We start from the raw sequence: 60,948 nt of genomic DNA, 5'->3' as shown, positions 1-60,948 counted from the left end.
GGAACCCCTTACCCTGTCTTCTTACAAGTTCTTACAAATTGACAAATCTTTAGCTAGATAGATCTAGAGAGAAAGAGGGTATATTCACATTCATAGAATCACAAATAATGAGGGATATGACTATGGACATTACAGAAGTAAAAAGGATTATAAAGGAATTCAATGAACAACTGTATGCCAAAATATAAGATAACTTAGAAGAAATGCATAAATTCCTCAGGAGAAACAAGCAACTGAGACTAACTCAAGACAAAAAGCAAAATCAGAACAGAACTATAAAGTGAAGTGGTTGAGTTGGTAAACAAAAAACACCCATAAAATAAATCTAGGCTCTACCTTTGTGTAAATGGCTTCTACACTAAGTTCTCCAAAAATTTTAAAGATTTGTTACTGCATTAGACTGGAGACTCCCCTCCTGGGCCCCTAGCTGAACCAACACCCCCCTGCCCCTGAACCCTCACTGGGTCAGGGAGTTCTTTCCCGCTTAGGTTTGAGCTGCCAATAAGGAAACTGAGTTTGGTGCAAGCAAGACCGGCTTTTATTCAATGTCCAGAGAAAGAGAAGTGGAGCTAATGCTCTAAAGACACCTTCTCTCTGACTACAAGCGAGGACAAGCTTTTTATAGAAGTGGGTGATGACTTCCCTGGCAGCCCAGTGGTTAAGACTTCACCTTCCAAGGTAGGGGATGTGGGTTCAGTCCCTGGTCCAGGAGCTGAGATCCCACATGCCTCACAGCCAAAAAACCAAAACAAAACAGAAGCAATACTGTAACAAATTCAATAAAGACTTTAAAAAATGGTCCACATCAAAAAAAAAAAAAAAAAAGGAAATGGGTGAAGGTGCTTATATGAGGCAGGAGTCTTTTGTCTTCCTGATTCATGGAAATGGGTGGAGATTTCCCAGAATGCAATTCACGCCTCTATTCTGACGGACTGTGGTGCAGGGGGAGGGTGATATTATTATTACAATGATATGGTAAAGAGCTGTAAAGTGACATTTGTCCCAATTTTGAAGTTCAGTCAGATTATCCTGGATTCTTATCGTTAAGGTTTCCTGGGTCTGAGTCCCTACTAACGACTCCATGACCAACGCAGATCACAGGGCGACAGATGATATGTGACAGTCCTCAGAGCAAGTGAACCATACACAGCGTGCGACCTCTGCCAGGCCTTGGGAGAAAAAAAGGACATTCACGTGGGTGCGGAGCAACGCCCCACCCACCTACCTCAGGAGCCTCCAGGTTGGACAGATCGCAATACCCCACCCCCTCGTCCTGAGTGACAACCTGCGAGAGGAAGCCTGACTCAGCAAAACCACGCTGTAGGCGCTGGGATTGAACCTGCACTCGCCTGGCACAATGTGGGGAAGAAGAGGGGCTACGGGTGCAGAGCTGCGGGGAGAGGCTCCGGGGCGGAAATTCCTGTGCGAAGCAACAGGACAGGACGCCCGGGGTCCGGGCTGCGGGGGCTAACCCCCTTCCCCCAGCCAGAGGGGACTGAGGTCCGAGCGGTACCTCAAACCCATGAGTATCCGCTGATTCCAACGGTGACCGCGAAGAGGCCAGTTCAAAAGATGTCCGGTTCCGACCAGCCCCTCTCCGCGTCTCGGCACCCCAGGGCACCACACTCACCATTTCGAGATTTCCTGAGTCAGAGTCCCTCCTAACGACTCCAACGACTAGTGCATATACGTGAGGGTCTCCAGGGACTGGGAAGCTTACACAGCTTGCTACCTTACGTGCGGTGGGAGAAAGGACTTCTAAGCTGGTCTGGAGGGTCGCCCCACCCACCTGCCTGAGTGGCCTCCTGGTTGGACAGATTCCAATACTGAATTAAGGATATGCAGATTACGACCTGCTGAATAAGGCTGCACACCCCATTACTGACCTTAAAAATAAAATGGTCATTTATTTTACCAGTAAAAATGGGTTTATGGGGTAATAGCAAAGGACTGCAGCTCCTGAGTTGCAAGCAAGCTACAACAGAAGCCATAGTCAAGACCAACAAACAAAGCAGAGGAACATTATTTCATTGAGAAAAAGAAGGAAGTTGGGAAGGGTTATTTTAATGGAAACTCCATTGGAGAAAAACAAGAGTTCAGGGTGATGACAGTTTCTCACTGGGTGAGTAGTTGAAGGGGTCGATTTATTGTAGGAGATATAATGTACATTCTTTTTCTATGTGGCCTATAATGGGTCATTCTTTTGTGATGCAGATTCTATTGCTGGGGTGTGTAATTAAACTGACAATTCCTCCTGTAACTAACGTGGAGAGGATCTGGGTTAGAGCTCCCCTGATTAACAGATTGAAGAATAAAAACCACATGATCATCTCAATAGATGTAGGAAAAGATTTTGAAAACATTCAACATCCATCTATGATAAAAACTTTTCAAAATGGGTGTGCACAGGGAACGTACATCAACATAATAGAACCATACATGACAAACTCACAGCTAATATACTCAATGGTGAAAAGCTGAAAGCATATCCTCTAAGACCAGGAAAAATACAAGAATGCCCACTCTCATCACGTTTATTCAAAATAGCATTGGGAGTTGTAGCCACAGCAATCAGACACAAAAAAGAAATAAAAAGAATCCAAACAGAAAAGGGAGAAGTAAAAATGTTGCTGCTTTCAGATGACATGATACTATACATACCAAATCTAAAGATGCCACCTAAACACTACCAGAGCTCAACAATGAATTCAGTAAAGTTGCAGTATATAAAATTAATATACAGAAATCTGTTGCATTTCTATACAGTAAAAACAAACTATGAGAAAGAGAAATGTAGGAAACAATCCAATTTACCATCCCATGAAAAAGAATAAAATACCTAGGAATAAGCCTATGTTGTAGGTAAAAAGACCTGTACTTGGAAAACTGTAAGACACTGATGAAAGAAACTGAAGACAACACAAACAGATGTTAAGATATACTGTGTTCATGGACTGGAAGAATTAATACTGTTAAAATGACCATAACACACAAGGCAATCTATAGATTCAATGCAATTCCTTTCAAAATATCAATGACATTTATCACAGAACAGGAACAAATAATTCTAAAATTTGTTTGGAAACCCTGAATAGCCAAAACAATCTTGAGAAAGAAGAACAGAGCTAGAGGAATCATGCTCCATGACTTCAGACCAAACTACAAATGTACTGTAATCAAACATTATAGCACTGGCACCAAAACATCCACAAAGATCAATGGAAGAGAATAAGAGTCCAGAAAAAAATCCACCCACTTATGGTCAGTTAATCTACAAAAAGGAACAAGAATATACTATGGAGAAAGGAAACTCGCTTCAATAAGTGGTGCTGGGAAAACTGGACAGCTACATGTAAAACAATGAAATTAGAACATTCTCTAACACCATATACAAAAATAAACTCAAACTGGATTAAAGATCTAAATATAGTGCTTCCCTGGTGGTTCAGTTGTTAAGAATCTGCCTGCCAATGCAGGGGACATGGGTTTGAGCCCTGGTCCGGGAAGATCCCACATGCTGCGGAGCAACTAAGCCCGTGCACCACAACTACTGAGCCTGAGTTCTAGAGCCCGCGAGCCACAACTACTGAAGCCTGCACGCCTAGAGCCCATGCTCCACAACAAGAGAAGCCACTGCAATGAGAAGCCTGCACACCGCAATGAAGAGTAGCCTCTGCTCGCCGCAGGTAGAGAAAGCCCCTGCGCAGCAATAAAGACCCAACTCAGCCAAACATAAATTAAAAAAAAAATCTAAATATAAGACAAGGGACTTCCCTGGTGGCACAGTGGTTAAGAATCTGCCCGCCAATGCAGGGGACATGGGATCAAGCCCTAGTCCGGAAAGATCCCACATGCCACGGAGCAACTAAGCCCATGCACCACAACTACTGAGCCCACGTGCCACAGCTACTGAAGCCTGCATGCCTAGAGCCCATGCTCCACAAGAGAAGCCACCGCAATGAAAAGCCTGCGCACTGCAACGAAGAGTAGCCCCCGCTTACCACAACTAGAGAAAGCTGGCACGCAGCAACGAAGACCCAAAAACAGCCAAAAATAAAATAAATTAATTAACTAATTTAAAAAATAAATAAATATAAGACCAGAAATCTTCTAGAGGAAAAGACAGGCAGAACACACTTGCACCTATATCATAGCAATATTTTTTTGGATATGTCTTTGAAAGCAAAGGAAATAAAAGCAAAAATAAACAAATTGAACCAAATTAAACTTAAAAGCTGTTACACAGCAAAGGAAACCATGGACAAAACACAAAGAACACCTGCTGAATGGGAGAAAATATTTCCAAATCATGTGACTGATAAGGGGTTAATAATGTCCAAAAAAAGTAAAAAGTTCACACGACTGGACAATCGATTTAAAACTAGACAGAAGACCCAAATAGACATTTTTCCAAAGAGGGCATTCAGATGGACAACAGGCACATGAGAAGTTGCTCAATGTCATTAATCATCAGAGAAATGCAAATTAAAACCACAATTAGATGTCACCTCACACCTGTCAGGATGGTTTTCACCAAAAAGAAAACAAATAACAAGTGTTGGTGAAGAAGTGGAGAAAAGTGAACCCTCCTACACTGTTGGTGGAAATGTAAAGTGTTGCAGGCACTCTGAAAAACAGTATGGAGAGTTCTCAGAAAACTAAGAATAGAACTGCCATGTGACCCAGCAATTCCACTCCTGGGTATGTATATCCAGAAAAAACTGGAAACACTAATTCAAAAACATACATGCACCCCAATGTTCACAGCAGCATTATTTACAACTGCCAAGATATGGAAGCAACCTAAGTGTCCATTAACAGGAGAATGGACAAAGAAGATGGGGTATATATATGCAATGAAATACTACTCAGCCATAAAAAAGAATATATTTTGTGATTTGAAACAACATAGATGGACTTAGAGGGTATTAAGCTAAGTGAAATAAGTCACACAGAGAAAGACAAATACTGTATGATATCACTTATATGTGGAATCTAAAAAATAAAAAAACACAAGAGGATATAACAAAAAAGACAAAGACTCATAGATACAGAAAACAAACTAGTGCATACTTGTAGGGACAGGGTAAGGGGGAGAGGCAAGACAGGGGTAGGGAATTAAGAGGTACAAACTGGGGCTTCCCTGGTGGTGCAGTGGTTGAGAGTCTGCCTGCCAATGCAGGGGACACGGGTTCGAGCCCTGGTCTGGGAGGATCCCACATGCCGCGGAGCAACTGGGCCCGTGAGCCACAACTACTGAGCCTGCGCGTCTGGAGCCTGTGCTCTGCAACAAGAGAGGCCACGACAGTGAGAGACCCGCGCACTGCGATGAAGAGTCGCCCCCGCTCGCCGCAACTAGAGAGAGCCCTCGCACAGAAACGAAGACCCAACGCAGCCAAAAATAAATAAATAAATAAATAAATTTATTAAAAAAAAAAAGAGGTACAAACTATTATGTATAAAATAAATAAGCGACAAGCATATATTGTCCAACATAGGGAATATATTCAGTATTTTATGACTATAAAATTGTGAATCACTATGTTGTACACCTGTAACTTACATAATACTATATATCAACTATACTTCAGTAAAATAAACTTCAAGTGAATAAATAAAAATAATGTCAAACACCACCCAGTTCTACAAAAAGTAAGCCATTAGTTGATATAGTTGCTGACTTCCAACACACTATGAAAGGAATTCAGGGATGAGATCAGGAATGAGGCACCCTGTGCTCTGGGAAAAGTGGAAAAACAGGACTTTAGATAGTTAGACATTGTCAGTAAAAACTTTATGAACCCCAATTTTGCATTTTCCTATACTTAGAAAAGCACTAAAATCATCAATGAAGATATCTCTTCCTCATGACTAAAAGTAATCTTCTATTACAAAAATGTGTGCTTGAGTGCACATACCCCTTCTCTAAATGACTGGTATACGGAACTTCAAACTTACTGTTTGGAGCAGTTCCTCAAAGCTACCTGAGAGGCTCTCTCCTGGGCTACAGTCCTCAGTAAGTCCATAAATAAAACAAAGTCACAGATCTCACATCATGTGTTTTTCTTTCAGTTAACACATGTAATCTCCAATCTCTCATGGATCTAAGAAGAGATATTGCTCTTCTGGTTGTTCAGTTTTTTTCCAATTGTGAGGATGAGAATAATCACTCAGAGCTCTTTACATACTGGAAGAGAAACCATCCATTCGTTTTTGTTGCTATTTTTCCTTTCTAAGACTATACCACTTTCGATGATTGATTCTACTGCTAGTGCCCATGGAGTTGGTTTCAGAGTTTTTCTTTTGTGACCAATGTGCTTAAATACATCATACTGGGATTTCTACTTTTGAATTTCTTATCCTCATCTTCTAAAAATTTCCTATGTTGAATACCTGTCCAATACCCAAAAGGCATTTTCCGTGGGTTATCGTCCATTTCATCACTGCCCTTTGAAGACAGGATTAACACCCAACCTAAAATAAATATGATCAGATGTCAAGACTGTTGTTGACACATGCATTAAGTTAATAGAAGTAGTATTATTCCACAAAAATACTTTTGAAGGAGAGTAGGGCAAGGTTAAGTGGGTTAAGCTGGCTTGTCAAAAGTTAATGTGTTGCCCCTTTAAGGTGTATAGGGGTAGAGCCTACAGGTTTTAAAGGTTTGACCCTCTTACACACTGGCACAGAAAAAGGAACATGAGTAAACCTTCCTAACTTGTTTATCCATTGTGGGCCAGGAAGGGTGACTAGGTATGTAAAGCCAATTAAAAGTCAAGTATCAAACTCCCATGTAATTCTTTTTGGCTGCACCATTGGGAATATCATGGTGAATCAGGAAAACATACTCACTAGCACTGTGAACAGCATCAAGTGTTTCCCACACAAATTAGACATTATAAAGGTGTAATCTAGAGAACAGTGGAATCAGAAAATACTCCCAATCGTAAAACTCTGAAATACTTTCTTGGTGGAGACACGAAGGCTTCCAGAAAAAATTCAGACTCTCATGGATCTTCATGTGGGACATCAAAGGAAAATCACTTCTATGAAAATGAAAATCAAAAAGTTGATGGCGGTTTGGGGGATGCTCTTGACTACAAGGGCACTGAATCTGGAAAATAAGCTGGAAGATGGTGTCCTTGAAGCTTCTATGTATCTGTCTCTCTCCCAGTGTCGTGGCTCCAAAATCGGAAGAATGCCTTCCCTGCATCTGCTTTAAAATCGCACACAGACGAGCTGTTGGTAAATTCTAACATGGAACCACAAAGAAGATCAGTCCTGGAAAATCTAGGCCCTAACATTACTCACAGGCAAGGTATCTCCATCTCTAGATTTTTTTTGTCCTATCGCAAGTCTCTCTTCTTAATTGAAATTCTATTCAACAAATACCAGTCAGACGGAAAGACAAAAAGCAAACAGGAAAATCATAATTTACATAAAAGTGTAGTCTTTGACAACCTTGCCATGCATTAAAATTTATTCCAAGTGTTTAATAGAATGGAAAACTGAAAAAAGCTCCTGTATCCACAAGCCCCCCAAAAGGACATTTCTCAGTAAAAAAGGTACAATATATATAATATATTAGGGACATCCAGGAACTGCCACCCAAGGTCACTAGGAAAATCCCAACAAATACCAAGCTGCTATTTTCAATGGTCATTTAACAGAGAACGAATAAAATATAAAATTTTAAGCCTAACTGCATATTACAAATACACTTTAACTCACACATGGATCCAACAGACTTCAAAATGGAAACAAAAAATCATTATTTGATTAAACGAAAAATCACTACCTTTATAACTTATGTACTACTGTTTAAAGATAACTTCCAGAATTAACTCACATTAATATTTATTTCTCAAATTAGCAGAAATCCACTGTCCAAGAATACACTTTAAGAAAGATCCCTAGTAAACACAACATATTTATGAACTTTTAAAACAACTTTTTCATACTGAATGTTTTCTGGAACATTAGGCTTGGATTACTTTCCATCAAGTTATCTAATGTTACTTACGTTTATATTTCTTCTCCATGGGAGTTTTCACATCTAAGGATGGGCCAATTGAAGTCTTTCTGAGGCTGTTTACAAACAAGATGTTTTATCTAGTGAATCCTTTCATCCTTTCCCAAAGTCCAGAGATCAGAGAAGCCTTTCCCACATTCTTCATGTTATATGGTCTCTATGCAGTGTGCAGTCTCATGTGTCTTCAAATACTTGAGAGACAAATGAAGGATCTCCCATATTCCTGACATTGATAGGGTTTCTATCCAGTGTGAATTTTTTTTTAAAGACTTATTATTTTATTTATTTATTTATTTTATTTATTTTTGGCTGCATGGGATCTTTGTTGAGGCATGCAGGATCTTTCATTGTGGCACGCAGGCTTCTCTCTAGTTGTGGCATGTGGGTTTTTCTCTTCTCTTGTTGTGGCACGCAGGCTCCAGGGTGCGTGGGCTATGTAGTTGTGGCACACGGGTTCCAGAGCACATGGGCTGTGTAGTTTGTGGCACGCAGGCTCTCTAGTTTGAGGCACATGAGCTCAGTAGTTGTGGCACGCAGGCTTAATTGCCCTGAGGCATGTGAGATCTTAGTTCCCTGACCAGGGATCGAACCTGTGTCCCCTGCATTATAAGGCAATTCTTTACTACTGGACCACCAGGGAAGCCCCCAGTGTGAATTCTTTTATGTACTTGAACCTAAGGGGAAGTGAAGGTTTTCCCACATATTTTACATTCATAGGGTTTTTCTCCAGTATGGGTTCTTTCATGCATTTGGAAACCTTTTTGAGAACTAAAACTTTTACCACATTTTTTACATTGATATAGTTTCTCTCCAGTGTGAGTCCTTTCATGTATTTTAAGAGAATTGGGATTAATGAATACTTTCTCACATTCTTTACATTTACAAATTCCATCTCTAGTGTGTGTTATCATGTGTTTTTGAAAGGTTTTATGCCATGTGAAGGCTTTCCCACATTCCTTACACTCATAGGGTTTTTCTCCAATGTGGATTCTTTCATGATTTTGAAGAGAACTGGGAGTACACAATACTTTAGAACATATTTTACATTCATAGGGTTTCTCTCCTCTAAGAATTCTTTCATGTATTTGAATAGTTTCAGGACATTTAAAGGCTTTTCCACCTTCTTTACATTGATAGGGTTTCTCTCCACTGTGGCTCCTTTCGTGTATTCGAAGAGAAGTGGGATAAATGAATGCTTTCTCACATTTCTTACATTTATAAAGTCCATCTCCAGTGAGTGTTACCATGTGTTGTCGAAAGCCTGTTTCCCACATGAGGGCTTTCCCACATTCCTTACATTCATAGGGTTTTTTTTCCCCAGTGTGATTATTTTCATGTATTTGGAAATGTTTTTGAGAACTGAATCTTTTACCACATTGCTTGCATTATAGGGTTTCTCTCCCATATGACTCCTTTCACGTATTTGAAGAGAACTGGGATAAATGAATGCTTTCCCACATTCTTTACATTCATAGGGTTTTTCTCCAGTGTGACTTCTTTCATGTATTTGCAAACCTATTTGAGAACCACATCTCTTACCACATTGTTTGCATTTATAGGGTTTCTCTCCTGTGTGACTTCTTTTGTGTGTTTGGAAGGTTTTTTGATATAGAAAGGTTTTTCCACGCTGTTTACATTCATAGGGTTTCTCTCCAGTGTGAGTCCTTTCATGTTTTCGAAGAGAACTGGGATAAATGAATGCTTTCCCACATTTTTTACATTTATATGGCTTTTCACCATATTTTTGATACTCTCGTGTTTTGTGTTCAATGTGACATCTCATGTGTCTATTAAGGGATGAATGATCCATGAAGACTGTTCCACATGCACTGCATTCACATGGTTTTAATCCAGTAGTTTTCTTTTCCAGATTGAGAGTTTGAATAAGGTTGAAGGTTTCTCCACAGGAACTACTGTCTTTACTTTTAGAGAATCTCTCTACCATAAAATTTCTGTAAATAATGAGAACATTATTAATGATTTCTTTATTAATCATTTTACATTTATTGTATTTACCATGAATTATAAGAATAGTATTGTTTTCTATTTTGTGTGAACTGTTAGAAATGGAATATACTGAATGCTCTGGAATGTGACTTCACCCTTTCTATTAAAAAGTGATAGTCAGGGACTTCCTTGGTGGCGCAATGGTTAAGAATCCACCTGCCAGTGTGGGGGACTCGGGTTTGAGCCCTGGTCCAGGAAGATCCCACATGCCGCAGGGCAACTAAGCCCGTGCGCCACTGAGGCGTGCTCTAGAGCCCACGAGCTACAACTACTGAGCCTGTGCTCTAGAGCCCATGAGCCACAACTACTGAAGCCTGTGCACCTAGAGCCCGTGCTCTGCAGCAAGAGAAGCCACCACAGTGAGAAGCCAGAGCACCTCAACAAAGAATAGCCCCCGCTCCCCGCAACTAGAGAAAGCCCATGCACCAACAAAGACCCAACACAGCCAAGAAAAAGAAAAAAAAAGTTATAGTCAAATATAGGGTTTATTAATACTGACTGCAAGTGAACTACTTTTCAAACACTGAACATTTATATCCCATTTAAAAAAGTATTTTTGGTAGAAATTTTCTAAGATTAACTAAATTTGAAGATGGGGCTATTTGTTTTGTTTGCTTCTTTTAAAATTTTCATAATATCCCATGATTCTCTCATATGAGACAGTGCTTGCTATTATGACTGTGACTTACCTTAATTTTCTCCCCTGATTTTTGTACTGATCTTCAATGTCATGATCTTTTTGTTTTGTTCCTGAAATGAAGACCCAGAAAAATGATCCCAAAGTATCAGAAATTATATAAAAATTATTATATTCTAGGTCCATGATGAGCTATGACCATGCCTAGTTTCTTTACCAATGTCTTCCAATCCACATTCCAGATTTTGGAACAATATTGATGGGTGAGAAACACTTGTTTTCCAGTTGACAAAGTGAGGGAATTTCCTCATTCTTACCTACTGAGGCCAGGTTCCTCAAGGTTTCCTGCATCACATCTCTGTAGAGTTTCCTCTGTGAAGGATCCAGTAAAGCCCACTCCTCCAGAATGAAGTTCACAGCCACATCCTCAATGGCCATTGAGCCCTAAAAGACCCGAAATATGTGCACAGTAAGATGCATGAGACTGACAGAGTTAGACATCTATACTCCATTTACAGGAAGGATAGTTATGATTCTGTTATTTCCAAAGAGTTATTCTATGACTTTATCATGAGAAACTTACTCTCCATACTTCCTCAGTAATTTAACAGCATCATGAAGAAATGAAAATTATTTGCACATTATTTCTGTGATCACATAATAGTTTATACCTCTTTAATGGCAAAGCCCAGAGAGTGTTAGGAAATGACGGAAATTTTATACAAGTGAAACAAATATCATTTTAAGAACATCAATTTCTTGTGAAAAAATCCTTTCAGAGACTTCCCTGGTGGTCCAGTGGCTAAGACTCCATGCTCCCAATGCAGGGGGCCTGAGTTCGATCCTTGGTCAGGGAACTAGATCCCACATGCTGCACCTAAAGATCCTGCATGCTGCAACTAAAAGATCCCACTGCCTCAACTAAAGATTCCACGTGCCACAACTAAGACCTGGCACAGCCAAAATAAATAAATATTTTTTAAAAAAATCCTTTCCCTCATTAGGGCAGACCTTTCCCATTTTTGAGCACCTGAACTTCATGATGTAGTGAGCTCCCTGTCCTTGGAGTTATTATAACAGAGACTGATGGAGACAGAATTGATGCATCAGATGGGGGTGTGTAGTTGCTAGATGATTTCGGCAATCCCTTTGAGCCTGGAGGCCTGTAACTGATATGGGACAGGTGGGACTGTTTGCATGATATAGGCCTTAACAGCATCTTCTCCCCTTGCTCTCCAAATGCACCACTGAAGGTAAATCAAAAGGCAACTGATTTAAATCCCTTCTCTGGTAGACGGCACTTGATCCTCATATTGATGCAAAGCCACCATAAAGCATTCTCAGCACACATCAGTTGAGGAGATTAGGTCATCAGAGGTCAGAATTTGTATTTGCATCCTTGCAAATACTTGCTCATAAATTTCATGCCTGATGCTTCTGATGGAGGAAGACTTGATGCTTGAAGGTAGGGGAAAAAACCTATTCCGCACTGCCTGGTGTCCAAGTCAGGAGCCCACGCAGGACCTTGGGTCAACTCAAATGTCTGCAGATTTGTCATCCCAGAGCAGCTGGAAGAGGGGGTGAGGCCCACAGCTAGCCCTTGATGGGATGAGAGTCCCTGCGCCTCATGGTGTGGGTGATACTATTGTTCCTCTAAAGTACCACAGTACGGAAGAATCTGTATTCCTTGGAGTACTTGTCCGCTTAAAAAGAAAATAATGTTTTGCAAAGTAAAGAACCGAGTGATTCACTGATAAAGAAAAAAAAATCCTTTCATCTTCCTCCTTAAGATCCACAATTTACAGCACTCCATGAAGCAGAGGATCAAAGTCTGCATGAGGTTTCAATGACTGAAAACACAGTGAAGAACTGGAAGCTTTTTTCTAGTCATATCACCTAATGTCAGAGTCCAGGTGACCTGTAGAAATCAAACTTTTAACAAAGGTCAGGACCTCCCTCGTGGTCCAGTGGTTAAGACTCCGTGCTTCCAATGCAAGGGACAGGGGTTCAACCCCTGGTCGGGGAACAAAAATCCCACATGCCATGCGGCATAGCCAAGAAAATAATAAAATAAAATAAAATGCTAAAAAGAGCTGTTAAAAACAAAACAAAAAACAAAGCCCAGCTGACCACATTGTCCCAAAGGCTTCCAGGCCTTTAAAGAAATCAGATGCAGCTGCCTGAGTATATAAATATTCTTCTGGGGAACCATTGCCTTCTACTTGTGTAATAATTATCAAAGACTCTGTTTTTCCTTTCTCTATATATAATTTGATATAGCTAGAAAATTTGAAACTTAGAGCTCACTCATGAGGAAGAAGCAACAGTATGTTAGACCACAAAATCCCTATAGTCATGTGTCTCAGGGATGCTTCCAGGCAAATTTTAGAACACACAGTACAATAACATGCCAGAAGAACTCTTTCTCATCAAACCCTAACAGTACACCCTGGGCCTTACTGCCCTCAAGGAACAGGTTAATAAAAGCTACAGTTTACAAGGGAGTTCACCAAAGTCCATAATGGTTTGATGGTGAATTTTCCCATGATTATAAAATATGTAAAGGTTTCATCAGTGGTTTCCTCCAAAACAACAGAAAGTCTCCATTCTGCAATTTCAGAAACAAGTGTTTCCCAAGCAGCTACTCTAGCTGCTGCCAGGCCAAAATCTAGTCTGGGATTCATGAATTTAGAAGCTGTGACATTCAATCTCACAAGAAGAGAATGAAAAAACCTGAAATAAACAAGTCTTCCCAGAGCCATGAGAACATTGACTTCAAGAGGCAAACCAATGTCTCCAAAATTGGGAAAGAAAAAGAAAAAAAAGACGTTTTTAAAATATGCCCCAAATTACCTGTTCTTAAATCTGTACTCAATAAAATTTGTTTCAGCAGAATCTAACGCAAAGACAAAAAAGAAGAGAAATGATACAACTCAATATCTATGAACCATAGCATGACCCTCTTTAACATAAGATTAAAATACGTATGATTGGACTTCCCTGGTAGCGCAGTGGTTAAGAATCAACCTGCCAATGCAGGGGACATGGGTTCCATCCCTGGTCTGGGAAGATCCCACATGCCATGGAGCAACTAAGCCCCCATGCTCCACAACTACTGAGCCTGCGCTCTAGAGCCTGTGTGCCACAACTACTGAAGCCTGTGCACCTAGAGCCCTGCTCCGCAACAAGAGAAGCCACCGCAATGAGAAGCCTGTGCACCACAACGACGAGTAGGCCCCGCTCGCCGCAACTAGAGAAAGCCCGTGTGCAGCAATGAAGACCCAATGCAGCCAAAAAAAAAGTAAAATAAATAGAAGATATAAGTAACAATCACTGAGTTTTTCCCAAAATTAATGATAGACAACAAATGTAGGTCCATGAAGCTCAGTGAACACTAAATGTGAAACCACCTAAAATGGAGACCAAAGGATATCATATTCAAGCTAGAGAAAAAAGCCAAAGGCATAGAGAATATATTGGAAGAAGCCAGAGGGTAAGACATACTTTAGGTATAGAGAAAAAAAGATTAGAAACAAATTGGACTTCTTTTCAGGAAAAAAACCCAAAAAAACAAAAAAAACAAAACCCAGAGTAGATTGAAATATCTAAAGTTTTAAAATTAAAAAACCACTCTCCTCGAATTGTTATGAAGAGCAATTATTTTTTAAAATTAAGAAGAAATGAGGATATTCTGAGACAAAAATTGAGGGAATTTGTCATTAGTATGCCTACTTTGAAAAGAAACATTTAAAAATTCATCAGAAAGAAATGGAAATGATGAAGGGGGAATCAAAAAGGAATAAATAAAGGCAAACATCTTTTTTTTTTTTAATTATTAACTACTGTATTGAAAGCAAAAAACAGAATGGTTGCAAGTGTATCGACTGTTTACCATGTGACCTCCTGGCTGACTGGGTTGGTGCCCAGGCTCATGGATTGTATTGCATATCATTAGCCAGGGAAAATATCAAAATTCAAAGTACGGTTTCTGCTGAATGTATATTGCTCTTGCACCATCATTAAGTAGAAATATCGTTGAGTCGAACCACAGTAAATCAGGGACCACCTGTAGTTTACTTGTGGTTTAAGAATCCCACAAGGAATTCCGTAATTTGTTGCTCGCATGAATGCAAGTTCATTTGAACATGCAGTATCACAGCATTGTCTACAGACTGTTGTTCCCTTAGAACATGTACATAGTTTTTTGTTTGTTTGTTTGTTTTGTTTTTTAGCCACGCCAGGCAGCATATGGGATCTTAGTTCCCCCACCAGGGATCAAACCCGCGCCCCCTGCGGTGGAAGCGTGGAGTCTTAACCACCGGACTGCCAGGGAAGTCCCATAGTTTTTCAAACAATTGCTGTTTTTAAGGAAAGTATGATCAACGAAGTACCTTTTGTTATTAATTTTGCAATCTACCACATCTTTCTTCTTCAAACATCTTTTATATTTCTTATAAAACAGATGACACTTTGTGTAAAATAATATTAGCAACAATGACACTGGTAATGATAACCTTGTGAATAAATGAAATAAATGACAGCCATGTCAAAAGGGACAGAGGAGGGGAGTTGAGAATAGTGTGGTATGATGTACCTGCACAACCATTGAAGAGGTATAGTGTTAAGTTGCAGAAGACATGGGTTAGTTCTAAATGTATACTGAAAACTCAAGGGCAATGACTAAAAAAGGTTTTTTAAAAGGTATAGGTTAAGAGAGGAAAAAAGGAAGAATCAGGTAAAATGCTCAATTAAATCCAGAGAAGGTAGAAAATAGAGAGAAAACAAACAAAAGAATAAGGGCAACAGTTAGAAGCAGTAAAAGGTGTGGTAGATATTAATCCAACTATATTAATCACCACTTCGATCATCAATGGTCTGCATACAAATGAAAGGGAAATACAGTAATAGCAGATTTTAAAATTGCAATTATATGTTTTCTCCAAAAGCTGGTTTTAAATATAAACATGCATGTCAATGAAAAGTAAAGGGATGGAGAAAAATGCACCATGCCAAAACTAATCAAAAGAAAGCTGGCATTGGTATATGAATTTCAGACAAGGCAGATTTCAGACCAAGGAAAACACAGAAATAAAAAGGGACTTTACAGAATAACAAAAAGGTCCATTCTCCAAGAAGGCATAATAATCCTTCATCTGTACATACATGGCAATAAAGGGGCAAAATACATAAGGCAAGACCTGAAAGAATGCCAGGAGAAATACATGAATCCATTATTATAGTAATACATCAACACCCCCTTATCAAAAGCTGTAAATTCCAGCAGGCCAAAAATCAGCAAAGACAGAGTTGAATTGAAAAGCACTGTGAAACAAATCAATTTAATTGTAATCTATGGAATACAACAAGAGCAGAATACACATTCTTCTCAAGTTCACATAGAACATTCAACAAGACAGAACACTTTCTCAGACATAAAACATACCTTAACAAATTGGAAAGAACAAAAATCATACAAACGATGCTCTTAGATCTCAAAAGCATTACTCTAGCAATCAATAACAGCAAGAGAGTTGGAAAACGCCCTACTATGTAGAGATTCCACAACACATGTCTAAATAATACATAGAATTAAAGAAGAAGACTCGAGAAATTAAATTTATTTTGAGCTAAATTGTGAGATGTAGCAAAAGCAGTGCCTACCGTGAAATTTATGCCATCAACCAAATACACTGGTAAAAAAATAGATGGGTAAACAATAATGCAAGCATCTACCTTAGGAAAAAATAATAAGAAGAGGATATAACCACAAAGTAAGCAGAACAAAATTATAAAAATCAGAAACAAAATTAATGTAATTGTGGAGAATTGAAGGAGAAAAAAAATTTTAAGCTAGTTCTATGAGTTGTTTTTTTTTTTTTTTTGGCTGCGTTGGGTCTTCATTGCTGCACATGGGCTTTCTCTAGTTGCAGCGAGTGGAGGCTACTCTTCGTTGTGGTGCATGGGCTTCTCACTGTGGTGGCTTCTCTTGTTGCAGAGCACCGGCTCTAGGTGCGCGGGCTTCAGTAGTTGTGGCGCACGGGCTTAGTTGCTCTGCGGCACGTGGGATCTTCCCAGACCAGGGCTTGAACCTGTGTCCCCTGCATTGGCAGGCGGATTTGTAACCACTGTGCCACCAGGGAAGCCCTGAGAAGATTATTAACATTGATTAACATCTAGTCAAGATTACTAGGAGAAAAGACAGAAATTACTAATATCAGAAAGGAACAGTGGGGGATATGAAAATAAAAAAGGATTTGATATAATCCAACACCCGTTTATGATCACAAACAAGTACAGAGGGAACTTCTACTTCCTGAGAAAGAACACATTCATGAATCCTGTAGGTAAAATCAAACATTTGTTCTCTAGGACATAGTTATCTCTGTGAAACATCTGAAAGATTCTCCAACAACAGATAACCCTTGGAGTTAAGAAGACATATCCCAAGATTGAAAGATAATTAATTGTTTTCCTATAGACCAACACTGAACCTGGACAATGAAGGAAAGGCAATTCAAATGAAAAGAAAATCTTTTAAACAAATAGTGCTGGAAATTACGGATATTCATATACAAACACACACACACACAAGAATGTAGACACAGGACTTACACATTTCACCATAAGAACCTCAAAACATGTCACAGATCTAAGCGTAAAATGCAAAAGTAATAAACTCCTGGAAAATATCATAGAAGGATATATAGGTCCTCTTGGGTTGGGTGATGAATTTTCAAATATAACAACAAACACAAGGTTTGTAAAAGAAAAAAAGTATAATTTCACTTCATTAAAATGAAAAACATCTCTCCTGAGAAAGACAGTGTTAAGAGAATGAAAAGACAAGTCACAGAACAGCAGAAAATCCTTGCAAAACACCTACGTGATAAATGACTGGTATTCAAAATATCTAAAGAACTATTAAAACTCAACAGTAAGAAGAGGGACTTCCAGGAAGATCCACTGGTTAAGACTCCACACTTCCACTGCTGGGAGCACTGGTTAGATCCCTGGTCGGGGAACGAAGATCCCACATGCTGTGAGGCCAAAAAAACTCCCCCAAAACAAAAAACAAAAACAGTAAGAAGACAAACAACTCAATTAAAAATGGGGAAAAGATCTAAACAAACAGCTCTCCAAAAAAAATAAAATAAAATACAGAAAGGAAATAAGAAATATGAAAACATGCTCAACCTCAAATATCTATGGGAAATTGCAGATAAAACAACAAGATATCACTACACACTTATTTAATGCATAAAATACAAAACACTCAGAACACCAAATATTAGTGAAGATGTGAAGATAATCCGCATTCACTGCTGGGGGGAATGGAATTTTGTACCCCTACAATGAAAGACAGGAGCTTTCTTTCAAAACAAAATATACTCTTACTATGTATAGTAAGATCCAGCAATCACACTTCTCGTTATTTGTCCAAATGAGTTAGACTCTTATGTTCACACAAAACCCACACACTAATACCTGTAGGGGCTTTATTCATAACAGGCATGAGTTAGAGGTAAGCAAGATATCTTTCAAGAGTCAAATAAATAATCAGTGGTATATCCTTAGGATGAAATACTGTTCACTGATGAAAAGAAATGAGGTATCAAGCTGTGAAAACACATAGAGGAAGCGTAAAAGTATATTGCTAAGTGAAAGAAGCCAATCTGACAAAGCTATATACTGTTTGATTCCAAGTATATGACGTTCTGGAAAAGACAAAATCACGAGACAGTAAAATGATCTTTGCTTCTGAAGGATTTAGGGATTAGAGGTAGAGATGAATCAATAAGTGTGGCAGAGAGGAAGTTTAGAGAAGTAAAACTACACTATATGTGCAGAAATGAATACATGTTATTAAACATTTGCCAAATCCACACATCATGTAACACAAAAACTCCATGCTAATGTAATCTTTGCCCCTTAATGCATCAGTATGGGTTCAGCAATTGTAACAAATGGACCAGTCATACAAGATTTAAAACTCAAAACTGCTCCAAAAGAGATGAAGTTTATTTAAAAAAAAAAAGAGGACTGACTCATTACAACTCATCCTGATGACTGCCTGATGTTTGGTTAGATGTAGGGACCACTGTGTTTGGTTCTCCATCAAGGATGTCCCAATTAAGGGATGAAGGGCACCAGTTCTCCACTGAGCTCCATTATGTACCAGGGTGTATTGTCATTCTTAGTCTATGCAATCCCCAGATCTGTGCATTCAGTTAATCCCAAGAAACTATCCAGGCAACCAAGGTGTTGGAGAAGGGTGGCTTCTCCAGCACCACAGCATCTTTCAAAGGACTGAAGAAAGAAATGTCATCTCTCCAATGGAAGGCATAATCCAGCTGAGGTTTGGCTACATCATATCACAAATAGTTGTCAGTAGCCAAGCTGAAATGCTGGGGTGCTCTTTCCAGTACCAAAGCCATAACAGGCATCTCAGTGGCAGCCTCTAGTTTTAAGAGATCCCAGTACCAGGGGGATAATTGCAGCTTTACTGGCATATTAATGTAGGACCTAGGGCAGTGCCTTGCATCAGAAGCCTATGGCCAACTTAAATCCCTCCTCAGAGAACCTCCAATCACTGCCCAGAGGGTTAGAGGCCCCCTCTATGACCCTGATAGTTTTACACAACTTAAGAAACCCGAGTTTAAATTGGGTTTGAACTAACCCCTTTGCTGTGCCAAACTGAAACAGCGGGTGTTGTCCAGCATAACCCAGAGGGTAAGGATCCTTGTTGCAATAGATGAAGGGGCAAGTGCCTCAGAGTTACTTAAAAGTTTTGGTGAGCCTACTTTTTTTTTTTTTTCCCAGCTTACCCCCCCTCCTCCCCCGCCCTTGGTGAGCCTTCTGGAAGCTCACCACCTACTGGCTGCCTTTCCCTGTCTCTTCTCTTTCACTTTCTCTGAAGTAGCTGCTCTTTTTATAGTAGTGACTATCTTTTGGGCTCATCTTAGTCACAGAGTATATCATTCTCCTAGCCCCCAACCCTCCCACACCCAACAATGTCTGGGCAAACCCAGCCTCATTCACACCTTTAATCTAAACACAGATAGGTTCCAGCTCAGACATCAACCCAGGACCACGGGAAGGAGGGCCCCATTCTCATACTCCTGCTCCCAAAGTACAAGGAACTAACAGAAACTGCCAACTTGGAGTCCTCCTTATATACAACCCAGGCTTGGTGGGGTCAGCAATGCAACACAGGGCAGAACAGGGCACAGGAAAAGCTCCCCAGCAAACAGCAGCTCACAGAGCAGGAGCCTTCAGGCTTTCTAATCAACCTGTTCAGGTAAGAAGCACTAGGTAATGGTGAGGCTTAACTTTCAGTACTCAAACATCAAATAGGTGGATCCCAAATAATCGTTACGAGAATAAAAACTGTAAGAAAAACAGGCATTCGCACTGGATTGTTTGTATATTAAGAAACACTAAGAGGATGATGAAGGCTTAATCAAAACTGGTTATGTGAGGGTAAATGGAGTTCAGAGCAGAGGAGTGCAGCTACAACTGTGGGCAGGGAGTCTTCTTAAGTTAATTTCTTCCCTCAGGAATTTAATTTTAAATATTCTACATAGAAAACCACTGCAAGATTTGATCCTTTAAACAGTTATGGATATAAAACTGCAAACCAAAAAAATAAAAACTCCCTTCCTAACTAAAAGGACAAGGGACATTATTGCTTTTCTCTCCCTCCTTTATAGTAAACATTGGAAATATTTTCAGAAATAAGGAGCATATTACACTACATTTGAGGTTTGCAATTTAACCTTTAAATGTACTAGGGGGCTTCCCTGGTGGCGCATTGGTTGAGAATCTGCAGTGGACACGGGTTCGAGCCCTGGTCTGGGAAGATCCCACATGCCGCGGAGCAGCTAGGCCCGTGAGCCACAATTACTGAGCCTGCGCGTCTGGAGCCTATGCTCCGCAACAAGAGAGGCTGCGATAGTGAGAGGCCCGCGCACCGCGATGAAGAGTGGCCCCCACTTGCCACAACTGGAGAAAGCCCTCGCACAGAAACGAAGACCCAACACAGTCAAAAATAAATAAATAAATAAAAATAAATGTACTAGGAATTTGAAAGATTTACATAAACTTGGAGGTGATTTCCTATCAATTAAAATAGAATTAAATTGTATTTTTTCCCCACATCCATTAAAATAGAAATTCATTTCCTTTAGGAAGAGTAGAGGCCTTTTAATTGTCAAAATTATCTAGGCAACAGGCACTTACAAACGTTGACCTAAAAATGGAAAAGCACCTGAGACTTAAGTACACCCATCTCATGTCTTGAGGTCCTCTTGTCTAAATGAAACAAAAATTCTACTTGACTGCACATTTTTCTTGCCTTAGATGGTATCTGTCAATCAACATAAATTTTAAAAGCCCAAGTGTTAATGGAAATTAGAATCAAAGGGCTGTAATCCTCAATGGATAAAGGAATCCAAGAAAAGAAACACAAGTATTAGAATCAAAACAGGTAAGCAGCCTGTGTTCCCTACAGTTTGGAAGAAAAGCCCACATTCAGAAAGTTGACTATCTTTCCAGACTTGAGGGTCTAGATACGTCCCATTGAGATAAAAGTCCTGTAGAGGGTCAGTCCCTCAATGAGGGCAGGGATACCTGAGCACCCACAAAAATAAACTCTGGGAGCTCCACAAACCCTCCCCAGTCCTGTGGGCAGGGAAGCTCTCCCTACCCCAGGCTTCCATGATCACAAGTCAGGAAACTCCAAGCCTGATTCAGGGTAAGGTTCTGATCCAAATGGACTCCCATATTCATAAACCCTTTGTCCACTGGACAGAACACTTATCCTCACAGACTTCTCAATGGGCACAAATTACACTCTGAGTGCACCTATATCATGGGGCAATGCTCAAATACAACATTTAAAATGCCTAGGCTAAAGGAAATCACAAGTACCACCCTGAAAGGGCATCATCCCCACACCCTGGTGCACTTGCACCCCCAGATTTCAGGGCTCTGCAGCTTCTCACAGTATAAGAACCACCATTGGTGGGTGTGAGCAGGTAGGACTGGGCAGGGGGAGGATGTCCAGGAAGATCCACTTCCCTGTGCAGGCTCAAAGGGGGCCTTAGTTTGAGGATACAAACTTCAGGCTCTGCTCTCCACTACAGGCACTCTCGACCACCACTGATATTTTATGTGAGATACCCAGAAAAGCAAATATATACAATCAGAAAATAGATGAGTGATTTCCTAGGCCTCGGGATGAGAAGGGAGAGTTACTGCTAATGGACATGAGGTTCATTTTGGGAGTGATGGAAATGTCTTAAAATTAGTGTGGTGATAGTAGAACAAGTCTTTAAATACGGTAAGCACCAATGATCATTTAAATACACAAACCCTGTTTGGACAATTCAGCAAAATCACTCAAACCCAGTGTGTATGTGGAAATGAGAGAAGAAAATTCTCAGCCACTTTTACTAGTTCACCCAGAAAACCCCAAGTATCTATTCCGTTCAGGAAAAAAAAAAGTCAATTAATTCCAAGGCAAGTTTAATTAGTACATAAGTAATCACACTTGAATACTTTTTGTCTCCAAGTCTAAATCCTGGCATTTCATTTGAAATCAACCAAAAGTAAAGGAGAGTCCAAAAGAACTTACCATACTCACTAGGGAATGAAAAAAAGCGAAATAAAAATTCTTTTTTAAAATAAATTTATTTATTATTTTATTTTATTTATTTATTTATTTTGGCTGCGTTGGGTCTTCCTTGCTGCACGCGGGTTTTCTCTAGTTGCCGCAAGCGGGGTCTACTCTTCGTTGCAGTGCGCAGGCTTCTTATTGCTGTGGCTTCTCTTGTTGTGGAGCCCGGGCTCTAGGTGCACAGGCTTCAGTAGTTGTGGCACGCGGGCTCAGTAGTTGTGGCTTGTGGGCTCTAGAGCACAGGCTCAGTAGTTGTGGTGCACGGGCTTAGTTGCTCCCTGGCATGTGGGATTTTCCTGGACCAGGGCTTGAACCCATGTCCCCTGCATTGGCAGATGGATTCTTAACCACTGTGCCACCAGGGAAGCCTGTGAAATAAAAATTCTTAACAACTGGAATGTAACACTGGATTTTTTTTTTTTTCCCCTGAAATTTACCCTTCTTGCCTCTTTGGAAATATTTTATACGGTCTTTCAAGCTCTATTAATTAAATACATTTTACACTATTGAAAAAAGAAATTTAAATAAGAGTAAATCTTTTGAAGGGGACTAACCCAGAGATGGGCAGTGGTCACAGGTTAGCTCGTCCAGAAGAGTTTCAAAAAAAAAAAAAAACCTCCACAAAAGGACTTCCCATAGGATGTCTCTTCCAAGAAAAAAAAAATTGGGAGGAGAAGGGATTTCATACACCTACTTCCAAGTGGTTATTCTCGGCTTTCCGCTCGTGTAAAACATCCACAGACCGCCCCCCTCCCCAATGCAATCCACGACTCTGCGCAAACAGGATAAACAATTAAAATACTGGGTGTGTTTAAAATACACCACGGGAGACGAATAGTTGATAGATGATGTGAATCGGAGAGGGGAAACTGACTTTGGGAAGGCGGGGAGCGCTCTGGAAATTTCATGAGTTCTTGCCAGCCCTACTAAGAGCTATTCTGCGGGTCAGTTCCGTGCCTGGCCACACAGCCTTACACCAAGCCCTTGATCCCTGGAGGACATAAGACCCTCTTCTTCCAGGCAGGACTGGCCTGGGCCATCCTCTTATCACAGGCAATCCCAGGCCAGGGAAAAGTTCTGTCTAGGCGCAATTGGAGGAAAAAAGGACGTCCACGCCTGTGCGGAGCATCGCCCCACCCACCTGCCTCAGCAGCCTCCCGCTTGGACAGATTCCCAATACCCCGCCCCCTCGTACCTGAGTGAAAACCTGCGAGAGGAAGCCTGACTCAGCAGAATCACTTAGCGCCGCTGGGATTGAATCTGTCCCCGCCTGGCACTTAAGGTTTGTAACAGAACTTTTCCCTGGCCTGGGATTGCCTGGCATGGAACTGTGCTTCTTGTTAAGAAAGGCAGACACTTAGATGTGAACTCACCGTTTGTAATAAAGTGGCTGGCTCCAGTTTCATCTTTGGTCCTTGACAGCGCTGAGCCTTCCACCCATCCCTCCCCATCCCCACTCATTAGGTACTTAAGCTAAAGAATCCCAGAGCACTTGGCTCTGGTAGGACGTCTGAATCACTCAGCCCTAGCTGGGTGCCAGAACAAATCTCAGTCAAACCACAAGCTGTGAGGTGTGTGCATTAACTTTTCAGCTATACATTTTACACTGGAAGGAAATTTATTTTAGATCAGTGTTCCCCGTGTGCCTAGAAAACCTTGAAATGTCAGCATTCAAGGCAATTGTATTCCTATTTCCACTGATAGAAGAAAAACAATAAGTTGTACTGAAAATTGGAAAATACCTTAAAAGTCTTCCTGCCTCCCCTCAGGTTTATTGAAGTATAACTAATAAAACTGCATTTAAAGATTAAAACATGATGATCTGATACACTTATACTGTATTGTATAATTGAAATTTATGAAGAGAGTGGATCTTTTTTTTTAAGGCAACCCTAAAAAAAGCATTTTAATGGGGAATGGCAGAAATCACAATAGACTATTATCATCATTGTGGAAGTATCAATCGCACACTTTAAATATATTCATGTTCAATGTCTCTCTGTTTATTCCTTGTTTCTCCCATTCTTCAAGTGCATAGGTTGTTTTCTGTAGATCTGTGGAAAATGGGCCAGGGGTGGAAGGTCCATACAGGTTAGACAGAGTGAAGAACCCATGACTGTTCAGCACAGAAGGAAACTGGAAAAGTGTGTTAGTACCTTGCAGTCTGGCTGGACTTAGGGGAGCAACAGGGCTGAGAGTACTCCAAAAGTGGATACTGGAGACCAAGGGACACAGAGTCAAGAAGGGTGTCTGTGAAAATAGTGCTAGCGTAATAATCAGTGGGCTTGGATCGCTGCCTGTGATCATGATGGTCGGTGCTAGCTCTAACCCTTTGGGTTTCTTGGACCTTGATGAATTATTTGTGTTGTTGTTTTCTGGCAAAGCTGAATCCTGGTCTTTAGGCTCCATGTCTGCGTCCATGTCTGGGTTGGAACTCAGTGGGAGTGAAGGTGTTCTAGGAGGTTCCTGAAAAGGGCAAATGGACGAAATAGGAGGTGTGGTGGTAAAAGCGGCAGTTGCACTGGATGCAGAAGTTGATGCTTCTAGCGAAGGCGGTTTGGGGGAAGACAAAGTCTCCAGCGCTTGGGTAGTTTCTTTGGAAGATGGAGAAATACTTGAGTCAGTTGAACTGGTGGCAGCAAGAAGTTCAACTGGTGGCTTTTTGGAAGATGTTACAAATTTGGTAACAGATGGTGTTGGCTCCTGAGGGGATTTTTTTCTCTGCCAATTTCTCAGCTGGATTCTCAACCTTTATAGATTTGAAAAGCTTCCTATTGGAGGAGTTCAAAGATCTGAGGGTAAATGAAGAATATAAGCCAGAGTATCTGTAGTCACTGCAGCTAGGGGTCTTGGCACCAGGCTGCGGTGGCTTCTTTTTCCCTCCATTCTCCTCATCTATGGATCTCTCGCTGCTGACTTCACTGATGCGTAAAGCTTCAGCCTCCCTCAAGCCTGCCCACTGGCATAGGAACCGTATTCAGAAACTGGGTGCGAGACAAACTTGTACACTAACTTCTGACCCCTCACGTTTTCAATGATATTCTTCATATAATAGTATCTGAGAGATCGGCTGTGTTTGTCATAATTCACGTTAGGCTTGTTCTTTTGAATCCCTCAGAGACGAGCCACCTCTTCTGCCTGCAAATGCTTCAACTCCCCGTCATTAGAGGTCCAGCAGATCATGTGATCTTTCTGAGGCTCCTGGAGCTGAAGGAGGAACTGCCACAGGGTGATGGCACTGTCCAGAGCAATGAACGAGGCCACGTGCGGGGCTGCCTCAGGGTCTCTGCCTCAAACATTATGCCTCTCTCCACCGGCCACCTCCTCACGCTGGAAACTCGAGGCCAGCACCGCAGCCACTTTGACCCTGTGGCGGAGCCGGAGAAGGCGGCGGCAGCCAAGCCATTAGTTGCCACAGCCGGGCCTGCCACTCGCTCCATGCCTGCTAAGAGAGTGGATCTTAAGCATACCGACCACACAAACAAAAATAAAGGTAATTGGGACTTCCCTGGTGGTCCAGTGGTAAAACTCCGCACTCCCAAAGCAGGGGCCCGGCTTCCATCCCTGGTCAGGGAACTAGATACCACATGCCGCAACTAAGAGTTTGCGTGCCGGAACTAAAAGAGCCCACATACTGCAAGGAAGATGGAAGATCCCACATGCTGCAACTAAGACCCAGCACAGCGAAATAAATAAATTAAAAAAAAAAAAAGATAAGTAAGTGAAGTGATGGATATTAATTAACCTGGAAATTCTTATACTCCCAGGAGACTGCATTGCAAAACTTTTCCATTGCAAAACACTTCATGCATTGATTTATTTGAACAACTTTATTGAAATGTATGGCACATACTGTGGAAGGCACCCATTAAGTATACATTTTCATGCTTTTAGTATATTTGTAGATACATGCATTCATCACCATAGTCAATTTTTGAAGATTTTCTCACTTCAAAAAGAAACTCTTCTACTCTTTAGCTGTCACTGCTAATCTTCCCATCTTCCTCCTCCAATCCCCGGCCTTAGAAAACCACTAATCTGCTTTCTTTTTCTCCATCCTGGTCTTTCATATGAAAATAATTCTATAGTATATGGTCTTTTGATTGACTCAGCATGATTTTTTTCAAGGGAAAATTATAAATCAATATTTCCTTCATTTTACATCAGAATAACATTTTATTAATTGGGTAAAACACATTGTTTACCTATTCATCTGTTAATGGAACTTTAGATGTTTCTACCTTTTGGCTACTATGAATCACATTACTCTAAAATTCATGTATAAATTTTGGCCAAATATGTATTTTCATATTCTTGGGCATATACCAAGGAGTGGGATTGATGGGTCATATGATAACTCTAGGTTCAATATTTGAGGAACTCCCAGAACTTTTTCCAGAGTGGCTTCGCTATTTTGTTTTCATTCCAACCTGTATGAGAGTTCAAATTTCTCCATCTATCCTGGATAAAACTTATTACCTCACTTTTTGATTTTAGCCATCCTAGTTTTTGTGACATGGAATCTCATTGTGGTTTTGATTTGCATCTCCCTGATGACTAATAATGGCCAGAATCTTTCCATATGCCCTTGATCATTTGTATATTTTACTTGGAAAAATGTGACTTCAGATGCTTGTCACATTTAATATTCAGTTAATTGACTTTTTATAACTAACTTATAAGAAGTCTCTAGATATTTTCAATATTAGTTCTTTTTTAAATATATGATTTGCAAAATTTTCTTCCATTCTAAGGGTTGTGTTCACTGTCTTGCCTTAAAAGTTTACTTTTAATTTTGATAATATACACATACCATAAAATTTACATTTTCACCATTTTAAGTGTATAGTTCAGTAGTACGAAATACATTGACATTGGGAAACCAATCTGCAGAACTATTTTCATCTTTCAAAACCAAACTCTATACCCATGTTGACATAAACAAATAGGATGCCAATTATTTCTCCAGCAAAATATGTGTTTATCCAGGATTAGCAAAGAATTGTAATTTGGGGTCAGCAACCTTGGCATGCAAGTTCCCCTGCAGCAAGGAGAGGAGCATTCTTTTAAAGAAGGGAAAAGGAAGTTGGGAGGGCTATAGTAAGCAAAGAGTTTTGCACAGCAAAGAAACCATAAACAAAACAAAAAGACAATCCACAGAATGGGAGGAAATATTTGCAAATTATGTGACCGAAAAGGAATTAATCTCCAAAATCTACAAACAGCTCATGCAGCTCAATATTAAAAAAACAAACAACCCAATCAAAAAATGGGCAGAAGACCTAAGTAGACAATTCTCCAAAGAAGACATACAGATGGCCAAGAGACACGTGAAAAAATGCTTAACATTGCTAATTATTACAGAAATGCAAATCAAAACTACAGTGAGATATCACCTCACACCAGTCAGAATGGCCACCATCAGAAAGTCTACAGACAACAAATGATGGATGACAGATGAATGGATAAAAAGAAGTGGTACATATATACAATGGAATATTACTCAGCCATTAAAAAGAATGAAATAATGCCATTTGTAGCAACATGGACGGACCTAGATGTCATACTGAGTGAAGTAAGTCAGAGAAAGACAAATATTGTATGATATCACTTATATGTGGAATCTAAAAAAAAAAGATACAAATGAACTTATTTACAAAACAGAAACAGAATCACAAACTTAGAGAACAAACTTATGGTTACCAGAGGGGAGAGGGAGAGGGATACTTAGGGAGTTTGGGATTTACATGTACACACTACTATATTTAAAATGGATAACCAGGGACTTCCCTGGTGGTCCAATGGCTAAGACTCCACACTCCCAGTGCAAGAAGCCTGGGTTCGATCCCTGGTCAGCAAACTAGATCCCACATGCTGCAACTAAGAGTTCACACGCCACACCTAAAAATTCCGCATGCCAGAACTGAAGATCCCGCATGCCGCAACTAAGACTAGGCACAGACAAATAAATAAATAAATAAATAAATATTTGAAAAATAAATAAATAAAATGTATGACCAACAAGGACCTACTGTATAGCATAGGGAACTCTGCTCAATATTATGTAACAACCTAAATGGGAAAAGAATTTGAAAAATAAATAAATAAATAAATAATTCACAAGGTGTTTTAAGCTCTCCCTTTTGAGAGTATTCCATCATTAGAGAAAAAAACAAACAAAAACAAAAAAACAATAAATGATGGAGAGGGTGGAGAGAAAAAGGGTTGTTGGTGGGAATGTAAATTGCTGTACCCGTTATGGAAAACAGTATGTATGGAGGTTCCTTAAAAAACTAAAAACATAGCTACGATATGGTCCAGCAATCACACTCCTGGGCATATATCCAGAGAAAACCATGGTTTGAAAGGATACATGCACCCCAATGGTCACTGCAGTGCTGTTTACAATAGCCATGACATGGAAGCAACCTAAAAGTCCATCCACAGGTGAATGGATACAGAAGATGTGGTACATATATACAATGGAGAAAACCATTCTACTTTTTGTCTCTAGGAATTTAGCTACTGTAGGTACCTCATACCAATGGAATCATACAGTGTTTGACCTTTTTTGTCAGGCTAATTTCAGCTAGCATAATGTCCTAAGGTTCATCTATGTTGTAGCAAGAGTCAAATTTGCTTTCTTTTTAAAGCTAAATAATACTCTGATGTATGTATGCACGGTATTTTTTTTGTCTATTCAACTGTTGATGGACACTTGAGTTGCTTCCACCTATGGCTACTATGAATAATGTGAAATGAACATATATATCTGTTTCGACATATCTGTTTGAGTCACTGCTTTCAATTCCACTTCAATTGACAGAAGTAGGATTGCTAGATCAGATAGTGACTCAGTTTGCAATTTTTTGAGGAATTGCCATTTTTTTTTCATACCATCAATACAATTTTATATTCCAAGCAATATCACACAAGGATTCCAAAGGATATTTCCACTTTCTTGATAGTTTCCTTTGAAGCATAAAATTATTAATTGTCCAAATTATCTAAAAGAATGAAATTAGAACACTCCCTAGCACCATACATAAAAATAAACTCAAAATGGATTAAAGACCTAAAGGTAAGGCTGGATACTATAAAACTCATAGGCAGAACACTTTTTGACATAAATCCCAGCAAGATCTCTTTTGATCCACCTCCTAGAGTAATGAAAATAAAAACAGAAATAAACAAATTGGATCTAGTTAAACTTAAAAGTTTTGCACAGCAAAGGAAACCATAAACAAACACAAAATATAACCCTCAGACTGGGAGAAAAGATTTGCAAACGAAGCAACCGACAAGGGATTAATCTTCCAAATATACAAACAGCACATACAGCTCAATATCAACAAAAAAACAACTCAATCAAAAAATGGGAGGAAGATCTAAATAGACATTTCTCCAAAGAAGACATACAGTTGGCCAAAAAGCACATGAAAAGATGCTCAACATCACTAATTATTAGAGAAATGCAAATTAAAACTATGAGGAGGTATCACCTCACATGGGTCAGAATGCCCATCATCAAAAAATCTACAAACAGTAAATGCTGGAGAGGGTGTGGAGAAAAGGGAACACCCCCTACACTGTTGGTGAGAATGTAAATTGATACAGCCACTATGGAGAACAGTATGAAAGTTCCTTAAAAATCTAAAAATAGAACTACCATATGACCCAGCAATTCCACTCCTAGGCATATATCCAGAGAAAACCATAATTCGAAAAGATACATGCACCCCAATGTTCATTGCAGCATTATTTACATTTACAATAGCCAGGACTTGGAAGAAACCTAAGTGTCCATCAACAGAGGAATGGATAAAGAAGATATGGTACATAAATACAGTGGAATATTACTAAGCCATAAAAAAGAACAAAATAATGTCATTTGCAGCGACATGGATGGACTTGGAGATTGTCGTGCTGAGTGCTGTGGGTCAGACAGAGAAGGTTGAATGTCATGTGATGTTGCTTGTATACGGAGTCTAGAAAAGGGGTGCAAGTGAACTTGTTTGCAGGACAGAGGTAGAGTCGAGGATGTAGAAAGCGAACTTATGGTTACCAGGAGATAAATAGGGAGGGATAAATTGGGAGGTTGGGATTGACGTGTACACACTACTATATGTAGAATGGATAACTGATGGGGACCTGCTGTGTAGCACAGGGAACTCTACTCAATACTCTGTCATGGCCTATATAGGAGGGGAATCTAAGAAAAGAGTTGGTGTATGTATATGTGTGGCTGATTCACCTTGCTGTGCACCTGAGGCTACTACAGCATTGTGAATCAGCTATAGTCCAATAAAAATTAGTAATTAATTAATTTATTTATAAAATTTCCTACCAGTGTAAAATGTACACCTGAGAAGTTAATGAACACACATCATAGCCTGTGGTTTAACTGAGATTTGTCCTGGCACCCAGCTAGGCTGACTGATTCAAATTTCCTACCAGAGCCAAGTGCTCTGGGATTCTTTAGCTTAAGTACCTAATAAGTGGGAATGGGGCAGGGATTGGTGGAAGGCCCAGCGCTGTCAAGGACGAAAGATGAAAATGGAGTCAGCCCCTTTATTACAGATGGTGAATTCACATTTAAGTGTCTGCGTTTCTTAACAAGAAGCACAGTTCCGTGCCTGGCCACACAGCCTTACACCAAGCCCTTGACCCCTGGAGGACATAAGACCCTCTTGCTCCAGGCAGGACTGGCCTGGGCCATCCTCTTATCTGTACTTGCTGCATCTTGAAACAGAATCAGGAATCCCAGTGCAGGAGGAGCTGCGGAAGACGTCTGAGACAGTCCCAGGCCAGGAAATGTTCTTTTACCAAGCAAACGTGCCAGGCGGGGACAGGTCCCATCTCACCTCCCACAGGTTGTCACTCAGGCACTAGGGGGCGGGGTATTGAGATCTGTCCAACCAGGCGGCCGCTGAGGCAGGTGGGCGGGGCGGTGCCCCGCTCAGGCGTGGACTTCCTTACCTTCTCCTACAGCGGAGGGGGTCGCGTGTATTTTCCGGTTCACTAACCTGTTAACTCTCACGTACCTTCTGTTGCCCTGTGTTCTGCACTAGTCCTTGGAGTCGTTAGGAGGGACTCAGACAGACCCAGGAAACCTCGAAATGGTGAGTGTGCTGAGCCGGGCTGTGGACACTCCGAAGGGACTGGTCGCAACCGGCCGAAACCGGCCATCTTTTGACCTGGTCACCTCGCGGTCAACTCCGGAGTCTGCGGATACGCGGGAGTCTGGGGCGCTGCTCGGACCTCAGTCCCCTCCGGGCCTCAGCGGCGGGGTTGGCCCGGCAGCTCGGACCCCGGGTGTCCTGTCCGGTCACTTCGCTGCAGGAACTTTGGCCCCGGAGCCTCACCCGGCTGCTCTGCGTCCGCGGCCACTCTTCTCCCCCCAGATTGTGTGGTGACCTCAGGCACGGTCTTCAGGTGACAATCGGGACTCGTTCTCCAGGGTTCGGTCGTGGGATTAGCTGTGGTCTGAGGGGTCCCAGCCTTTCCTTTCTGCCCCGGGGGGCACCCGTTTTGATAGGGATAGAATAGGATAGTTACACTGGTAGTTGTAGAAGTCCCAGTAGGGGATTGTAAATAGAGAGGGAAATCTAGGGAACTTTGGGAGACCACTGTAACTTATTGATCGCTCAAGAAAGCTATCGGAATGTCGTGGAACCAAGCAGGCTTCCTTAAGTATAAAGCCATAAATAAAAGCATGAGATATGACCCAGGTCGTTAAGTGAAAGAAAAAATGAGGCCTGCATTCTGCTGGTCGAGTTCAGCAAGATAATGATCCTTAACACCAAGGACAGGAATTTAAGGGAAAGGTGACATTCCAAAGTAGGAGACCCTCATTATATGGAGACCTGAGATGATTCAGCATACTTTAGTGTATGTTACCACCCTTCTCCTGATTTGAACAAGCTCTATGACAGTCCTAGTTTGACCTCATAGGGTCAGACACTCTCCTGTGCCATACGAAGGAGGAGCTAGTGACCTAAGCCTGACGTCTACTCGAAGAATGAGGAAGAAGGCAGTCTTTTTCCCCTTCCCCACTTTCCTTTGACTATAAAAATATAGCCCACTTAATCCTCAGGGCAGAGCCCCCCTGCCTGCTTGCGTCTCTTGCAAGCGTCCTATATTAATAAATCTACATCTTGCCTATCATCTCTTTGCCTCATGCTGAATTCCTTCTGTGCTGTGACACAAAGAACCCGAGCCTCAGTAAGTCCAGACACCAGGTGAGTGATTCTAATTACAAGACCATAGGTTCAAGTCCCAATCTGGGTTTACGCGGGGTTCGAGTCCGGGCACGTGGGTTCAAGTCCCATCTGACTTACACGGTTTCATTTTTTTCTCTGAGTTTTCCAAATGTTTGGGAAGCAGAATCTCAAAGACCTTAGCCCCCCAGAGGAGCTCTTTGTAGGGCTGGCAATAAATCATTAAATTTCCAGATCGCTCCCCTCATTCCCAAAGTCAATTTCGCCTCTCCAATTCAAATTACCTATCATCTATTCGTCTCCGCAGTGCATTTCAAACAAATATTTTAATTGTTTATCCTATTTCCGTAGCGACGTGGATGGTATTTTTTTGGGGGGCGGGGGGTGGTCTGTGGATATTTTACATGAGCAGAAGCCGACAATGACCACTTGGAAGTAGGTTGTATGAAGTCCTTTCTTTTCCCGATTTTTTTACTGGGAACAGATATCCTATAGGAAGTCCTTTCGTGGAGGTTTTTTTTGAACTTTTATGACGATCTACCCTGCCCATCCCTAGGTTAGTCCCCTTCAAAAGATTTACTCACTTATTTAAGTTTCTTTCTTCAACAGTGTAAAATAGAGCTTCAAAGGCCATATAAAATATTTCCAAAGAGGTAAGAGGTGAATTTCAGGGGAAAAAAAATTCCAGTATTACATTCCATTTGTTAAGAATTTTTTGCTTTTTTTCAATCCCTGAGGGAGTGTGGTTAAGTTTTTGTGGCCTCTCCTTTACTTTTGGTGGATTTCAAATGAAGTTTCAAGATTCAGACTTGTAGAGGAGAAGTATTCAAGCATGATTAATTATGTAGTAAATGAAATTGCCTTGGAAGTAATTGATGGACATTTTTTTCTGAAAAGGAATAGATATTTGGGGTTTCCTGGTGAACTAGTAGAAGTGGCTTATAATTTTCTTCTCTCATTTCCACATAAACACTGGATTTGAGTGATTTTGCTGAATTGTGCAAACAGGGTTTGTGTATTTGAAGTATCAGTGGTGGTGGAGAGCACCTGTAGTTGGGAGCAGAGCCTGAGGTCAGTGTCTTCAGGCTAAGGCCCCCTTTGAGCCTGCGAGGGGAAGTACTTGAAGGCCCTCCTATACTTGGAATCATACAGTATATAGCTTTGCCAGATTGGCTTCTTTCCGGTAGCAATATACTTTTTTTTTATTATTAATTAATTAATTAATTAATTAATTTTTGGCTGTGTTGGGTCTTCGTTTCTGTGCGAGGGCTTTCTCTAGTTGCGGCGAGCGGGGGCACTCTTCATCACGGTGCGCGGACCTCTTACTGTCGCGGCCTCTCTTGTTGCGGAGCACAGGCTCCAGACGCACAGGCTCAGTAGTTGTGGCTCATGGGCCTAGTTGCTCCGTGGCATGTGGGATCTTCCCAGACCAGGGCTCGAACCCGTGTCCCCTGCATCGGCAGGCAGATTCTCAACCACTGCGCCACCAGGGAAGACCAGCAATATACTTTTGAGCTTTCCTTCATGTGTTTTCATAGCTTGATACTTTATTCCTTTTTATTAGTGAACACTGTTTCATCATATGGATATACCACTGATTATTTGACTCTTGCAAGATATCTTGCTTACCTGTTGACTCATGCCAGTTATGAATAAAGCCCCTACAGGTATTTGTGTATGAGTTTTGTGTGAATATAAGAGTTGATCTCATTTGGACAAATAACAAGGAGTGTGATTGCTGGGTCTTAATATACATACTAAGAGTATATTTTGTTTTGAAAGAAAGCTCCTGTCTTCCTTTGTAGGGGTACCAAGTTCCATTCCCCCCAGCAATGAATGAGGATTATCTTCACATCCATTTGGTGTTTTGCATTTTAGTCATTAAATAAGTGTATAGTGATAGCTCATTTTATTTGCAATTTCCCACTGACATTTGACATTGAGCATGTTTTCATATTTCGTATTTCCCTTCTATATATCTTTTTTGGGGAGCTGTTTGTTCAGATCTTTTGCCCATTTTCAACTGGATTATTTGTCTTCCTACTGTTGAGTTTTAATAGTTCCTGGATATTTTGAATACCAGTTATTTATCACATAAGTGTTTTGCAAATATTAATATTTTTTCATATCCTGTGACTTGACTTTTCATTCCCTTAACACTGTCTTTCTGAGATGAGACGTTTCTTATTTTAATGAAGTGAAATTATCCTTTTTTTCTTTTACAGACCTGTGTTTGTTGTTATATTTGAAAATTCATCACCAAACCCAAAGTGACCTAGATTTCCTTCTATGATATTTTCGAGGAGTTTATTACTTTTGCATTTTACATTTAGATCTGTGATGTGTTTTCAGGTTTTTTTTGTAAAATGTGTTAAGTCCTATGTTTACATTTGCTTTGTTTTTGTGTGTGTTTGTTTGTGAATATCCATTATTTACAGCACTATTTGTTTAAAAGGTTTTCTTTTCATTTGAATTGCCTTTCCTTCTTTGTCCAAGTTCAGTGTGGGTCTACAGGAAAACAGTTGATTATCTTTCAATCTTGAGATGTGTCTTCTTTTAAAAAAAAAATAAATTTATTTATTTTATTTATTTATTTGGCTGCTTTGGGTTTTCATTGCTGCACGCGGGCTTCTCCCTAGTTGTGGTGAGCAGGGGCTACTCTTCGTTGTGGTGTGTGGTCTTTTCACTGCGGTGACTTCTCTTGTTGTGGAGCACGGGCTCTAGACTTGCAGGTTTCAGTAGTTGTGGCACGCTGGCTCAGTAGTGTGGCTCGCGGGCTCTAGAGTGCAGGCTCAGTAATTGTGGCACACAGGCTTAGCTGCTCCGTGACATGTGGGATCTTCCCAGACCAGGGCTCAAACCCGTGTCCCCTGCATTGGCAGGTAGCTTCTTAACCACTGCGCCACCAGGGAAGCCCAGAATATGTCTTCTTAATTCCAAGAGTTATCTGTTGTTGGAGAATCTTTAAGATGTTTCACAGAGATAATTATGTCCTGGAGACCAAATATTTGAATTTACCTACAGGATACATGAATATGTTCTTTTTCAGGAAGTAGAAGTTCCCTCTATTATTTGTTTGTGATTAAAAATGGATGCTGGATTTTACCAAATCCTTTGAAATTTTCATTTCCCCCTTTGTTCTTTTCTCATATTTCCTTTTACCCTCTGTCTTCCCTTGTAGGCATATTGACTAGATGTTTATCAGTGTTATTAATCTTGTCAAAGAACTAGCTTAAAAGTTTTTTCTCCTTCAATTACCCACAATTACATTAATTTCCTTTCTGATTTTTATAATTTTATTTTGCTTATTTTGTGATTATATGGTCTTCTCTTTATTGTTTCTTAAGGTAGATGCTTGCATTGTTGTTTACAGACCTTTGTTTTTTCCCAGTTGATGATGGCATAAATTTCTCTGTAGGCACTGCTTTTGCTGCATGCCACAATTTAGCTCAAAACAAATCTTAATTTCTCTTGAGACTTCTTCTTTGATCCCATGTATTATTTAGAAATATGTTGTGGAATCTCTGTGTGTTAGGGGTTTTTCCAAATCTCTTGCTTGTATTGATTGCTAGATGAATGCCTTTGAGTTCTAGGAGCATAGTTTGTATGATTTTTCTTCTTTCAGATTTGTTAAGGTATGCTTTATGTCCCAGAAAGTGTTCTGTCTGGTTGAATGTTTCATATGAATTTGAGAAGAATGTGTATTCTGCTCTTGTTGCATGAGTTGTTCTTTAGATTACAATTACATTTAGTTGTTTCATAGTACTCTTCAAAGCAAGTCTATCCTTCCTGATTTTCTGCCTGCTGTTATATACAGCTTATGATAAGGGGGTGTTGATGTATGACTATAATAATGGATTTATGTATTCCTCCCTGCATTCTTCATGTCTTGCCTTATGTATTTTGCCGCTTTGTTGCTATGTATGTACACATGAAGGATTGTTATGCCTTCTTGCAGAATGGACCTTTTTGTCATTATGTAAAGTCCTTTCTGTCCCTGAGTTTTCCTTGGTCTGAAATCTGCATTGTCTAAAATTCATATACGAGTGCCAGCATTCTTTTGGTTAGTTTTGGCATGGTGTATTTATCTCCATTGCTTTATTTCTCATCTACCAGTGCCTTCATATTTAAAATGAGGTTTTGGTAGACAACATGTAATTGTAATTTTAAAAATCACATATTACAATATCAGAAAGGGAAAGTAAAAAAACAGTATGCACCAAAAAAAATAAAATACTTTGGAATAAACCTGACGAAGGAGGTGAAAGAGATATGTTGAGCACCATAAAACATTGATAAAGGAAATTGAACTGAATCAAAAAATGAAAAGCTGGGCTTCCCTGGTGGTGCAATGGTTAAGAATCCTCCTGCCAATGCAGGGGACACGGGGTCAAGCCCTGGTCTGGGAAGATTCCACATGCCGTGGAGCAACTTAGCCCGTGCGCCACACTACTGAGCCTGCACTCTAGAGCCTGCGCGCCTAGAGCCCGTGCTCCGCAACAAGAGAAGCAGCCGCAATGAGAAGCCTGCACACCGCAACAAAGAGTAGCCCCCGCTCGACACAACTAAAGAAAGCCTGCGCGCAGCAATGAAGACCCAACGCAGCCATAAATAAATAAATAAATAAATAAATAAATAAATTTATTAAAAAAAAAAGGAAAGCTAACCCATACTTTTGGATTGGAGGAATTATTTTTGTTAAAATGGCCATAGTACCCAAAGCAATCTACAGATTTAATGTGATCCCTATCAAATTACTCATGACATTTTTCACAGAACTAGAACAAATAATCCTAAAAGGTATATGGAACTATAAAAGACCCAGAATTGCCAAAGCAATTCTGAGGAAAAAGAAAAAAGCTAAAGGCATAACCCTCCCAGATTTCAAACAATAATACAAAGTCACAGTTGTCAAAACAGTGTGATACTGCCACAAAAACAGAAATATAGAATCAATGGAACAGAATAGAGAGGCCAGAAATAGACCCACACACCAATGGTCAATTAATCTTTGACAGAGGAGACAAGAATATACAATGGGGAAAAGACAGTCTCTTCAGCAGGTGGTGTTGGGAAAGTTGGACTGCCTCATGTAAATCAATGAAGTTAGAACACACCTTCACACCATATACAACAATATACTCGAAATGGCTTAAAGACTTAAATGTAAGACATGACATCATAAAACTCATAGAAGAGAACATAGACAAAATATTCTCTGATATAAATTATACCAATGTTTTCTCAGGTCAGTCTCCCAAGGCAATAGAAATAAAAGTAAAAATAAACAAACTGGTCCTAATCAACATATAAGCTTTTGCACAGCAAAGGAAACCATAAACAAAATGAAAAGACAACCTACGTACTAGGAGAAAATATTTGTCAATGATGCGACCAACAGTGGCTTAATTTCTAAAATATACAAACAGCGCATACTATCCAATAACAAAAAACAGACAACCCAATAAAAAATGAACAGAAGACCTAAATAGACATATCTCCAAAGAAGACATACATATGACCAATAGGCACATGAAAAGATGTTCAACATTGCTAATTATTAGAGAAATGCAAATCAAAACTGCAGTGAGGTACCCACCTCACATTGGTCAGAATGGCCATCATTAAAAGTCTGCAAATAACAAATGCTGGAGAGGGTGTGGAGAAAACGGAACCCTTTTATACTGTTGGAAGGAATGTAGATTGGTGCATCTACTTTGGAAAACAGTATGGAGGTTCCCCAAAACACTAGAGTTGCCATATCCTCCAGCAATCCCAGTCCTGGGTATATATCCAGAGAAAACTCTAATTCGAAATGATACAGGCACCCAAATATTCATAGCAGCACTATTTACAACAGCGAAGACATGGAAACAACCTACATGTCCATCAACAGATGAATGGATAAAAAAGATGTGGCATATATATTCAGTGGAATACTACTCAGCCATTAAAGGTGAAATAATGCCATTTGCAGCAACATGGATAGACGTACAGATTATCATACTATGTGAAGTAAGTCAGATGGAGAAAGAGAAATACCATATGATATCACTTATATGTGATATCTAAAATATGTCACAAATGAACTTATTTTCAAAACAAAAACAGGCTCCCAGACATCAAAATGAAAATTATGGTTACCAAAGGGGAAAGGGGGTTGGAGGGAGATAAATTAGGAGTTTGGAATTAGCAGAAACAAGCTATTATATATAAAATAGATAAACAACAAGGTCCTATTGTATAGCACAGGGTACTGTAAAATCCTGTAGAAAACCTTAATGGAAAAGAATATGAAAAAGAATATATATATATGAATATATATATATATCTGAATCACTTTTCTGTACACCAGAACCTAACACAACTTTGTAAATCATCTATACTTCAATAAAAATGAATAAGTAAAACTGATATTACTGTAATTTTCTTTCATTTGTATTGAGACCATTGTTGATTGAGATGGTGACTAATACAGTTGGATTAATATCTAACACTTTTTACTCTTTCTATTTGTTGCCCTTATTTTTTCATTTGTCTTTTCTCTTTTTTCTACCTTCTCTGGATTTCATTGAGCATTTTGTCTGATTCTTCCTTTTTTCATTCTTAGCCTATACCTTTGTAAAGAACTTTTTTAGTGGTTGCCCTTGAGTTTTCAGTATACATTTAGAACTAACCCACATCAGTCTGCAACTTAACACAGTACCTCTTCAGTGGTTGTTCAGGTACCTCATACCACACTATTCCCATTTCCCCTCCTCTGTCCCTATTGATATGGCTGTCATTTATTTCACTTATCCACAAGGTTATCATTATCAATGTCATTCTTGCTAATATGATTTTAGACAAAGTGTCATCTATTATAAAAGAAATACAAAAGATGTTTACCTTTATTTATTCCTCTTTTAATTCCCCTACATAATTTACATTCTTTCTGATGAATTTTAATGTCTTTCAAAGTTGGCATACTAATGACAAGTTCCATCAATTTTTGTCTCAAAATGGCCTTATTTTTTCTTATTTTTAAAGGATAATTGTGCTTCCTAACAGAATTCTAGGACACTGGTTTTTTTTTTTTTAATTTCAAAACTTTAAATATTTCAATCCACTTAGTTCTTTCATATATACATATATATATAATAATTATTATTATTTTTCCTGAAAAGAAGTCCAGTTTGATTCTAATCTTTATTTCTCTATACCTAAAGTATACCTCTGGCTTCTTACAATATATTCTCTTTACCTTTGTTTTTCTCTCTACTTTAAATATAATATACTTTGGTCTCCATTTTAGGTGTTTTCATTTTTATTGTTCACTGAGCCTCATGGATCTATGGGTGTTGTCTATCATTAATATTAGGAACATCTCAGTGGTCGTTACTTATTTGTCTCTCTTTTCCTTCAGTTATTTTCATTATATGTATCTTAAATCTTCTGTTAAAGAAGGTTATGCCAGGGTTCATGGATACTGTGTTCTATCTTTTTGATCCTTTTTGTCTTTGTGTTAGACTACATTGAAACAGTTTTTTTGGGTACAGGCCTTAAGAACAGAATATTTGGGGCATATTTAAAAAATGTCTTTCTTTTCTCTTTCCCAGTTTTAGGACACCAGTTTACCCTTTGAAGTCAGTACTCTCATGGCTCTGGGAGGACTTGTTTATTTCAAGCTTTTTCATTCTCTTCTTGTGAGATGGAGAATCACAACTTCTAATTTCATAAATCCCAGACTAGATTTTCACTTAGCAGTAGCAACAGTGGCTGCTTGGATAACTCCTGTTCCTGAAATTCCAGGATGGAGACTTTATGTTCTTTTGGAGGAAGCCAATGATGAAACCCTTACATATTTTATAATCATGGGAAAATTCACCATCAGAGTGTTATGGACTTCGGTGAGCTCCCTTGTAAACTGTAGCTCTTAACCTGTTCCTTGAGGTCAGTAAGACCCAGAGTACACTGTTACGGTGTGAAGAGAAAGAGTTTTTTGGGCATGTAATTGCACTGTGTGTTCTAAAATTTGGCTGGAAGAGCCTTGAGGCACCTGAGTATAGGGATTTTGTGGTCTAACATATTAATGCTTCTTCCCCATGTCTGAGCTCTAAGTTTGAAGTAACTTTCTACCTGCATCAAATTATATGTAGAGAGGAAGGAAAAACAGAGTCTGTGCTAATCATTATACAACTTAAAGGCAGTGCATCTGCAGAAGAATATCTATTTTCAGGCAACTGTGTGTGATTGTGATTTCTTCTAAAGGCCTGGAGGACTTTGGGACAGTGTGGCCAGCTGGGCTTTGTTAAAAGTTTGATTTCTACAGGTCACCTGGCCTCTGATGTTAGGTGATAGGACTAGAAAAAAGCTTCCAGTTCTTCACTGTCTGTCTATTTATTAAAACCTCATGCAATCTTGATCCTCTGCCTCATGGAGTACTGTAACTTGTGGATCATAAGAAGATGAAAGAATTTTTTCAGCAGAAATCGTTGTTCTTAAAATGATGTTTCTTTCATTTGTAAAGCATTTCTCATTCTCTGGGCTCTGCCATTATTGTGATATAAGCAATACTGTGACTACAGAAGTTATGTGTAAATAATTTCCATTTGTTCATGATGCTGTTAAATTATTGAGGAAGTGTGGAGAATAAGTTTCTCATGATCAAGTCATAGAATAACTCTTTGTAAACAACAGAATTGTACATAGCCTTCCTATAAATCGAGTGTGGGTGTCTAGTTCTGTCAGTCTCATGCATCTCAGTGTGCCCCTATTTTGGGTGTTTTAGGACTCATTGGCCTTTGAGGATGTGGCTGTGAACTTCACCCTGGAGGAGTGGGTTTTACTGGATTCCTCACAGAGGAAACTCTACAGAGATGTGATGCGGGAAAACTTCCAGAACCTGGTCTCAGTAGGTAAGAATGAAAATTTTCCTCCCTTTGTCAGTTAGAGAACAAGTGTTTCTTACCTGTCAATGTTGTTCAAAGATGTGGAATGTGGAAAGGGAAAACTTTGATAAAGAGACTAGCGGGGGTGGGGATCAAAGGGAAATCCCCGGTGATGCAGTGGTTAGGACTCAGTGCTTTCACCACTGCTGTGGCCCCAGTTCAGTCCCTAGTCGGGAAACTAAGATCCTGCAAGCCATACTGCACAGCACCCGCCCCCCCAAAAAAAAGAGAAGAAGAAAGAAAGGAAACTAGACATGGTCAGAGCTCATCATGGGCCTAAAATCCAATAATTTTTCTATCATTTCTAATACTTTGGGATCATTTATCTGGGTCTGTATTTCAGAAACAAAACAGGAAGATCGTGACATTGAAGATCAGTACAAAAACCAGGGGAGAAAATTAAGGTGAGTCACACCCACAATTCAAAGCATTGTCTTGTGAGAATCATGGTATATTCTGAAAATTTTTAAAAAGCAAGCAAAAACAAATAGCCCGGTCTTCAAATTTAGTTATTCTCAGAAAATGTCTCCCAAAAATATTTTCTTAAATGTGATATAAATGTTCTGTGTTTCCAATATAGTTCATGTGCAGTCAATAAACCCTATATTTGAATATCACTTTTTAATAGAAAAGGTGAAGTCCTGTTGCAGAGCATTCAGTTTATTCAACTTCTAACAATTCACACAAGATAGAAAACCTCACTGTTCCTATAAATCATAATAAATACAATAAATAAATGATTTCTTAATAAAGAAATCATTAATAATCTTCTTCTCATTGTTTACAGAAGTCCTATGGTAGAGAGACTCTCTGGAAGTAAAGGCAATAGTTTCTGTGGAGAAAACTTCACCCTTATTCCAGCTCTCAATCTGAAGAAGAAAACTCCTGGTTTAAAACCATGGGAATGCAGTGCATGTGCAAAGGTCTTCATGCATCATTCATCCTTTAATAGACACATGAAATGTCACATTGAAGACAAACCAAGAGAGTATCAAAAGTACCATGAGAAGGTATATAAATGTAAAGAATGTGGGAAAGCCTTCATTTCTCCTAGTTCTCTTAGAACACATGAAAGGAGTCACACTGGAGCGAAGCCCTATGAATGTGAACAATGTGGAAAAGTCTTTCGATATCAAAAATCCTTCCGACTACACAAAAGAACTCACACAGGGGAGAAACCCTATGAATGTAAGGAATGTGGGAAAGCCTTCATGTGGGAAACAACTTTTCGAAAACACATGGTAACTCACACTGGAGATTTACCTTATAAATGTCAGAAATGTGAGAAAGCATTCATTTATCCCAGTTGTCTTCGAATGCATGAAAGCAGTCACAATGGAGAGAAACCCTATCAATGTAAACAATGTGGAAAAGCCTTTAAAAGTCCTGAAACTATTCAAATACATGAAAGAATTCACAGAGGAGAGAAACTCTATGAATGTAAGCAGTGTGGTAAAGCCTTCAATCATTTCAGTTCCTTACAGCTACACAAAAGACATCACACAGGAGAGACACCGTATGTGTGTAAAACATGTTCTAAAGTATTGAATACTGCCCGGTCTCTTCGAAATCATGAAAGAATCCACACTGGAGAAAAACCCTATGAATGTAAGGAATGTGGGAAAGCTTTCACATGGAAAATAACCCTTCAGAAACACATGATAACACACACTGGAGATGGACCTTATAAATGTAAAGAATGTGAGAGAGTATTCATTAATCCCAGTTCTCTTAAAACACATGAAAGGAGTCACACTGGAGAGAAACCATATCAGTGTGAACAATGTGGTAAAAGTTATAGATATCCAGCAGTTTTGAAAATACATCGAAGGACCCATACTTGAGAAAAACCCTACGAATGTAAAAATGAAGGGAAAACCTTCACTTCTGCATATTTTCAAGTGCATGAAAGAATTCACACTGGACAGAAACCCTATCAATGACAGGAATGTGGGAAATCTTCATTTGCCTCTCAGTTGTTCAAAGACATGAGACTGCACACTGGACAGAAATCATATAAAATGTGACGAATGTGGGAATGGCTTTTCTGATCTTAGTAGTTTATGAAACCGTAAAAGGATTTACTAGATAAAACCTTGTTTGTAAACAGCCTGGGAAACACTTCAATTGATTGTTATCATTACACGTAAAAACTCCCATGGAAAAGAAGTGTAAATGTAAGTAACATGAGATAACTTGATGGAAAGTAATCTATGCCTAATGTTCCAGAAAACCTTCAATATGAAAGACTTTTTAAAATTTTTATTTATTATTATTTATTTTTTGCCAGGCTGTACAGCATGTGGGGGATCTTAGTTCCCCAACCAGGGATCAAACCTGTGCCCCGTGCAGTGGAAGTGCGGAGTCTTAACCACTGGACTGCCAGTGAAGTCCAGAAAGAGTTGTTTTAAAAGTTTATAGGACTTCCCTGGTGGTGCAGTGGTTAAGAATCCGCCTGCCAATACAGGGTACATGGGTTCAAGCCCTAGTCCTGGAAGATCCGACATGCTGCAGAGCAACTAAGCCTGTGTGCCACAACTACTGAGCCTGTGCTCTAGAGCCCGTGAGCCACAACTACTGAGCCCATGTGCCACAACTACTGAAGCCTATGCGCCTAGAGTCCATGCTCCGCAGCAAGGGAAGCTGCCACAATGAGAAGCCCGCGCACTGCAACGAAAAGTAGCCCCTGCTCACCACAACTAGAGAAAGCCCGTGTACAGCAGCAAAGACCCAATGCAGCCAAAAAAAAAAAAAAAAGTTTATAAATATGTTGTGTTTACTCAGGATCCTTCTTCAAGTGTATCCTTCAATGGTGGATTTCTACTAATTTCACAAACTAATATTAATGTGAATTCATTCTGTAATTTGTCTTTCAACAATAGTACATAACGTTTAAAGGTAGTGATTTTTCCTTTAATTGGATAGTTATTTTGTTCTATTTACTTCTGAAGCCTGTTGGATTCATGGATGCATTTAAGTGTATTTCTAGTATGCGGTGAGGCTTAAATTTTTATAATGTTCTATTCATTCTCTGTTAATGGGCCATTGAAAAATGGCAGTTTGGAATTTGTTGGGATTTCCTAGTAGTTTTGTGTGGCAGTTCCTAGGTCTATAATCTATTGTATATATTGTACCCTTTTTAATGAGAAAGATCCTTTTTGGTGGTGGTGCCTATAGGAGCCTTTTCCCATTTTCCATTCTATTAAACACTTGGAATAAATTTTATGTATGACTAGGATGTCAAAGAGTATACTGTTATGTAAATTATGATTTTTCCTATTTGCTTTTTGTGTTTCCTTCTGACTGGTATTTGTTGAATAGACTGTGAGACTTGTGATAATACAAAAAATCTGGAGTTGGAGATATCTTGCCTGTGCATCATATTAGAACCTAGACTTTCCAGAATCTATCCCCTTTGTGGTTCCATGTTAGCATTCACCAACAGCTCACCTGTGTGTGATTTTAAAGCAGATGCAGAGAAGACATTCTTCAGATAGTGGAGTCCCCACACTGGGAGAGAGGCAGATATGTAGGAGCTTCAAGGACACCATCTCCCAGCTTATTTTCAAGATTCTGTGTCCTTGTAGTCAAGAGTGTCCTCAACAGCCCCAACAAATGTTTGATTTCCATTTTTATAGACATGTAGTTTCCCCTGATATCTTCACAGCTTCCACATCAAAGATCCATCAGAGTTTGAATTTTTTCTGTAAGCCCTCTTGTGTCCACTTTGAAAGTTATTTCAGTATTTTATGGTTGGTAATAGTCTCTGATTCCACTCCTCTCTGGATTATATCTTTATAGTGTCTAATATGTGTAGGAAACACTTTATGTTGTTAATAATACTAGTATGTATGTGTTCCTGACTCACCACGACATTCACAATGGTGCCGCCAAAAAGAATGACATGGGAGTTTGTTTCTCTGCTGCATTGTGCAGGGGCATCGGTGACCCATTGTTTCCATGTGAGAATAAGCACCTCCTTCTGTCAAGATGGCTATGGGTGTTTCCTGTTACTTGTAGCTGAATATAATCCCCCAACATGTTTTTTATTGTATTTTATTTTACATGATTGAAACTGTTTGAATTTTTTGTGAAACAGTAGTTTTTGTAGTCTTTTCAAATATTTTACCAACTCTTTTTGAAGCTTTCATTAGCTAACAAATGTTACTTTTCATTTCCTCAAAGAATATGTTAAAATACCCATTTTATGTATGAATATTCAGAAAAACCTTGCAGCTTTCTTCATTTAATTATTATGCAATATGAGTAAGTTTTAAAAAGATATTTATTTATTAGGTTGGCCAAAAGGTTTGTTCGTTTTTTTCCGTCAGATGGTCTAGTAGGGCTTCCCTGGTGGCACAGTGGATAAGAATCTGCCTGCCAATGCAGGGGACACGGGTTCGATCCCTGGTCTGGGAAGATCCCACATGCCGTGGGGCAACTAAGCCCATGTGCCACAACTACTGAGCCTGTGCTCTAGAGCCCGCAAGCCACAACTACTGAGCCCACGTGCCTAGAGCTTGTGCTCTGCAACAAGAGAAGCCACTGCAACGAGAAGGCCACGCACCACAACGAAGAATAGCCCCCACTCGCCGCAACTAGAGAAAGCCTGCGTGCAGCAACAAATACCTAATGCAGCCAAAAATAAATAAATTTTTTAAAAATATTTTTAAAAATTAAAAAAAAATGATGGTCTAGTAGCACTAAGTTGTCTTTAACTTCATTCAAAACAATTTTGTTAGATTGTATTGTGGCAGTTCTCATATCAATAAGCATTTAAAAAAAATCAAAATTGGTGAATTTTTGTGTAGCCATTTTAATATTGGTGATGTAAGGAAAAAAGTAACATATTCGGCATATTATGCTTTATTATTTCAAGAAAGGCAAAAACGCAACTGAAACGCAAAAAAAAATTTGTGCTGTGTATGGAGAAGGTGCTGTGACTGATCAAACGTGTCAGAATTCGTTTACCAAGTTTCATGCTAGAGATTTCTCGCTGGACGATGCTCCACATTGGGGTAGACCAGTTGAAGTTGATAGCGATCAAATGGAGACATTAATTGAGAGCAATCAACGTTATACCACGTGGGAGATAGCCTACATACTCAAAATATCCAAATCAAGTGTTGAAAATCATTTGCACCAGCTTGGTTATGTCAATTGCTTTGATGTTTGAGTTCCACATAAGTTAAGTGAAAAAAACCTTCTTGATCGTACTTCTGCATGTGATTCTCTACTGAAATGTAATGAAAACGTTCCGTTTTTAAAACAAATTGTGACGGGTGATGAAAAGTGGATACTGTACAATAATGTGGAATGGAAAAGATCGTGGGGCAAGTGAAACGAGCCACCACCAACCACACCAAAGGCTGGTCTTCATCCAAAAAAGGTGATGTTGTGTATATGGTGGGATTGGAAGGGAGTCCTCTATTATGAGCTCCTTCTGGAAAACCAAATGATCAATTCCAACAAGTACTGCTCGCAGTTAGACCAACTGAAAGCAGCACTCAACATAAAGCATCCGGAATTAGTCAACAGAAAACGCATAATCTTCCATCAGGATAACGCAAGACCGCATATTTCTTTGATGACCAGGCAAAAACTGTTACAGCTTGGCTGGGAAGTTCTGATTCATCTGCCGTATTCACCAGACATTGCACCTTCGGATTTCCATTTATTTTGGTCTTTACAAAATTCTCTTAATGGAAAAAATTTCAGTTCCCTGGAAGACTGTATAAAAGGCACCTTGAACAGTTCTTTAATCAAAAAGATAAAAAGTTTTGGAAAGATGGAATTATGAAGTTGCCAGAAAAATGGCAGAAGGTAGTGGAACAAAATGGTGAATATGCTGTTCAATAAAGTTTTTGGTGAAAATGAAAAATGTGTCTTTCATTTTTACTTAAAAACCAAAGGAACGGGCTTCCCTGGTGGCGCAGTGGTTGAGAATCTGCCTGCTAATGCAGGGGACACGGGTTCGAGCCCTGGTCTGGGAAGATCCCACATGCCACGGAGCAACTAGGCCCGTGAGCCACAACTACTGAGCCTGTGCGTCTGGAGCCTGTGCTCTGCAACAAGAGAGGCCACGATAGTGAGAGGCCCGTGCACCGCGATAAAGAGTGGCCCCCGCTTGCCACAACTAGAGAAAGCCCTCGCACAGAAATGAAGACCCAACACAGCCAAAAATAAATAAATAAATAAATAAATAAAACTAAAAAAAAAAAAAAAAAAAAAACCAAAGGAACTTTTTGGCCAACCCAATATTTATGTATTTATTTTGCTGTGCTGGGTCTTAGTTGCGGCACACAGGATCTTCGATCTTCGTTGCGGCATGCTGGATCTTTGGTTGCAGTATGCGAACTCGTAGTTGCCACATCTTGTAGTTCCCTGACCAGGAATCGAACCTGGGCCTCTTGCATTGAGAGTGTGGAGTCTTAGCCACTGCACCACCAGGGAAGTCCCAGTATGAGTCAGTTTTATCCTGTGAATGGAAGGTCAGCTACTTTATCCTCAGGCCATTTTCTTATTTTGTTACAGTTTTTGTCATGAAACTCATTTGTTACTCATTCTTTTTTTTTTTTTTTTTAAACATCTTTATTGAAGTATAATTGCTTTACAATGGTGTTGTTACTCATTCTTATCTGCGAAGTTAAATCATGGGTTTTTTCAGTGCCATCTTGTCAGGGACCCATAAGGTCACAGCTCTAGTAACATACTGGGGTGAAATAAATTCTATTAAGAATGATTGCAGATAAACAAAGGTCTCCTGTATAGCACAGGGAACTATTCAATATCCTGTAATAAACTATAATGGAAAAAAATACTAAAAAGTATATATGTATAACTTAATCACTTTGCTGTACAGGAGAAATTAACACAATATTATGAATCAACTATATTTCAATAAAAATTTTAAAAAGGATGATTACAAACCCTATAAGACTGGTGTGTAACAGTAACAGGGTGCTCAAAAGGACTTCTTACAGGAATTTCACTTGTGTTAGAGGATTTGATTGCTATTCAAGGCAGCAAGATGTTTTTCTTGAATGCTTTCAGGTGGTTTAATTTATTTTATCATTGGTGATTGTAAACATTTTCTTGAAGGCAAAAACGTTGTCATGGAGCTAAACTTAATTAGTAAGAAGCATCATTCAGTTATATTAGTAAGAAGAGGAGACTATTGGTCATTTTTTAATAAATATATTTATTATTTTATTGATTTATTTTTGGCTGCGTTGGGTCTTCATTGCTGCGTGAGAGCTTTCTCTAGTTGCCGTGAGTGGGGGCTACTCTTTGTTGCGGTGCACAGGCTTCTCATTGTAGTGGCTTCTCTTGTTGCAGAGCATGGGCTCTAGGCGCGCGGGCTTCAGTAGTTGTGGCTCGCAGGCTCTAGAGCGCAGGCTCAGTAGTTGTGGCACACGGGCTTAGTTGCTCCGCGGCATGTGGGATCTTCCCGGACCAGGGCTTGAACCCGTGTCCCCTGCATTGGCAGCTGGATTCTTAACCACTGTGCCACCAGGGAAGTCCCTATTGGTCATTTGTATGATTTTGTATTTTACCTTTTATCACTGTTAGAGACAGGGTTATAAAATACATAAATTCACTTCTTAGTATCCCAGGTAGTATTTTTATAATCTCCTTTATGACATAACCAAGGCCTATAAATTTATGTAAATTGTGAGACGATAGAAAGCTAGGAAGACAAAGATATGACAAATATGCCAGAGAACCTGTTGTGAAAGACTGTACTCTTTTCTTTAAAATTAATTTTATTGAAAAATAGTTGATTTGCAATGTTGTATTGACTTCTGCTGTACAGCAAAGTGATTCAGTTAAATACATATATTCTTTTTCATATTCTTTTCCATTATAGTTTATCATAGGATATTGAATACAGTACCTTGTGCTATACAGTAGGACGTTGTTGTTTATCTATTCTATGCTTAATAGTTTGCATCGGGCATTTCTAAACTCCCAATTCATCCATCCCCATCCCCTCTCCCCCTTGGCAACCACAGGTGTGTTCTCTCTGTGAGTCTATTTCTGTTTCATAGATAAGTTCATGTGTGACATATTTTAGATTCCACATGTAAGTGATATCATCTGGTATTTGTCTGTCTCTTGCTCACTTACTTCACTTAGTATGATAATCTCTAGATTCATCCATGTTGTGCAAATGGCATTATTTCATTCTTTTTTATGGCTGAGTTGTATTCCATTGTATATATGTACCACATCTTCTTTATCCATTTATCTGTCGATGGACGTTTCGGCTGTTTCCATGTCTTGGCTATTGTGAATAGTGCTGCTGTAACATACGGATGGATGTATCTTTTTGTATTATAGTTTTGTCCGGATATTAGCCCAGGAGTGGGACTGCAGGATCATATAATCTACATATTCTTTTTTTTTTTTTTTTTAATTTATTTATGGCTGTCTTGGGTCTTCGTTTCTGTGCGAGGACTTTCTCTAGTTGTGGCAAGCGGGGGCCACTCTTCATCGCGGTGCGTGGGCCTCTCACTATCGCGGCCTCTCGTTGCGGAGCACAGGCTCCAGACGCGCAGGCTCAGCAGTTGTGGCTCACGGGCCTAGTTGCTCCGCGGCATGTGGGATCTTCCCAGACCAGGGCTCGAACCCGTGTCCGCTGCATTGGCAGGCAGATTCTCAACCACTGCACCACCAGGGAAGCCCCTAATCTACATATTCTTAATTCACTATACCGGCTCTGGCTTCTCAATACAGTGGGAACAGTCTTCATTAAAATAATGCAGGCACTCACTGAACAAATAAATAGGCACATAACAGTAAAAATCCCCAGAAGGAATAGGTCCAGTACCCAGAGTTGCTACATTATGTTTCCTAAAATGTCTACTTTATAACAAAAATATGAGACATGTGAATAAACAGGTAGGTAGGTGTTGTTCATAGGTAGGCCCCAGGCTTTGGAGGATCTGGCAGAGATGCCATTTTCCACAAGCCAAAGGGCTGGAGATCTTCAGGGGGATTCTTGTACCAGAAAACAGCAGGGACCTGCCTCGGTAGCTAGGGGCCAAACTCCCTCTGGAGGTAGATACTGGGGAGAGGGAGCCTGGAGTGGTCAGCGCATGTGCTGCTTTAACCTCAGGGTAGAATGTGCCACAGACCTCGGGGAATGTGATTTAAGGGCAGCCAGGCGCCTGAAGGACTCCTAGCGCTAGGACGAGGCAAGGTGTCTCTTTTTTACATTATTGGTGGTTTTGAGACTATTATGAAACTGTGCTTGTTGGTGCAGAACTGACGTTTATGTGACAACGGGTAATATTGTGTCTGAGTGACCTGTGCCCTATTACTTTGTTTTTGGGTTTTGCCACTGTTTCACCTCACCATCACCTGGAGTTACACAGAGAAATTTTCCAGAGTGGGACAATGTTGCATTTAAACATGTTTCCCCAAAAAAACCAAAACCAAAACCAAAAATCCCCATGTCTCCCAACAAGCAGGCATAGAGTAGTCTTGAGCTAGGAAACTTAAGAGCAGGAAATGGCTTCAAGACCCGCCCTGGGTAGACACAAAGGGCATGCCCAAGGATTAGATAAGGATACGTGTAGGCAGATCCGATTTGGGAAGATCTGTTAGATGTACCTTTATGTTTCAGACCACAGCATTCCCAGGATACGATTCAAGAAAGTCTAATCAGAGGCAGATGCCCACTGGGAAGCCCTATCACATTTTCAACAGTTATGTGAATGACATGAGGGCAGGTGTAGCCCTAGAGGGTGTTTTCTAACTTCAGAGTGGGTTCCAAGAAAGGCTCGTTGTACTGGGTGTCCTTCCCCGTCCTTCCAGTTCTTCCTAAGAAGGATCCCAAGTTGGTGGAAGGAAGGGTTGCACACATAGTAATTATAGTTCCGGAGAGCTTAACGTTCTCCTAGCATGTGAGAGCGTTTTTGTTATTTTCTTTCTTCCTTTCTTTCTTTCTTCTTCTTCTTTTTTTAATTTTTAAAATTTTCTATCTGTGGCAAAGCCACCATACTTTGAATTCTCAATTTCTCAGATCTCTCTTTGTTTACTATAGCCCTCCCAACATCCTTTTCCCTTCTTTAAAATAATCCTCCTCTCACAAGGTCCTACTATGTAGCACAGGGAACTATATTCAATATCCTGTGATAAACCATAATGGAAAAGAATATTAAAAAAAAGAATGTATGTGTATAACTGAGTCACTTTGCTGTACAGCAGAAATTAACACAACATTGTAAATCCACTACACTTAAGTAAAATTAAAAAAAAAATCCTCCTCTCCTTCTTGCATGAGAACATGCATTGGCTTGCCAAGGTTGCAGACCCTAATTTGCAATTCTTTGCTCATCCTGGATAAACCCATAATTTGCTGGAGAAATAACTGGCAGTCTATTTCTTTAGGTCAACATGGGTATAGAATTTTGGATTTGGAAGATGAAAATAGTTCTGTGGATTGGTTTCCCGGTGTCAATATATTTCATACTGTCAATATATTTCACACTTAAAAATGGTGCAAATGTAAATTTTATTGTATGTGCATATTACCACAATTAAAGGTAAAATTTTAAGGCAAGAGAGTGAAAACATAACCCTTAGAATGGAAGAAAATTTTGCAAATCATATATCTGAAAGGGAACTTGTGTTGAAAACATGTAAAGATCTCTTCTAAATTAATTATAAAAAGTCAAATAACACAATTTAAATATGACAGAAGATCTGACTTCACATTTTTCCAAGTAAAATAGACAAATGGTCTAAAGAACATATGAGAAAGTTCTGGACATCATTAGCCATCAAGGAGATGCAAATCAAAACCACAATGGGATACCACCCTTGACAGCAGCTAGGATGGCTAGAATCAAAATGTGTCAAGGATAACGGGAGAAATTTGGATTCTCATACATGGGTGGAATGAAGATAAAATGGAGTAGCCACTCTAGGAAAGGGTCTGGAAGATCCTCAAATATTAAACCTAGAATTATAATATGACCCATCAATCCCACTTCTAGATATATGATCAAGAAAAAGGAAATCATGCTTGACCACACTTACACATAAATATTATAGCAATATGATTCATAGTAGCCAAAAAGTAGCAACAATCCAAATGTCTATTAAGGGATGAATAGATAAGTTGTGTTTAATAATAATAATATCAAATCAATGGAATATTATTATGACATAAAATAATGGAAATATTGATACATAGTTCTCCCTTGAAAAAATTATGCTGAGTGACTGAAGTCATTCAAAAGACCATGTATTATATAATTCTTTTCACATGAAAGATCATAATAGGGAACTAGAAAGTAGATTAGTGATTTTCTAAGGCTAGGGATTGGAGGAGGAGGATGGGAAGGTGAGCAGTGATAGCTAAAGAGCAGAGGAGTTATTTTTTAAATTGACAAAAATCTTCAAAAATTGACGGTGGTGACGATTGCACGTATCTACAAATATACTGAAATCTTTAAAATGTAGACTCTTATTTATTTATTTATTTTTGCCACGCGGCATGGGGGATCTTAGTTCCCTGACCAGGGATGGAACCCGTGCCCCCTGCAGTGGAAGCACAGAGTCCCAACTACTGGACCGCCAGGGAAGTCCCAAAGTGTACACTTAATGGGTGCCTTCTATTATACAATAAGTGTAATACATCTCAATAAAGCTGTTCAAATAAATCAATGCATGAAATGTTTTGTAATGGAAAAGAGTTTTGCAATGCAGTCTCCGGGGAATATAAGAGTTTACAGGTTACTTAATACATCCATCTCTTCAGTTAGTTACCTTTATTTTTGTTTGTGTGGTCAGAATGCTTAAGATCCACTCTCTTAGGAAGTTTCAATTATACAATACAACATAAGTGTATCAGATCATCATGTTTCAATCCTTAAATGTAATTTTATTAGTCAGTTATACTTCAAAAAAGATGGGGGTGGGCAGGAAGAGTTTCCAGGCATATTCCAATTTTAAGTACAACTTATTGTTTTTCTTCTATCAGTGGAAATATGCGTATAATTGCCTTATATATATTACAGCTGTTGACATTTCAAAGTTTTCTAGGCACAGAGGGAACACTGATCTAAAAAAAATGTTTTTTCCAGTGTGGAATGTACACCTGAGAAGTTAATGCACACACTTCATAGCTTGTGGTTTGACAGAGATTTGTCCAGCCACCCAGCTAGCGCTGAGTGATTCAGACCTCCTACCAGAGCCGAGTGCTCTGGGATTCTTTAGCTTAAGTACCTAATGAGCAGGGATGGGGCAGAGATGGGTGGAAGCCTCAGCGCTGTCAAGGACGAAAGATGAAAATGGAGTCAGCCCCTTTATTACAGACAGTGAGTTCACATTTAAGTGTCTGCGTTTCTTAACAAGAAGCACAGTTCCATGCCTGGCCACACAGCCTTACACCAAGCCCTTGAGCACTGGAGGACATAAAACCTTTTTCCAGGCAGGTCTGGCCTGGGCCATCCTCTTATCTGTACTGGCTCCTTCTTCAAACTGAATCAGGAATCCCAGTGCAGGAGGAGCTGCGGAAGACATCAGAGGCAATCCCAGGCCAGGAAAAAGTTCTCTTACAAAACAAAAGTGCCAAGTGGGGACAGGTCCCATCCCACCTCCCGCAGCTTGTCACTCAGGCACGAGGGGCGGGGTATTGGAATCTGTCCAACCAGGAGGCCGGTGAGGCAGGTGGGCGGGGCGATGTTCCGCTCTGCGTGGTCTTCCTTTTCTTCTCCCACAGCGCAGATGGTCCCGGTTCTTGACCGGTTCACTGGCTTGGTGACTCTCACGTACCTTCTGTCGCCCTGTGATCTGCACTGGTCCTTGGAGTCGTTGGCTGGGACTTAGACCCAGAAAACCTCGAAATGGTGAGTGTGCTGAGCCGGGCTACGGACACCGCGGAGGGACTGGTCGGAAACGGCCGAAACCGGCCGTCTTTCGACTCGGCCGGAGTCGGCGGATACGCGGTCACTGGGGCGCCGCTCGGACCTCAGTCCCCTCCGGGTTGCAACATGGGGGTTGGCCCGGCAGCCGGGACCCCGGGTGTCCTGTCCGGTCACTTCGCTGCAGGAACTTTGGCCCCGGAGCCTCTCCAGGTGGCTCTGAGCCCGCAGCCCCTCTTCTCCCACGGATTCTGCGGTGACCACGGGCACGGGCTTCAGGTGACAAACGTGACTCGTTCTCCAGGGTTCGGTGGTGGGATTAGCTGCAGTCTGAGGGGTCCCAGACCCTCCTTTCTGCCCAAGGGGCACCCGTTTTCCTCTGTGTTTTACAAATATTTGGGAAGCGGAATCTCAAATTGAAAACTTTAGCCCCTCAGAGTAGCTCTTTCTAGGGCTGGCAATAAATCGTTAAATTTCCAGATTGCTCCCCTCATTCCCAAAGTCAATTTCACTTCTCCGATTCAAATCAACTATTCGTCTCCGCAGTGCATTTGAAACAAACCCAGTATTTTAATTCTTTATCCTATTTGCGCGGAGTCCTGGATGGCATTTTGGCGGGGGGGAGGGGGGCGATCTGTGGATATTTTACATGAGCGGAAAGCCGACAGTAACCACTTGGAAGTAGGTTGTATGAAATCCTTTCTCCTCCCGATATTTTACTGGGAACAGATACCCTATAGGAAATCCTTTCGTGGAGGTTTTTTTGGAAACTTTTATGGACGATCTACCCTGCCCGTCCCTAGGTTAGTTCCCTTCAAAAGATCTACTCACTTATTTAAAGTTCTTTTTTCAATAGTGTAAAATGTATCTAATTAATAGAGCTTGAAAGACCGTATAAAATATTTCCGAAGTGATAAGAGAGGTGAATTTCAGGGGGAAAAAATTCCGGTATTGCATTCTAGTTGTGAAGAATTTTTGTTTCACTTTTTTTTCATTTCCTGAGTATGGTGAATTCTTTTGGACTCTTCTTTACTTTTGGTTGATTTCAAATGACATTCCAGGATTTAGACCTACAGACAAAAAGTATTCAAGTATGATTAATTTTGTAGTAAATAAACTTGCCTTGGAAATAATAATTGACTGACATTTTTCTGAAAGGAATAAATAGATGTTTGGGGTTTTCTGGGTGAACTAGTAAAAGTGGTTGAGAATTTTCTTCTCTCATTTCACATAAACACTGGATTTGAGTGATTTTGCTGAATTGTTCTGGAACACCAGAACAGGCAGGGGCCCGAAGAGAGTGATGAGTTTCAGAGCTGAACTGTCCACCTGGTCAGATCCCTAAACCCGGAAGTCAAAATTCTCATGGTTGGAAGTTCTCACAGCTCGCAAACCATCTGCAGTCTGTGGGCAGGGGGGTGGGGGCTCCATCCTCACGGAGGAGGGCAGGTGGTGGCCCTGCTGCTCTTGGGGTGTGGGCACAGGCAGGGCTCAGAGCCCCCTGGGCTGGCTGCTGCTGGCTGTCAGTAGGGCAGGACATCTCAACAGCCTGCCTTCAGGCCAGCGTTCGTGGGAGAGGAAAGCCGATGTCGTTGGAGGGGCCGGTGGCGGGGAGGAGGGCAGGTCTGAAGACTGCTGGCTACACAGGCCAAGGAGGAGAGGTGAGTGGTCCAGTGGGACTAGCGGGGCGCCAGCTCCCCTGAGAGTTGGGCAGGGTTTCTGCAGCCCAGGCCTACAGCAGCAGCCCTTAGCCCTTCTTGTCGGACTTTGCTGAAGCCCTGGGGAAAAGCAGCCACTCTGATGACAGAGCTGATGAGGCCAGGGGCCCTCCCAGCTGCTTGTAATTGGGAAAAGGAAAAGTGAGGTGTGGCTGTCCCGTGATTCGGTCCACTAACTAGAAGTGGGAGTTCGGAGAGGCCCCAGGGAGTGCAGTAGCACCTGCCATCAGGCCAGTGTCCGCAGGCTTCCCCAGGGAGCCGGGAGCTAGCCTAACAGGCCACCCCTTGGTGCTGCACACGGGCACCAAGGCAGGTTGGGCTCCAGAGGCCACAGGCTCAGCCTCAGGCCCCGGCACTGCTTGTGACAGAGGGGTCTCACTACCCCAGGTTTGGCTAGGCCCAAGCCTTGTTACCCAGACAGTGAGAAGCCTCAGGAAGGCAGAAAGTAGGGAGCAAGGCAGAGAGGAAGGAAAATGAAAATGGGACTCACATTTTTAGAAGCAAGTCAGGGTTCGTGTAACTGAATGTCTTTGAAGGTAGCCCAGGGCTGTAGCACAGGCTTCAAATGATTTTGTGTCTGCAATCATGAGTCACGCTACATGCCCCACGCAGGTAGGCGTTGGTGAAGTCCAAGTTGTGCTGGAGTAGTAAAAGCTTACACTTCAGAAAAAAAAAAAAGAAATCAAGGCACAGTTATATAAGTTTTTTGAGGTAGAGGGCTGTACATCAAATGACATATTATTGACAGTTTACATAATCCAGATCTAAGCAGGATCGTGGTGGGTCATGTGACCCCTTACAAGATCAAGAAGAAATGTTTTAAGGAGCTGTCTTGTTGATGCTAGGAAAATGTTACTCTTTATGGTTCAGCAGACATTCCTGCTGATGGGGGAGGTCTAGTTGATGCATAGGGCAGATACACAATGCACAGTGCGAGGAGAGAGGAAGCCAAAGGGCAGAGAAGAATTTATGTTTACATTTTTCTGGACTTGCCATAAAATATGCATTTTATTTCACTCCCTCTCTAGCTCCTCTCAGCTTAGGTTGCTGAAGATTCCACTTTAGACTACTGTGACCTAGAACACATGGCACACTGTTACCCCAGCTCCCACTCAAGAGAACTGTTTTCCTAGAAAGAACAGACTTCAACTTTTCAAACCGGCCCCCACTGCCTGTTGCTGGGGGTTAATACTTGCTGGATGAGTCTTCTTACAAACTTGGGACACGATTCTTTTATTCCCCACACATGGAACAGAGGTGATGCCTTTGTGTGCACAGACAATACAGGGTGTTGATTGCCCTTTTCCCAGCAGATGAGGTGGCTGTATCGTAAGTCATTCCTGAGGTGCCTGAAGACACAATCAAGAGGAGCACTGGCTGCTGTCTCCCCTCCATTGAGCACTCAGCTCTTAGGATGGGATTGTCATTCAGAGAGGCTTCCTATTACCCCCAAACAGCTCCAGGATTGGCACAGAGGTTTCTTCCTGAGTACGGGGTGGTGGGGGGCAGGTGGGTGGGTGGGAAGCGAGTTCTGACTACCTTTCCAAAGAACTAAAGTGCCTGGCAAAAGATTATGAAAAGTGGAAGTCAAAGGACACTAGCAAAAAAGTGGAAAATGAAGTGAAAATCAGTTAGGAGTAGATTCTGTATTTAATGAAAGTAGCCTAACCTGTACACTGCCTAGTTTTCTGGGTAGAATTGGGAACTTAGAGTGCTGAGAGGAGGATTCCAAGGGTTAAACAAATATCACATACTGATTTTGGGCAACATTTCTACAAAGGAACCAAAGAATTGCATTGAATAAATTCGAGGGTAAATTATGCCCTTTCCTGCTCTCCTCCCCCTCCCTGCCCCGTGTTGGTGAAAACAGTTGAGCCATGAGCCACAGATTGATTTAATTTCACCACTGGGTGAGGTCCGTGAAAGAGCAAGAGATCCTCACCAATGGTCCTGTCATCCCAGGATACAGCGGGTTTACCCAAAGCTGTGCCCAACCTGAGGACCTGTGTTAGAGGTTTCACTCTGTCTGGGGTGTGGTGAGAAAAACCACTTTTCGAAAAACTGCTTTTGTCTTTCCTAGTCGCTGCCTAGGCATTTTCCAGTATGATAACCCTGCTCACACCCAGAATCTGGACATTTAGATAAAGACTTGAGTTTAGGATTCCACTCTTAGTTCCTGCTAAGGTTTTCTCAGGACATTTATTAAAATAACCACTTAGAGGGACTTCCCTGGTGGTCCAGTGGCTGAGACTCCACGCTTCCAATGCAGGGGGCGCAGGTTCCATCCCTGGTTGTGAAACTAAGATCCCACATGCTGCCAGGTGTGGCCCCAAACAAACAAACAACAACAAAAACAAACAAACAATAAAACCACTTAGAGTTATGCTTGTGAAAAGTTAGTGACCTCTGCACTGTGGATGAAGACTGTTATCTGCCATATCAGTAAACAAAGGATGTTGGGGCCATCTAGCCAGCAAGCGCTGCTGCCACCCCCAAGGGTGCTCCCTGAGGGGATTCAGGATGGAGAAGAGCAGGATACTGGTCCTAGATAGTAAGGACCAGCAAGGATAGTCAGTTAAGGTGCATATCAAAGGAACGATTTCAATGAGCCCAGACTATTGCATCTTCCTGTACATGGAAAAGTGCTAAATTCATTAACCTGAGATATCTGGTTTTCTTTAATTAACCAGACTACCTGATTTTCATGTTCCAACTACCTGGTTTTTATTGTAAAAATTCCTATGTATTCTGTCTCCTCCCTAACCTCTGCAGAGCAGTCCCTCAGAGTTATCCGAGAGGCTGTCTCCAGGGCTTGAGTCCTCAGAAGTTCTGCCAAATAAAACATATTTCTCGGGCTTCCCTGGTGGCGCAGTGGTTAAGAATCCGCCTGCCAATGCAGGGGACACGGGTTCAAGCCCTGGTCCAGGAAGATCCCACATGCTGCGGAGCAACTAAGCCCGTGCGCCAAAACTACCGAGCCTGCGCTCTAGAGCCCGCGTGCCACAACTACTGAAGCCCGCACGCCTAGAGCCCGTGCTCCGCAACAAGAGAAGCCACCGCAATGAGAAGCTCGCGCACCGCAATGAAGAGTAGCCCCCACTCGCCACAACTAGAGAAAGCCCGCGCGCAGCAACGAAGACCCAACGCATCCAAAAATAAAATTAATTAATTAATTAAAAAAACCGTATTTGTCAACTTTTAGGTTGTGCACTTTTTTTTTTACTCGACAACGCCATCCGTCTTATACTTGCTAGGTGCCTTCTCTCTCTCCTGCTTGCTCCTGACCTGGGACTGAGGACTGCCCTTTTCCCAGGGTCATTGTAACCCTCCCTCAGCCCCCAACTTCTGGGATGTGTAAGTAATAGATCCTCTGGCTCTACTTGCTTTCTCTGTGTTTATTGAAACTGCACCTTCAATCAAAACATCTCCATGGGTTTCACTTACCCAAAGTGGGAACTCATTTGCTGAGGGAGATACCTGCCCACCCCATGTGGATGGTTATGAGAATTTATAAAAGGGAACCTCACTAAAATGGAGTTGGGGGCTTATAATGGGGACCTGTACCTCTCCACATCAGTTGTAGAAGGAATTGTCATTTACACACCTCAACAGTAGAATCTTCATCAGGAAAGAATCATCCTTTATAGGTCACAAAGAGAAGAATGTACATTGCATTTCCTACAAAAAATTGAGTTGCCCAGCAGCTCAGCCAGTGAGAAACTGTCATCACCCTGAACTCTCACTTTTCTCCAGTGGACTTTCCATCAAAGCAACTTCTCCCGACTTCCCTGGTGGTCCAGTGGTTAAGACTCTGTGCTTCCAATGCCAGGGGTGCAGGTTTGATCCCTGGTCAGGGAACTGGGATCCCGCATGCTGTGCGGTACGGCCAAAAAAAAAAAAAAAAAAGCTCCTCCCAACTTCCTCCTTTATCTCAATAAAACAACATTCCTCTCCTTTCTTTGCTGGTCTTGACTATGGCTTTGGTTATAGCTTGCTTGTCCAGAGTCGCAATCCTTTGCTGTTTCTGCATAAACTCATTTTTACTGGTAAAATAACTTTTATCTTTAAGGTCAAGAACAGGCTGTGCCCGTTATTCAGCAGGTCATAATCTGCATATTCTTAATTCAATACACCAGCTCTGACTTCTCAATACAGTGGGAACGGGCTTCATTAAAATAATCCAGGCAGTCAGTGAACAAATAAATAAGCACATAACCATAATAATCCCCAGAAGGAATGGGTCCAGAACCCAGAGTTGCTGCAATATATTACCTAAAATATCTAGTTTACAACAAAATATGAGACATGCAAAGACATAGGAAGGTAGGAACCAGATGGTGAGAATAAAGAGCAATTGAAAAATGACCCAACTCTTAGAAGAAGACCCCAGTAAAACCAGGTGATGTCTCAGCAAAAAACAGGGAGGCCAGAAGGCAGAGGGAAACATTCAAAGCGCACTAGGAAGAAAACCTGTCAACCAACCATCCTATATTCACCAAAACTGCCTTCTGAACAAAATGAAGGCTGCCCTTCATTTTTCAGATCAACAAAAGCTAAAAGAATATATTGACAGTCAATTGCCCCACAGGAATTACTGGAGGAGTTCTTCAGGCTGTAAGCAAGGGGCTCCAGAAGGTAATTCATATCAACGTAAAGAAACAAAAACACTCATACAAGTAATTCTGTAAGTAGAAAAGGCAGAATCAATACATATTTTCTCTTTTCTTCTTTCAACTGATGTCAAAGGAACTGTATAAATCCTATGTATGTAATGTGTTACTAGACTGTGTGTAGTAACACACAGTCTAGTAACTGTAACAGTAACAGTCTAATGCGTAACATAGAGCAA

At 40.6% G+C, this 60,948-nt stretch overlaps 1 protein-coding gene and 2 pseudogenes across 1 annotated transcript; 1 reads left to right on the top strand and 2 right to left on the bottom strand.

Annotated features, from left to right (window-relative positions):
• Nucleotides 1–8,216: 8,216 nt before the first annotated feature.
• On the bottom strand, nucleotides 8,217–11,114 carry LOC133090682 (zinc finger protein 709-like; annotated as a pseudogene).
• A 13,198-nt stretch (nucleotides 11,115–24,312) lies between these two features.
• LOC133090681 (ETS domain-containing protein Elk-4-like) lies at nucleotides 24,313–25,793 on the bottom strand (annotated as a pseudogene).
• A 5,567-nt stretch (nucleotides 25,794–31,360) lies between these two features.
• LOC133091244 (zinc finger protein 709-like) lies at nucleotides 31,361–43,606 on the top strand. Its single transcript, XM_061190311.1, has 4 exons — nucleotides 31,361–31,475; nucleotides 41,344–41,470; nucleotides 41,847–41,907; nucleotides 42,291–43,606. Exons 1-4 carry the CDS (start codon nucleotides 31,473–31,475, stop codon nucleotides 43,345–43,347), a joined length of 1,248 nt encoding a protein of 415 aa, XP_061046294.1. The 5' UTR covers nucleotides 31,361–31,472; the 3' UTR covers nucleotides 43,348–43,606.
• The last annotated feature ends 17,342 nt before the right edge of the window (nucleotides 43,607–60,948 follow it).

Source organism: Eubalaena glacialis, chromosome 4 (assembly GCF_028564815.1).
Source record: "Eubalaena glacialis isolate mEubGla1 chromosome 4, mEubGla1.1.hap2.+ XY, whole genome shotgun sequence".
NCBI classification, from domain to species: Eukaryota; Metazoa; Chordata; class Mammalia; order Artiodactyla; family Balaenidae; genus Eubalaena; species Eubalaena glacialis.
The sequence above is the reverse complement of the archived record's forward strand: the minus strand, read 5'-3'. Positions and strand labels throughout refer to the sequence as shown.

Excerpts from the sequence above, each read along its gene's own strand:
- LOC133091244 (XM_061190311.1), top strand. Across the intron at positions 41,471-41,846 it reads CCAGAACCTGGTCTCAGTAG|AAACAAAACAGGAAGATCGT; the intron begins GTAAGAATGAAA and ends TCTGTATTTCAG. Across the intron at positions 41,908-42,290 it reads AACCAGGGGAGAAAATTAAG|AAGTCCTATGGTAGAGAGAC; the intron begins GTGAGTCACACC and ends CATTGTTTACAG.